The 72,089-nt window shown below is 35.8% G+C and overlaps 1 protein-coding gene across 1 annotated transcript; it reads right to left on the reverse strand.

Moving 5' to 3' along the window:
- Positions 1 to 3,980: 3,980 nt before the first annotated feature.
- On the reverse strand, positions 3,981 to 48,557 carry Sucla2 (succinate-CoA ligase ADP-forming subunit beta). Its single transcript, XM_027928959.2, has 11 exons — positions 48,418 to 48,557; positions 43,645 to 43,825; positions 38,302 to 38,401; positions 37,980 to 38,142; positions 24,117 to 24,245; positions 21,655 to 21,793; positions 12,889 to 13,050; positions 12,652 to 12,794; positions 9,649 to 9,769; positions 9,116 to 9,204; positions 3,981 to 4,755 (listed from the first exon to the last, which is right to left on the reverse strand). Exons 1-11 carry the CDS (start codon positions 48,505 to 48,507, stop codon positions 4,681 to 4,683), a joined length of 1,392 nt encoding a protein of 463 aa, XP_027784760.1. The 5' UTR covers positions 48,508 to 48,557; the 3' UTR covers positions 3,981 to 4,680.
- Between the last annotated feature and the right edge of the window lie 23,532 nt (positions 48,558 to 72,089).

The following is a 72,089-nucleotide window of genomic DNA, read 5'->3' on the forward strand; positions in this document are numbered from 1 at the left end:
GGCAAATGTGTTTAGAGGATGGGGAGGGGCAGCAGGTATATAAAGAGCTACCAGCTCAAAAAAACAAGAATAAAATACTTGGAAATCAACCTAACAAAAAAGGTGAAAGACCTCTACAGTGAAAACTACAGAACACTAAAGAAAGAAATTAAAGAAGACCTTAGAAGATGGAAAGATCTCCCTTGTTCTTTAATAGGCAGAATATTGTTAAAGTGACCATATATCAAAAGCACTATACAGATTTAATGCAATTCCAATCAAATTCCCAATGACATTCCTCATAGAATTTTTAGAAAAAGCAATCATGAAATTCATCTGGAAAAATGAGAGACCCAGAATAGCCAAAGCAATCCTTAGCAATAAGAGTGAAGCAGGTAGCATCACTATATCAGACCTTAAACTATACTATACTACAGAGCAATAGTAACAAAAACAGCATGGTATTGGCACCAAAATAGACTTGTAGAACAATGGTACAGAATAGAGGTCAGAAAGACAAACACATAAATACAGTTATCTCATACTAGACAAAAACATATATTGGAGAAAAGATAACCTCTTTAACAAATGGTGCTGGGATAACTGGAAATCCATATACAGCAAACTGAAATTAAGCCCCTGCTACTCTGCCCAAAACTCAACTTAGAGTGGATCAAGGACCTAAGAATTAGACCAGAGACCCTGCAACTAATAGAAGGAAAAGTAGGCCCAAATCTTTATCATGTTAGATTAGGACCTGACTTCCTTAACAAGATTCTTAAAGTGTAAAAAATAAAATCAAGAATTAATAAATGGGATGAGTTCAAACTAAAAAGCTTCTTCTCAGCAAAAGAAACAACCAATGGGGTGAAGACAGAGCCTACAGAATGGGAGCAAATCTTTACCACACGCACATCAGAGCACTAATCTCCAGAATATATAAAGAACTCAAAAAACACCAAAAAAAAAAAAAAAAACCAAATAACCCAATCAATAAATGGGCTAAGGACCTGAACAAATACTTCTCAGATGATGATATTCAATCAATCAACAAATATATGAAAAAATGTGCAACATCTCTAGCAATTAGAGAAATGCAAATCAAAGCTACTATAAAATTTCATTCACTCCAGTCAGAATGGCAGTTATCAAGAATACAAACAACAATAAGTGTTGGCGAGGATGTGGGGGGCGGGGGGGGGGGGAAGGCACACTCTTAAATTGCTGGTGGAACTGCAAATTGGTGCAACCAATCTGGAAAGCAGTATGGAGATTCCTTAGAAAACTTGGAATGGAACCACCATTTGACTCAACTATCTCACTCCTCGATTTATGCCCAAAGGACAGCATACTATAGTGAAGCAGCCACATCAATGTTTATAGCAGCACATTTCACAATAGCTAAATTGTGGGACCAACCTAGATGCCTTCAGTAGATGAATAAAGAAAATGTAGTATATATATACAATTGAATATTACTCAGCATTAAAAGAGAATACAATCATGGCATTTACAGGTAAATGGATGGAGTTGGAGAACATTATGCTAAGTGAAGTAAGCCAATCCCCAAAACACAAATGCTGAATGTTTTCTCTGATAAGTAGATGCTGATCCATAACAGGGTGAGTGGGGGAGCATGAGAGAAATGGAAGAACTTTGGATAGGGCAAAGGGGAGAGAGAGGAAGGGAGGAGAAATGGGGATAGGAAAGATGGTAGAATGAGATGGACATCATTACCCTAGGTACTTGTATGATGACATGAATGGTGTGACTCTGTGTATAATCAGAGAAATGAAAAATTGTGCTCCATTTGTGTACTATGAATTGAAATGCATTCTGCTGTCATGTATAACTAATTAGAATAATAAAAAAATAAAGACTACCAGGTAGTTGCTTCAAGTTTTCATTCTATGCAACACTTTCTCCCCTATTGTTTCAGTATAATCATTCTTACCAAGATTAGTTACACCTTGTTTCAATTTCACTACAAACTTTTTACTCTTAATCTTGACATCTATATTTGACACTTTTTTTTTTTTTTTGGAGAGGGGGTAGTGGGGATTTAACCCAGGGGTAATTTACCACTGAGATACATCCCCAGCAAACCACCACCACCACCACCCACTTTTTGAGACAAGGTCTAAGTTGCCTGAGGCCTTGCTAAATTGCTATGGTGTCCTTGAATTTATAATCCTCACATCTCAGTCCCTAGAATTACAAGCATGTATCACAGTATCTGGCTATTTGACACTATTGATCACTCAGTCCCTGAAACATTCTTCCTTGCCTTCCCTAATACTGTGTTTTTACAGCACTGCCCAAGCATCAGAAGTATTCCAAGTTCCTAGATTCAAACATAAGTTCCAGTAGCTATAAAATTTCCAGGCTAAGTCAGAATTTACTATTTGTTTCTTCAATTTGCCAACATGAGTTGTGATGGTTTTGAAACATGTTACAACTTCTTTTAGACATCACCCTTCAATAAGTGGAGCTTAATTCTTCCTGTTTGAGCTGGACTTAGAAATTCATTTGTAATAAACTGTGACATAAGTGAGAGTGAGGTTAGACCATAAAAGGCGCTATGGCTTACCCTTTGTCCCTTTGGATTACATGCTGGGGAGAAGGCAGCTGTCATGTTACAGACACCAAAGCAGCACTGTGGAAAGGCCCAGATGGTAAGAAACCAAGACCTCTAACCATCAGCCATGTGAGTGAGCCATTTTGGAAGTGGGTTCTCCAGGTTAACATCTTCAAATGACTGCAGTACCAGAACCATCTCAGCTACACTGCTCCCAAATTTATGATCCCCAGGAAATTAAATAAATCACTAACTTTTGGGACAGTTGTTCAAGAGTAGATAACCAAAACACTAGTGTTACCAATACTCTGTATTATACCCTCTCTGAATACCAAGAATTGCTCTTAGTTCCTGACTAAACCCCAACTAATACAAATGTCAGTGTTTTCTGGGATAATCACTGGCCAGCATTCTTTGGTATTCGTTTTTAAAAATTAAGGCTAAAGGACTAGACTTTTAGTTATAGCTTTATCATAATTTTAAATGGTTTATGGCATAAACCATTCAACTTTCCATTCCTACAACATGATATATTTCATATATTTCAACTGAACTGTCAAACATATATTTGGCTTAAATGAATATTTTTTCTTCCTTTTTTTTTTTTTAGATGTGCTTTGAATTGTGCCCTTCAGTAGATAAATAAAGAAACTTTCATGCCAGTCAGAATGGCACCAGGGAATGAACCCAGAGGCACTTAACACTAAGCCACATCCCCAACCCTTTTTATTTTTTTATTTTTGAGACAGAATCTCACTAAGTTGCTGAAGCTAGCTTTGAACTTGGGATCCTCCTGCCTCAGCCTCCAGAGCCTCTGGGATTATAGGCATGTAGCACCTGGCCATATTTTGTTTTCTCTATATGAATTATCTCATGTGTTTCTTCTCCCTCACTATTCTCTCTCTCTCTCTTCCCCTATAAGTAGTTCTATTGGTGAGAAAGAAGCTAAGGAAACTAAGGTACACTAATATTACCACACCTAACCAAACTCTTATCTAGTAAGTAGTGAAGCCAAAATTTGTGCTCATAGTCACTCTGTGATACTCTCTCTCTCTCATAGTACAAACATCCAATCACACTTTAAGAACAACAAAATAAGGCGAAGTTCTCTTTTGTAGTATTAGTTAAATAATAACACTGTTTTATGCATTAAATAAAAACTATACATACATATGGGCACAAAGGACAGTGTTTCCTTTAGAAGATGTATCATATGGCATACACCTAAATAGAAGAATTCCAGTGAACTCTGCAGATAGCTTTATAATATGTACTGTCATGTCATGTATATGATCCACAAATTGGTTCCTTAGACCTATTTAATGAAATGAGGAACATATTATCTTCTACTATGTTTGCTTCAAATAAAAATTTTTTAAAAAACAGAATAAAACCCCAAAACAAAAGCAAACATTAATACAAATCACATTGAGAAACTTTTATTAACTTAAATTGACATTTTAAATTTTATCTACCAAGTCCTTGGCAAAAATGCCTTTATTTGATACAAACCTACAGAAGTTTCTTACCACAGAATCACAGAGACTTGCAGTCATCATTGTTTTGTAATAATTAAAACAATGTTCAAATAATTAACAAGTTACTTCACTGAAATACTTAAAACAACATTCTGAGGAGTGTTTGAAAGCTCTGTTTATAAATAGTGATTGATACATTTATTATGTATTTGGTGCTGAAGATAAACACTTCTTATATAAAACATTGTTTTAATATACTGCTCTACTAATGAAGCTAGTTATTTGATATAATATATTTTAATGCTAAAGAATAAAGCTCTATCATCATATTTATTTTCTTTATAGGACTCTTATCAGGAAGAACTTTGTATCCAACAACAATAAACAGGCATAATCCAAGTGACATTCTGTAGAAGAAAGATGGCTGCCAACAAAAGAAACTCGATACCTGCATTATGCATTCTTTATGCAAGCAGTCCATTCTGAACAGCAGAATTAAATGTAGACCAAATGCTTTTAAAGTTTTGTGTGCCTACATGGCAATTACAATCTCCACATACTAAAAAGAACAATAACATAGGACACAGTATTTTTAAGCATTATAGCACATTTTAACACCTTTAGCCCATCTGCTGGCATCTCAGATCAGATTGGCAACTGAAATTTCACATCCACATGAGCTTGCTTGGCTAAGGTCACTATTTCAGAGAGTTTTACAACCTGAAAAGAAAGAACAGAGCATCTTTGTCTCTATTTTCATAAAAGGGTAAATTCAGAACTATAGCTCAATGTAAATTAATCCACAATCTTTGCCATTTAAAACATCAGTGGTATTCTGACATTCTTATAAATCACATTGCATTCTTACAAGAAACTGACACTAAAATAGGACAGTCAAGTCTGATACACCCCATAACCCATACTGCAAATAAATACTTTCTGATAAAGATAGATATGTAGATAATTAAGTATGCATATATCTTTTTAAATTTTATCTTAAAGAACAGTAAGTGTCTTTGTTGGATACCCCACAATTCAAAGCCCATCTAAATAAAAATTTATTTTGAAAAATGTGTACAATCTTAGCTTATTGGGTAGGAGTTCAAATAAAGGAGTATTTTACTTTCTATCAGTAAATTAGCAATTTCTATGTAAAATACCAGTGCCCTCTACAATCTGAGAATATCTATCTATTTCCATATAAAATATCACAAATTAAACATATTTAAATCAAAAAATGATTTAGCTTCTCTCTTTCCCACAGAGTATTTACAAAAAAAAAAGGATTGGAGGCTTACGTATACTCAGTGGTAGAACACTTGCCCACCATGCACAAGGATTTGATCCCCATTTGCAAGAAAAAGAGTTTAAAGATAGACATCTTGGATTCAAATCACCATTCTGATGATTATGACATATGACTCTGAATAGGTTAACTTACTAGTCTATAAAAATGAAAATTTTATCACCAAACTTATATTAAATCCTAGAAAAAAATAACCTATTGCATGTACATAAATACTCAAAAAATGATAGCAGGTAGCAGTTGCTATTATCATCATCATCACATTTATTATTGACATGACTTCTATAAGTAAGAAACATTTCAGTGTTACTTTTAAAAACAAAATAAAATACAAAAGCCCCCAGTCACTAAAAACCTGCAATTACAACTTAAATCAACTGTGCAATTTTCATCTCGTGTAGTCTATCTAATTAATTAAGGTCCTACTGATTTTTTTCCTTTCTTTCCAAGGCCACCTAGCTTTTCAAAATTCAGGATTTCATTGCAAACACATGTTTTCAGAAATTGTAATCTATTCCTTACCTTTGCCTTACTTTGTATCTAATTATTATACTAAACAAAATCCTACTATCCCCCTCGTGTCTTCTCCAACTTATCTCATACCTTGATGTCAAAAAACAAGCTTTCTGAAACACTTTCCCCCTACCATTCTCTTACTCATAATCTTTAATTTTAACTCAGGATTGAATATAAATTCCAAATTTTATTTGGTAATAGGTAACTTTCCCAAAGGAGGACATAAAACATTATTATTCTTGTGAAGTGACACATTAATTCAGCAAGTCTCAAGAGTCTATTATTGATTAAACCACAGAGCCCTAAAGACGACTCAATAAAATATCCACGAAAATAGAAGAAAGTCAAAAGGTGCCATCTAGAAACATCCCTGTATTTGCTGTAAATGTTCTCCAAGATATATTGTTGGTAAGCAAAAGTAAAGTATGTGCTACCATTCACTGAAGGTAAGGGCTTCTCATCTATGCCCATCCACACATACATACATGCACAAACATGCATATACACACTTAAAATTTCCTTAGGTATAAAAATAACTACAGGACAAACCAAAAACTATTTTTAAAAAACAATGCTGGACAGCTCATGCCTGTAATCCCAGCAACTCAGGAGGATCACAACTTTGAGATCAGCCTCAGTGACTTAGCAGAGCCCTGTCTCAAGAGCTAGGGATGTGGCTCAGTGCTTAAGTGCTCCTAGGTTCAATCCCTGGTACCAAAAAAAAAAAAAAAAAAAAACCCAAAACCAATGGTTACACACCTGTGAAAAAAGGAAAATATGAAAAGATATAATAAGCTAAATTCTCTAAACATGGATTCATGTAAATATTTACATAAAACAAAGGTTTTATTTTTTAATGCAACCTTTAAAAATAAAATTAACTAGATCAAGCTGAGGCAAAACACACAGAGAACTATTCCACATGAATTTAAAAATCCAATAGAGTTGTGAGAAATACCCTAAAAGACACAAAGAACCTCAGATAAAATTAAAACGTACTTTGATATTTCTATTGTAAAACTGTCATATCTGTGCTGAGAGACAAAGCAATTGAATAATGATTATGGTATGGCATAGGAGAAACACATGTCAGACAAAAACCTGTCTTCCTACATTTGCTTTGGAAATATTAGCATGAACTTACGTGAGAATCTATCTCCTTAAAAAATGTTTCCTAGGCTTAAAAAACCCTGAAACAATAACTAAACTAAGTAGACATGAATACTCATTAAGTTGAATTGCGGTCTCTACATCTGGCTCATTGTAGGCCTGAACCAATAATACAAAGATGAACCTGAAACATCTCATCATACCAGAAAGCATATCAGAGAGTATGTTAGAAGGACTGAGGTACCAACCTGAAGAGGTTCCCACTGACCAAAAAAAGACAATTTGCATCAATAACAATAAATGAAATTTATCAACCTCACGTAATATATTAATCCATGACAACATGGTCTGCCACCAGAATGGAAATGAACACATGAAAACAAAAAACAAACAAAATACAAAAAGTAAAAACTAAAAGAGCTGGGTCACCTTTATATGATATAATGGAGCAAAACCACTATTTTGAAACCTGGCCAATAAAGGCAAAGATTCAAGTAATTATCATGAATTTTCTATTAAAAAAAAAAAAAAAAGCACTTCATGGTAACAAACAGTTTATCTAAGAAAGTTTAACTTTTTAGGCACATTCTAAAAGAAGAATGATAATTAGACTATCACTGCCTTGCAACGAAAAACAAAATACTGGCTCTAAAGTATGATCATCAGTGGCTGCTAACACCACTAAAAGAGAAATAATTATACATTATATACCTCCTATGGAATTGAAAAATACCAACCAACTATAAAATATTAGTGTTTCCTACTCCCCCTAGTCTAATACAAACATGGCCAATATTATAGATTGAACTACCAGTTTAGAGGAGATACAGGAGGCAGAGTAACATGCTAAATGCATGACACCCAGGAATGCAACCATTAAAATTGAGATTATGGAAAACTCTACAGGATCATCGACATGAATTTTCTGACAAGTATGCTGGAGAAGAATTTTAAAAGGAGGGAAGGACCTATAGATTAAGAAATGTAGCTGGGCATGGTAGCACAGGCCTATAATCCCAGCAGCTCAGGAGGCTGAGACAGGGGAGATCTCAAGTTTAAGACTAGCTAAGCAACTCAGTTAAAACTCTGTCTCAAAATAAAAAACAAGGGCTGGGGTTGTAGCTCAGTGGTAGAGTGCTCGCCTAGCCCACGTGAGGCCCTGGGTTCAATACTTAGCACCACATAAAAATAAAATATTGTGTCCACCTAAAACTAAATAAATAAATATTTAAAAAAATAAAAATAAAAAACAAAAAGGGCTGAGGATGTGGCTCAGTGGCAAAATGCCCCTAGGTTAAATCTCCAACACCAAAAAAAAAGAAAGAAAGAAATGTAATGACTTATTAACCAACTGCAATGAGAGACTTATTTTGATCCAATTCTGACAAAGAATGTGGACAAAAAAATAAGATAACCAGAGAAATTGCAATACTGACTAGATTCTTTTTAATAAAATATAACCCTAATACCATTATTCTCCTTAAAACAAATAACAGTAATTCTTTTATATCATGACCAACATTTTATCTTTTACAGATACGAGATAAAATGATAAAACATGTGGGACTTACTTCAAAATTATCATGGTAGGGGGAAAAGTAGGAAAGAATACAGATGAGATCATACTGGGCATGAATTATTGTCTAAGATGGATCATAGGTACAAGAGGTTCTGAGAAAGATACTCTTCTTCAGCAAATTCTCATAGGCTCCTCCAAACCCTTTTTAGCTGGGCACTGACTTTTGGACTTCCATGTCTGACTCTGCATTGTCCAATCTGAGTAACAGTTTAGCCAAAATTCAACCTTACCCATAATGTTTAAGTAATTTTCCATCTACTGACCCCCACCCTACTCCTTGGTTATAAATTCTCACTTTTTCTTGTTGTGTCTGGAGTTGAGCACCATCTTTATTTCCCCCTGCAAAACTTCATCTCATCAGTCTCTGTATTTATTGTAATACTCCTGAATAAAATTTGCCTTACCATTTTTAACCAATATGAATAATTTTAACAGTTCATTATATAATATTAAGCTGAAGCAATAATTATTAGTAATATTAACAATTAGCTGGTCCATTTTAGAATCAAAGGGCTTATAAATTCTTTACACACTAAAAATTTGTCCTTGGATCAACAAAGCCCATTTACCATTCTAGCAGCTTCATCCAAGTCATCACAAGCAAGGATTTTAAGTCCACTGTCTGCTATCAGTGCCTTAGCATCATCAACTCGTGTACCTAAAAATGATTTTTGCAAATATAAATAAATATTGTTTTAAATATATACACAAAAGCATTTAAAATCTCTGCTACAGCAAGTAATAAGTATGAAACTTCAACATACAAATACTTCCATCATTTATCATAAATCAAAGAAAACACTACAAAAGCCTGGAATTATCTCATAAAATATTTCGCCTCACCATGTTCATGGTAATTAAGGCAAGTCAGAATTCCAGATAAATCACAATAAAAAATATATAAATTACATTAATTAAAACTATAAACATTTTGGCCCAAATGTACAAATTGTTTTTAAAACATAGCTTTTGAATTTCATATTATATAATGCTTTCACCTAAAAGACACGACTATTTGTAAACTGTAATGAAATGAACTCCTTGGAATTATGAATTTCTTAGCAATTAGGAAAAATAATTATCAAATATCATTAATACTCACCTTGTAACCGTACCACAACAGGTATTTTAATTTCTAAATCTTTTACTGCCATGACAATACCCTGTGCAATGACATCACATCGCATGATTCCTCCAAAAATGTTGACCAGAATGGCCTGTACCTGTAATAAAGTGTTTTTAGTAGATTAAAAATTTAAAGGAGCCAGGCATAATGGCACACACCTGTACTCCCAACAGCTCAGGAGGCTGAGATAGGAGGACCGTGAATTCAAAGTCAGCCTCAGCAAAAGCAAGGTGATAAGCAACTCAGTAAGACCCTATCTCTAAATAAAATACAAAATAGGGCTGGGGATGTGGCTTGGTGGCTGAGTGCCCCTGAATTCAATCCCCGATACCCGCCCCCCAAAAAAAAAAAAATTTAAAGGACTAAGTATTTGTCCTTGCCTCACAAGAAAATACTAGGTTCTGTGCCTTATAAAAATTTATTCCATGGAAATATTTTCATACCAAACCACTATTTCATCTTCTAGCTCTTAGTCCACTGCCCACCAGAACTTATTTCCACTTTCTTGGGTAATTTCAACACCTGGTTTATATTCTCTTTTCTACTGTATCTCCCTAGTTTCACTTACTTTTTCCTATTAAATATAACCATTCACCAACATGCATGATCTCCATTAGAGTCCATTACCTATCATCTCTTCACTGCCCATCAGAATCACAACTTCTGTATGCCCACTCTTGGCTACACTAAAGCTCTAAACCTCGGGGCCTATTTGGGTCAACATTCTTTCACCATCAAACTGATACTTCTGAATCAGTGTTCTTCTGCTCCACCACTTCCCCAAAAAAATTTTTAAAGAGGTTTAGTTCAATTACTGAGCCTCTCAAGTGGTAAATACAAATGTGTTACAGATATGTCAAAATACTGTTTCCCTCAACTTTATGGCTGCTAGGAAGGCTCTGGGACAGCTGAAGAATTTAGGCCAAAGGATTCTACTATTAGCAACCTTCCCAATCTCTAGGACCCACTGAAATATTTTCTATGATTGTCATGTTGTGAAAATCAATGAGACACAATGACCTATATTACACTTTCCTTTTCTTTGCCGCTATTATTTCTAGACCTTCAGAAAATGAGCTCTAGAATTTCCAATAGACTAGAACTTGTAGTGGACTTTGGCTCCTTTCTTATTCCTTCCCATTTCATTCTGGATAGCATCAATATTCATCATAAAACATCATCTAATACTCTGAGTTTAAAAGTTATTGGATCTCTACCACGCCACTTTTACCTCAGTCCATTTCTACTTGCTAAATACTACCAGGGATTAATTCTAGACTTGACCAAAATGAACATCTCCAGAATATCAAATGTGTAAATCTCACTCTCTGCTTAATGTCCTCCACTTTCACCTGTAGTGACTTTCCCCTCTAACTCCATCAAACCCAATCTTTTCTTCTTAAAATTCTTTCTCTAGCCCCTCAATACCTTTCCAATCTCCTGGTCTACCAGCTCTCAACTGACCTTTCTTCACTCTAGAGCATGTATCCTATAAAGCAGTCATTCAATGACACTGTCCCCTGCCTGATCAATACTGTCACACCATTTCCTTCACTGACCCAGTTCAAACACTACATCTTTGAACAATTCTAGCCAACTTTATCCATCCCAACTTCAAGTAAAAGCAAAAATGTTTAAAAATGAATAAACCCTGAAACACTAGCATTACCTGAAGAATCAACAATGATTCATCTGCAATTCTTTCAGCAGTCTGCCTCATGACTTCAACTCTCTCCATAAACATCTGTCCCACTTTTAGCATATAATTTTCCTTACAAAATTCACACTGGTCACACAATAGATATACTCCTTAACAAATATCTGATGGGTAACAATATATGTGTCTTCTAGATTATGATGCTTCATATCCCTTTTATTTCAATAATTGTTTATAAATGCATAATTGTAAATAATGGCACATCTATAAGACAGATACAGACATCAAAATAAGTTTTGGAAAATACATTAGTGAATTGCAAAAAGTGTTCAAGATATGTTAGTAATAAAAATAAAGACACTCTCTCTCTCTCTCTCTCTCTCTCTCTATATATATATATATATATGCGTGTGTATATATAGATACGTGTGTGTGTGTATATGTATTAAAAGATATATACAAGTTGCGCATGGTGGTACATGCTGGTAATCCCGGGGACTTAGGAGGATGAGAAAGGAGGATCACAAATTCAAGGTCAGCCTCAGTGAGATCTTGTCTCAAAATAAAAAATAAAAAGGGTTGGAGATGTACCTCAGTGATAAAATATCCTGGGTTAAATCCTCAGTACCACAAAAACAAACAAACATACAAATGTGTAAACTGTGTACTATGTGAATTATACCTTATGATAGTTGTTTATAAAGTAATATGTGATGTGTTTGTGTGTGAAATACATATCTATTAACAAGCCTTAAAGAAAACATCAAATCAATAATAATTAAAGTTATCTCTAGATAGAATTAAAGATGATTTTTTAAAATATTTTTTTAGTTATTGATGGACCTTTATTTATTTGCTTATTTATATGTGGTGCTGGGAACTGAACCCAGTGCCTCACACGTACGAGGCAAATGCTCTACCTCTGAGCTACAATGCCAGACCAAAGGTGATTTTTTTTTAAACTTTCTTCTTTGTAGCTTTATATATTTTTATAATTCCTGGGCTTTCATGGTCAACTAAATGGGAGTTACAGAAGAAAACAAATAGGAATTATGAAATTATCTCCTATATGGAAAGCTCCCATGCCAGATCATCATCACCACTTATAATATCACCTAGTAATTCTTCACCTGGTTTGCTAAATCACAAAGCTAACTGGGCAACTTTGCCAAAAGTTCTCTTTTATTGCACTAATTTCAATTCCTTTTTCCAAACTGTTGAGGTCTTTCGAATTTTAGCCCAACTATCACAATGATAACATCTAATAATTAATCAAGTTACTTCTCACAATTCAAATTCTAAAACATAAGCCCTGCGCTTACCTTTTTATCTGAAGTGATAAGCTTAAATGCCTCTGTTACTTGATGAACCGTGGCGCCACCACCAACATCAAGAAAGTTGGCTGGAGTCCCTCCATGAAGTTTTATTATATCCATTGTGGCCATAGCCAAACCAGCACCATTTACTATTAAGAGGAAAAAAGATTTGTATAAGCAACAAACACAGGGAAAACAAATTAAGATTAGCAAGACCAACTCCAACATAAACACTCATGATACCTAGACAGCCTATATTTCCATCAAGGCCAATATAGTTGAGATCTGCCTTAGCTGCATCTTTGTCCCTCTCATCTTCTTGGGTCCAGTCCCGAAGGTCAAAGATTTTCTTTTGGCGATAGGCTGAATTAGAATCAAAATTGATCTTTGCGTCCATACATAACACTTTGAAGGGGAAAAAAAAGAAAACAATTAATGTCAAGACACAATGAACTATCCAATAACATTGTTTAGGGAGAAAGCACTTGTAATTTAGCTTCTTAAGTATTTCAATTTATGTTCACAATGAATTTTTTTTTTTTTTTTTTTGGTACTGGGGATTAAACCAAAGGGTGCTTAATGCAACCTTGAGCCACATCACCAGCGCTACCCTCCCCGCTTTTTAAATTATTTTTTATTTTGAGACAGTGTCTTGCTAAGTTCCTTAGGGTTTTGCTAAATTGCTGAGTGTGGCCTCGAATTTTCAATCCTCAACCCTCAGCCTCCCAAATTGTTGGGATTATAGTCATGTGCCACTACATCATGCTCCACAGTTGCTGTTTCTATATCCTGGGCACTAGATAAAGATGCAAATAATTTTTTAAAAATCTCCAAAACATTTAAAATTTTTTAAAACTTTTCAGGATTTACTACCCATGTTCTTAGCTACCCCTTCACTTGGGCCCCATATCATATATCGCCTCTCATCACTCAGGTACTCTGTTCTAGCAATTCTATCTTTGCCAATTAAAAATCCCCTCCCTCACCATGAGAGAGGTGGTGCATGCCTATAATCCCAGTGGCTTTTGAGGCTGAGACAGGAGGATTGTGAGTTCAAGGTCAGCCTCAGAAATTTCACGAGGCCCTAAGCAACTCAATCATACCTTCTTAATAAACAACAACAACAAAAAAGAGATGGGAATGTGGTAGCAGTTAAGTACACCTGGGTTCAATCCTCAGTACCAGGGGGGCAGTACAGACTCCCCTCTCTCCACTTTTCTAGTGGTTAAATCCCTCCGACTTGTAAAAATACTATTATTTCTCCACCTTAATATAAAGAAAAAATATTACCCAACTCTACCTTCCCCTTCTTCTTTGCTTCCTAAAGAGCAGAACTCCTTAGAAAACTTACCTTTTTAAAAGAGGGGTCAACAAACTATAGCCCATGGGCCAGATTAGACCTGTGCCTGTTTTTATTATGGCCTATGAAATAAGAATAGGACTTATATTTTTAAAGGATTATAAAGAAAAAAGAGGTGGAAAGGAAGGAAAACAAAAGTAAGGGGAAAAATAATAGAATGCAAAATCATATGTGGCCCATATAATCTCAAATACTTATAAACTACCAACTCCTGTGCTGAGACTTCTTATACCAAAATCCTCTCTTGCCATTCTCTCTCATACCCACTCCTATTAGCTTTTACTTCCAGCACACAATCAAAATGGCTCTCCTGAAGGTCACTCCTCTAATTTCATTTTTCAGTAAGTACTCTGACCTTTCCTCATTCCCCTTTTTTTTTTTTTTAAGTTGTAGATGGACACAATACCTTTATTTATTTATCTTTATGTGGTGCTGAGGATCGAACCCAGGGCCTCACATGTGTAAGGTAGATGTCTACCACTAAGCCACAACCCCAGCCCTCATTTCCTTTTTAATTACAATATTCTCTGCAGTTCCTGAACGACAGATGGCTGAAGACATGAACAGTTTCAATTGCCACACAACACTGGAGATAGTTTTGAGTCCAGTTAATAGCCAACAATAGAAAAAAAAATCAATATTCTTTCAGAGGAAGATGACAGAATCCATTTCTCCCCAAGCATACAATATATAATTAAAAGCAGTCATATGAAACCAAACTCATGATGACCCAGATTTGAAATTATCAGGACTACAAAATAATTATTTTACATGTTTAGGATTTAAGGGAAAACATGGTCAGAAAAATCTCAGCAGAAAACCAAATGGAAAATCTAGAACTAAAAAGTACAATATCTTGAAGTGAAAAATTCATTGGATAGCCTTAACAGATTTGTAATGGGTCAGTGAATGTAGAGAAGTTGTTCTATCTGAAGAAGGGGGAAAAAACATACCTTGGTGACCTATTGCATAGTATCAAGAAGTCTATATGAAACTGGAAGGCAAAGGGAGAAGAATGGAGGAGAAAAAGGGTGAAAGAAAAATACATCAAGCTAGAATTCTATATTCACTCAAAATATGCTTTAAAAGAAAGGCAAAGTAAAAACACTTTCAAGTAAACAGAAACAAAATCCATCACTAGCAGATTTACATTAAGAGAAATGCTTACAGGAAATTCTTCAGGCTCATGTGAAAACTCAGATCATAGCAGTGGTTCTCACAATCAGGAGCAATTCTGACTCACAGGGGACATCTATAAATGTCTTAAGTGCCATTGAGTAAACATCCTGTTAAATATCCTAAAATGCATAGAATAGCCCTCCCTAACAAAAAATAATCTATCCCAAAATGTCAATAATGCAAAGACTAATACTCTGTGGTAGGAAAAAAGACCAGAAGTAGATAAGCAAATGAAGATAATGAAAGTCAGTTTTATAAATGTTGTATAACAGAATGTCAAATATCAAAAATGGCAGAACTAGAATGAACCTCTAGGAATTAGATTAGAATTAGAGATATCAGTATAAATTTCAGATATTTTGGCCTGAGGTGGTGGTGCATGCCTATAATCCCAACTACTTGGGAGGCTGATTCAAGAGGATCACACGCTTAAGGTCAGCTTCAGCAACTTGGCAAGACCCTTAGCAACTAAGCAAAATTCTGTCATTCATAGATAGATAGACAGATGATAGGGCTAGAATGTAACTCAGTGGGTAAAGCACCCCAGGGTTTAATCTCCACAACCACACACACACACACGCACACACACAACACACACACGCACAACTGTAGCTTTTAAAAAGGAGATAGACATAAACATGTCTTTTATGTCTCTCTCTCTCTCTCACACACACACACCTACCTACCTTTTGGCTCTGCTTAGAAGCCCTAGCCATGACACATTAACAGCAATAAGTATAGATAGCGTGTACTTCTTGGTGCCTAAATATACTTTTCCACAAAAAGGAACCAGGGCTCTTTCGAGAAAAGGATGATTCCAGAGTTATTAAAAGGAAAGTAAATATTGAAACCGTGAAATATCTTGTTGCACAAAAAGTAGAGAAGTACTCAAAGAACAATAGGGGCAAGTCAAAAGGACAAAGGAAGAGTTTATGCAATTTCCTATTGGTTTATATTTATCTCAAAATTAAAAGTTAGGCCAGACACAGTGGCACATGCCTGTAGTCCCAGGTGCTCAGAAGGCTGAGACAGGAGGATCATAAGTTCAAGGCCAGCCTAGGCAACTTAGGAAGTCCCCATCTCAAATAAAATAAAAAGGGCTGAGAATGTCGCTCAGTGGTAAAGCAACTCTGGATTCTCTGTATACTCACTTCTTCTCAGAAGAGTGGATGTGGATTACCTACCTGCTAAATCTGGATATTATAAAACCACACAGAGAGTGAGCTTCCCATCTACCGCTCTTATTTCCTGCAGATTCTTTCCCAGAAAAGACTACCCTATTATGGTCTACAGTAGGTAGAGTAAGTCTATCTAATTCTGTAATTCAGTTGTCAGATCCAGTTTGATTAAAATTATGGGAGAGAAAGGAGGGTAATCACGGAGGACTTTTCAGAGATCCCAATGGTGTGATAAGCTATTTAAGCAATTCTATTCAAATATAGTATTTTTAATATTATCCTGTGTTTTAGAGCATTACTGGGAAAGAGTCAATAAGTTCCTATCTTACTATTATTTAAACTAAACCAGTACAAATTAAGATATGATTTTTTTTTTAAAAAAAAGGTATACAAAAGAAGTAATTGCAAATTTAGTATTTCAAAATGTCCTTAAACAATTATTTTAAGGAAGATTATGAAAATGTCCTTCAAATTTATATTTAATCTTGTCATATGGCAACAGTACAAAAGGAGACAAATATCTAAATTTTTAATTATTACTTTTGAAATCAAATATGTATCTTATAAAAGAAATCTACAAATTTGTACTCTTTATAATTACATAGTCTACATTGGTCTAAAGTTTCAATTGAAAATAAATAAAAAAGGTACTGGAAAAAATGTAGTTTGGACTCATCTGTTCAAGTCCTTCCTTTTCCATTTCCACTGTCTTTGGACCTTCTACTAAGACTACAGCTACAACTTACCCCTACCTTTAATCTCTTCCTATACAAACACTGCCAATACATCACTCTCTAATCAAAGGATTTTGAAAGTTACTTAGGCATAGGAATGTTAAAATTCGAATATGGTTTGAATATGTCTTCAAAAGGCTCACATCCTAGAGGCTTGGTCTGCAGTGTGGTAGTGCTGAGATAGTGACAGAACCTTTAAAAGGTGGTGTCTAATCAAATTTAGTTAGGTCACTGGTGGCAGTGACCTCCAACGGGATGAACAATTAATTAACATAGTTCTCATGGAACACTAGTTAGTACCTCTGAAAGTGAAATATAATAAAAAAAGTTTGGCCCCTGAATCCCTCTGGTTTCCTATCCTGCCATGTGAACTTTTATAAATGCACTCCCACCATCGTCATAAAGGTCTCTAAAAGAAAATACCATATAGATATGGTTCTGGACTTTTAGCATTTAAAACTGTGAACTAAGCAAACTTCTCTTCTTTATACATTATTACTCAGTGTCAGGAATTTTGTTTTAGAATCAGAAAGACTAAACACAATGGATTAGTAATTTCACATCAAGAAACAATTATATAGGACTACAGGTTTCAAGAGTTTCTGCATGTGTACAAGCTCACATGAAAATACTGGTGTATTTTCCTTGGGTGACATTACTTGGTTTCATGCAGTTTTCATCTATTTTTCTAGAAGTTATTGACCTATAAATCTAGAAAAATAAATAAAACCTGGCCCTCTTTAAATATTTTTTTGTTGGGTTGGTTTTGAGGGGAATAGGGGTTTATCTTTTCCAGCTTTATGGAAGTATAACTGACAAATAAAAATTGTACATATATAAGGTATACACATGATATTTTGATATTTGTATACACTGTGAAATGATTACCACAATCAAGCTAATAAATATATCCAACAATTCACACACACATTTTTGTGTGTGATAAGAATACTTAAGATCTAGTATCTAAGCAAATTTTGAGTATGCATTATTATTAACTATAGTTATTATGCTGTACATTAGGCTCCAAATTTATTCATTTTAAAACTAAAAGTCTGTACTATTTAACCAGCATCTCCCAATTTTCCCCATCCCCTGACCCTGGTAACCATCCCTCTCTTTTTCTATAAGCTCAACATTTTGAAAGTTCCATATGTAAGTAAAATCATGCAATACTGTCTTTCTGTGTCTGACTTATTTCACTTAATAGAATGTACTAGAGGTTCATCTGTGTTGTCAAAGATAATTTCTAAAGGAAATTACCGTACAAAAACAATCAGATCTGTGAAATAATACTTGAAAATGAAGGGAGAGGGCAGCAAAAATCAGTTGGGAAAGTATACTGTGTTTAACACTTTATTTGACAATAATTTTAAAAGCTGGCTGTTAGAAAAAAGAAGTAATGCTAAAGTGAAATCTTTAAATCTAGTTAAAGTCTTAAACAAAAACACACACATTGAGGATGAACAGTTGCTGATCTTAGGAAAAAATAACAGCATGATAAACTAATGGAAGTCAAAGTGAGATCTGATTATATGCAAAACAAAAAGGTTTAATATGTACTCCACCCCCCCAAAAAAAAGCAAGCAATATTAAACAACAAAGGACAAACTAGGAAAAAAAAATATTCATGCCATGTGCCAGACAACAAGTATAAGTCTTAATAAATAAAAGCCCATTCACATGGGAAAATCACCAGAATCTGTCATTAGGTAAATAAAGCAAGATGCAAATTGTATAGTTTGCAAGCTTTTCTGTACTTGCTAAAATAAACACTAGGTAAAAATAAACAAGAAACAAACAAACAAAAAAAGGCAGGGAGGTGGACAAAGAGAATGGAAGTAAATAAGGATGGAAAGACAAAATTTCCCAGTAAAGGAATAAGATGGGCAGAAATTCATTATATGTATTTTTTTAATCATATAAATAAATTAAAATAAAAAAGAAATAACCACCTCATGATATTAATGAGAAAAACTATCCATGTTTTGTGTGTGTGTGTGTGTGTGTGTGTGTGTGTGTGTGTTTACTATAGGAAGCTACATAATGACCATCCAAAGATTCCAGGTCCTAATCATTGAACCTGTGATTGTTACTTTATATATAAGGCAACATTTCTACAGATCTGATTAAAATAGGATTTTGAGAAGAGGAGATTTCCCTGGATTATCTAAGAGGGCTCTAAAAGGCATCACAGATATCCTTGTAAGACAGAGGCAGAGACTGAAATGAAGAGACCAGGGCAAAGGAATGCCACCAGAAGCTGGAAGGAGCAAGGAACAGATTCTTTCCCTAGTGCCTCCAGACAGTGATACTTTGAATTCATGTCATACCAAGTTTTGACTTCTGGCCTCCAGAACTGCGAGAGAAAAAATTTGTTGTTTTAAGTGACGTTACAACAACCACAGGGAACTAAAACATGTAGCTAAGGATATCAACAGAAAATTCACAGAAGGAAAAGAGTTCAATGAAAAAGTCTCAACATCCTAAAATGGAAGAACTAAACAAACAAACAAAAAACCACCCAAACAAGTCACCCTTTCTTCATTATCAGTTTGATGGAGATTAAACTCAATGTCTGGCAGAGTATGCAACAAGACAGACACTCTGGGTATATATTACAACAACAAGCGAAGGGAAGGGGAAAGAAGAAAAAACTACCTGGTAAAATATATCTAAAATGTTATAAGTCTGACACAAAAATTAAACATATATTAAAAATACAACTACTCTTTGATCCAAAAATCTTGCTTCTAAGAATTTATATGAGGGGCTGGGGATGTGGCTCAAGTGGTAGCGCGCTCGCCTAGCATGCGTGAGGCACTGGGTTCGAATCTCAGCACCACATAAAAATAAAGAGATTATGTCCACCTAAAAAAAAAAAACCTAAAAAATAAATATTTTTAAAAAAGAATTTATATGAAAGAAAATCAGAGTTGCATTTAAAGACATATAAATACAAGTCTTTAAAAATTACCTTTTTAAAATATTTAACATGAAAAGAAGTCTACATATAGTTTTAAATTAAAAAGGCGAAGACTACAAACTGAATAGACAGTATGATTTCAATTACAGAAAAAGATGAAATTAATTACATGCATCTTTAAAGGGTATTGGATACTATAATTATAAGGGTTTTTTTAGGGCTGGGGATGTGGCTCAAGCGGTAGCGCGCTCGCCTGGCATGCGTGTGGCCCGGGTTCTATCCTCAGCACCATATACCAACAAAGGTGTTGGGTCCGCCGAAAACTAAAAAATAAATATTAAAAAATTCTCTCTTTCTCCCTCTCTCTCTCTCTCTCTCTCTCTCTCTAAAAAAAATAAGGGTTTTTTTAATACCTATATTTCTTTATACCTATATCTGCATTTTGAAAATTTTCTATAATAAACATATTCCTGTATTAGGGAAAAAATTACCTCTTAACATATATAAATGTGTACTAGAAAAAGGAAAAAACCTGGATACATGGAAAAAATAGTTATTAAGAGGACAAAAACATTCCTTATGTGACTACTGAATTTCACAGTTGTAAAGTATTCAGTGGGCTTGCTTTCAATGTTAATTGGTCTCTCTAAAGTTACATAATCAGGAAAATGGTAAGAAATGTGTTTTACACAGGTAATTCTTCACTGAATGCATTTTTAGAATGTGTCTTATACCACACTCTTCAAAAAGTTTAATTATGGTCAGTTTTATAGACTATATTATCACAACAGAATTTACTCATTATTTATACTATCATATTATGACCAACTGAAAGTTGATTTCTTTGATACAGAACAGAACTTATTAGAAATATAAAAGTGGAAAACAGGCTACAAATGCTTAAGAAGATTAGAATTGCCCAAAGAAACATGAAATGAACAATAAATTAAAGCAGAAACAAATAATATAAAATAATAAGAAAAATTTAGAATAGAGCAACATATTTAAAAAAAAAAAACTACACATGGAAGGGATGATGATTCAAATCTGATTTACCTTTTAAGCATATGCAAGAGAAAAGCCATCAAAGTGACAAGCTAATCTTATTTCTCTAGTAGCTAAAAATACTACTCCAGCATCTGAACATATCCTTTTGAACAGCAAAGATCCATCATCTCTGAAGTATAAATCTCACGGAGACCCAGATGGCTAATTCCCCCAAACTAAAGCTATTTACTACCACCACACTTAATATTCTAACCCAGCATTGCCTAATAAAACTTTCTGCAATGATGGAAATGTTCTCTATATATGCTACCCAGTTTAGTTACTGAACACTTCAAATATGACTAATGTGACTAAGAAAGTGAATTTTTAAATCTTATATAATTTTAATTAAAATAGCCACATGTGGATGATGGTTAACATATTAAACAAAGAACTCTGATCTGTGTGTGTGTATACAGTGTTTATTTTAATGGGTTTCTCTTAGATTTATTCACTTTCAATTCATTATAAAATAAGCTTCTACATAGGAATGAGTTTACTTCCTTATGAGTTCAACTTCCTTAGGGAAGCATGTGACAGAGACATAAATGCATAATCAATGTTTGATAAAAGAAGATACTTTACCAGCGCCATCTGAATCTTCTACCATTGGATTTATTTCTACCATAGTTGCATCGTATTTCAGAAACAGATTATAAAGCTTGACCATGTTTTCTGCTGCAGAATCCACAACATTAGGTGGAAATCCCATCTTCTGTGCAAGCTGAAAGCAATTTGTCTTTTTTATTTTAAGTACTCTGTATATGCTCAGTCAGCATTAAAGTACTATAAATAAAAAACCTTGTAATTTATCATTTAAAAAAAATAAGCATGAGTCACTCATAGTCAAACATTAATCACTGGAATTGCAGCTTCTATCACTACATGGTTAAACAAAACTTAATACTTTAAAGTCCTGACAAGGCAGGTATTATGCTCATTTCACAAATGATAAATGAAAAGTCAAGTGACTTGCCATTCACCTAGACTACAATTTGTTTCCATAGCCTCCATACTGCCACTAAGCCTAATGGCCAACCTAAACTCAAAAGAGAGGCTTATATTTTATTAAAATACAAATAAAGAATTATTTGACAATCCCAATGGTTCTAACAATAGACAAAATATTAAAACACTCTATTTCCCCTTTTAGGTAATTTAGGACACATACAGTCAAATGAATATTATCCTGTTCATTTAAAAATCTACTGAATACCTAACATATGCCAGGCACTGTGCCAAAAACCAAAAGACACAGGAATTTAACCATTTAACCTCAAATCTCTTGAGCAGAGATTTCTAATTAGAGTATTAGACACTGATTATACATAAAGTATTTTCACACCATTCGAGTCTTCATACATATACTTAGGATAATGATGTCTAACTCCTTCCACCATATTATAGAGCTTTTTAAACAAAATATCAGTATCCCAACCCATAAGTTCTGGTTCACAAATTCTACAGCAGACCAAGCATCTATCACTTTAAAGTTCCACAAGCAATTTTGAAACACTGCTACAGAGAATATGTATCTGTATGTTTATCCTAATGGTGCCATCACTGCTCAAGAACACCACTGAGAATTCCTTCCTCATTTTCAACTGCTACTTAAGCCTACAACACATTCTTTTGACTTTCAGTAACAGAAAATATGAAACTATGAGGGTAAGTATGATTTTTGCAAAGAGTCAAATGCCAATAAATAACTGGCTGACCAAGCAAAAAAATATAATTTTTGGTTAAGATATTTTGAATAAAGAATAATAAAAAATAAAATGCCATTTCATTGCAAGGTTGTGACTTATTACTTTCATAGGTTTAAATATTTGAAAATTGCAACATAATTCTGATAAATCATGATGACATTAATTTGCAAACACTGTGCTAGGCATCATTTCTGCTCATTAGTCAAGATGATATATAATCTCACTAGATTATTCTTTCAAGTATTCTTGTAAATCAAGTATTTTCTTCCTCATATAAGTCTTCCTCTGCAGGCATACTCTCATACAACTACCTAATGAGTCAAATCTCTGTCCCTTTCAAACATTTATACCATTCATTTGCCTAAATTATTGGCTTCACTATTCAACAGGAAAATATCACTATCTCTTTTAAATCTTGTGCCAGTCAAAATTCTTGCTCTTGCTGTACTTCAATACCATAAACTTATTCTGACATTGTTTTCTAACAGAGGCTAATTTCATTCAAAGTTTAATATTCAAACTTTTATGATTAGTCACTTATTTTTATAATCAAACTGAATAATTTAATTCAATAGCAGAATTAAAATATTATCATGATTTTTGAGAGGGGCTAGAGGAGGACAATACAGAAAAATAGTGAAATTATAAGCAAAAATTTATTGTATATGTGGATACCCTGAAAGAAAATCCATAGACTTCATGAAATTCTTAATAATATCCATAACACCCCCAAAATAAAACCACTGATCTCTCACAAAGATATATGAGAGAGTCTTCCTACCATTCTGTACAATTTACAGGAAATAAAGGGGACACAGGAACATTTAAAATGGCATACTGGGAATGTAAAGCTCAAAAATCTATAAATGATGAATGATAATCACCTCAGTTTCTTCAACAATTAAATGGAAAAAGGATGGAAAGAGTGGGAAAAGGGAAACCTATAAATTTGGAAAAGACCTACAAGACATATTAGCCAATAGCAATGGAAGACTTATATGAATCCTGACTCAAACTATATAAGAAACAATAATCTGAGACAATTAGGAAAAACTGAATGGCAGGATAAGCAATGATATTAAGGAATTATTGTTAATGTTACGAGACACGGTAATGGTATAGTGACACTTTTAAAGGAATCCTTATAATTTCATGATATAAACTGAAATATTTATGGAGGATATAAAGAAAAATATTGTGGATACTTCTAAAAATTGCAATTTCAATATACTTATCCTGACAACTGAGGTTTGACAATTATTTCATTTACAGAAAGTTGATTATCTTTACTTACATTTATCTAGTTACAAACTAAACATTTTTCAGAATATAACATACCCGAACAGCTTGTTCCTTTTTGATGCCTTCTATAATATCAACAGGTTCTTTAACTATGGCATCAGGAGTCTCAGCAGCAACATCTTCAATGTTAACACCACCTTGTGAACTTCCTATTAATACAGGACCCTGACAAGGGGAAATAGCCAAAATATTTAGATTTTATTTTGGATTCATCAATAAAATTTTTAAAATTATCTGTACACACTATTAGACTTAAACATCTACTATTTCCTACTCTCATTTTAAAATTTCCTTAGAATTTATCTCATCTCCCACACAGTGTCCTTATAAACGCTTAAATGAAACCATGGAGAAGTAAAAAGAAGACAAAGATGATGACTTGCCTGAGAAGGAAAAAAAGATTAAAAATACACACAAAAACTTACAGGAAAATACATAAAAAAATAAAATATTAAATACAACCTACATATTTTTCTTAAGAACTAAAGAGACATTAAAGTAGTAAAGTAGAAACATCAGAAAATAATGTGTAAGGGATTGATATTTGAAAGAGAAAGTATAAGGAAAAAGTTGTAGGTTTTCTGAGCTTTAGCTCTACTATAACTCATAAAAAAGAAAGCTAAACACCTTGAAAGAAAAGGAATATCTCTGGCTATTATCTTGAACAATGTAAAAAGTGAAGATATAAATACAAAGTCCTCTAAAACCAATTAAACAAATCTTAAAGCAAATTATCTAGTAGATTTGCTAATCCATGCAAAACAGGGAAATGGTAAAATTCCATTACTAAATATTATCAAATCACATAGGAAAATACTGATCAATGGTGGGAGATATATATGTACACACACACAGAGTTATGTAAAAAAAGATAAAATCCTAGAGTATATTCTCAACTGTTTTTTAACATAGTGTTTGACACAAAGGAGAGAAAATATAAAAAAATGTTATTTTTAAAGTATTTTCAAAAAATATTTATAATAAACAGTTTTACACTCAGAAAAGAAGAACATGACTTTTTATTAAATTTAAAGACTAATCTCAGGGTTCTATTCTAGGATCTACTGTTTCTATAACATACTCAGCTTGTGATCACAAAAGAAAACACAAGCCTTCTCCCCTGAGAGTGAAAGAAAAGAGTGGAACATATTTTCAACACTCTGGCTCTTCAGGAGCTGTCCAAGGGACTGGTTTCTGTCTCACCTGACTCCACATGCAGATGGAGAACCAGCACACTTTGGATGTCTGGGGGCCACTGAGAACAAAAGAGAATGTAGAGGTTTGTGGCAGCACCAGAAAACTTTCATACCCTCACCAGAAACTGACACAGCTCACCATGATTGAGAAAAAGCACCAGCTCATGACTTTTTATCTATACCACAAGGAAATAGAAAAAGAACAACTAAGCTTAAAGTTAGCAAAGGAGGCAAATCATAAAAGAAACAAAGATTCAAAAAACAGGAAAAAAAAAATCAACAAAACAAAAAAGCTAACTTGGTGAAAGACCAACTAACTCAACCAACCTTTAACTAGATTAACTGAGAAAACAAAAGACTCAATTAACAAAAATCAGAAATAAAAGAGGAGATATTACAACTAATAATATAGAAATAGAAAGAACATAAATGAGATTACTATGAACAATTATACACCAAAAAACACTGCATAACCTAAAAGAAATAGATAAATTCCTAGAAATACAGTCTACTGCTATTGTTTGGATGAGTGTCCCCGAAAAAGTCTGGGTGTTGAAGGCCTGGTCCCCCACGGCAGTGCTTTTGGAAGGTGGTAGAACCTTGAGGAGGTGAGGCCTTGTGGCAGGCCCAGAGGTCATTGGTGATATGTCCTTAGAGGGGATCCGCTTCCTAACTGGTAATGTTAGCAGTTCACTGTCACCCCACTCCCCATTGTTGCTGTCTGGCCCAAAACAATTTAGCTGCCAGATCTTAGACTGGAAACTCCAAAACAATGAACTAAATAAAGCTTTTCTCTTTATAAGTTGATTATCTCAGGCATTTCATTATAGTAATATGAAACTGACATACTATGAAGACTGAACCAAGAAGAGATAAAAAAAAAAAAAAAACGAACAGACCGATAAGAGGAATGACATTGCATCAACTAATCAAAAACCTCCCAGCAAAGAAAAGTCTAGGAAAGGACTGCTTCACTACAGAATTCTGCCAAAAATTTAAAGAAGAATTAATACCAACTCTTTTCAAACTCTTCAAAATAAGTGAAAAGGATGGAAAACTTATATACACATTTTATGAAGCAAACAGTACCCTGAATCAGACAAAGACACTACAAGAAAACAAAACCATAAGCCAATATCCCTCATGAACACTGGTGCATAAATCCTCAACAAAATAACAGCAAACCCAATTAAATAACAAGTAAAGAATTATACATCATAATCAAGTGAAATTTATTCCTGGAATGCAAGAATGGTTTGATATATGAAAATCAAAAGACAAATATGCTATAGTAACAGAATGAAGGACAAATACCACAAACATTTTAATTGATGCAGAAAAAAACAGTAGACAAAATTCAACACTTTCAGGATAAAATACAATATAGTAATGACTATATGCAAAAAGCTCAGTCAACATCACACTAAGTCATACAAAACCTTTTGAAAGCTTTCCCTCTAACATCAGATACAAAGGTTGTCAGCTCTCTCTACTTGTATTCAACTTAGTACTAGAAGTCCTGGACAGAAAAATCTGGTAAGAAAAAGAAACAAAAAACAACCCCCCCCCCAAAAAAAAAAGAAAATTAAAATTATCTCTTTCACAAATATACATAAAAAATTATCTTTTTCACAAATATATATAAAAACCCCTGACAATCCCAACAGGAAAAAAAAAAAAAACTAAACAAGTTCAGCAAAATTGTAGGAAATAATACAAACAACCAAAAATCAGTTGCATTAACATATTAACACTATGACCAAGTTGGTTTTATTCCACAGATGCAAGGATTGTTTAATATATACAAATAAATGTAATTCATCAAGTAAATAGAATTAAGGACAAAAATCAGTTGGTTATCTCAACAGATGCAGAGAAGGCCTTTGACAAAATTTAGCACCCATTCATGATAAAAACACTGAAGAAACTAGGGACAGACAGAACCTACCTCAACATCATAAAGGCTATAGATGAAAAACCAAAGCCAACCTTATAGTAAATAGGGCAAAACTGAAAGCATTTCCTTTAAAATCTAGGACAAGACAAGGATGTCCACTCTTACCACTCCTATTTAATATAGTGCTAGAAATTCTAGCCAGAGAAATTAGGCAAGAAGGAAATAAAGGGATTAAAAAAATTGGAAAAAAAAGGGATAAAAATAGGAAAGGAAGAAGTAAAATTATCACTGTTTGCACAGGATATGGTTCTATACATAAAAGATCCAAAAAATTCTTCAAAAGGAGTTAATAAACAAATTTGGTGAAGTAGCAGGTTACAAAAATCAATATACAAAAAGCAATACTTTCCTATATACCAACAATGAATCTGCTGAGAAAGAAATCAGGAAAACAATTCAAATCACAATAGACTAAAAAACAAATACCTAGGAATCACACTAAGCAAAGAGGTGACAGATCTCTGCAATGAAAACTACAGAACATTTAAGAAAGAAATTGAATAAGACCTCAGAAGATGGAAGACCTCTCATGTTCACGGATAGGCAGAATATTATGAAAATGGCCATACTACCAAAAGCAATATACAAATTCAATGCAATCCCCATCAAATACCAATGATATTCTTCACAAAAATAGAAAAAAACAGTCCTAAAGTTCATGTGAAAGAAAAATAAAAGGCCCACAAGAGCCAAAGCAACTTTAAGCCAAAAAAGCAATGTTGACAGCATCACAATACCTGACTTCAAATTACACTACAGAGCTATAGTAACAAAATCTGCATGGTACTGGCAAAAAAAAAAAAGACACATAAACCAATGGTACAGAATCGAAGACACAGAGACAAGCCCACACATCTATAGTCATCTGATCCTTGACAAAGGTGCCAAAAACATACACTGGAGAAAAGACAGACTTTTTAATAAATGGTGCTGGGACAACTGGTTATCCACAAGTAGAAGAATGACACTAGACACTTATCTCTCACCCTCCACAAAAATCAACTCAAAATGAATCAAAGGCTAGATGTGGTGGTGCACACCTACAATCCCAGTACCCAGCACTCAGGAACCTGAGGCAGGAGGATCACAAGTTAAAATCTAGCCTCAGCAGTTCAGCAAGGCCCTTAGGAACTTAGCAAGACCCTGTCTCAAAATTTAAAAAAAAAAAAAAAAGGTGGGGGGGTTACGATGTGGCTCCATGGTTAAGCACCCCTAGGTTCAATCCTCAGTAGCAAAATACCAAAAAAAAAAAAGCAAAGACCTAGGAATTAGACTAGAAACTATGCAACTCCTAGAAGAAAATGTAGGGTCAACACCCCAGCATAAAGGCACAGACAGCAACTTCTTCAATAGGACCCCTCAAGAAATAATGCCAAGTGTTAATAAATTAGATGCCATCAAATTAAAAAGCCTCTACACAGCAAAGGAGACAAATAAGAATGTGAAGGGAGATCATACAGAATGGGAGAAAATCTTTGTTACTCTTCTGATACAGGATTAATATCTAGAATACATAAAGAACTCACAATATTTACACCAACAAAAATCAAATAACCCAATGAATAAATGGGCAAAAAGAATTAAACAGACACTTCTCTAAAGGAGAAATAAATACAAATGGCCAACAAAAAAATTTAAAAACGTTCAACATCATTAGCAGTTAGGAAAGTGCAAATTAAAACAACACTGAGATTTTACAACACACAAGTCAGAATAGCAGTTATCAATAACACAAACAATAATAAATGCTAGGGAGGATGTGGGGAAACTGGGACACTTTGACACTGTTGGTGAGATTATATAATACAACAACTATGGAAATCAGTATGGTAGTTCCTCAAAAGAGCAACCATGTGACCCAGCTATACCACTCCTTGGTATTTATCCTGAAGAATTAAAGTCACCATACTACAGTGATACATGCAGCACAATTCACAATAGCTAGACTACGAAACCAAGCCTAGGTGTCCTTCGATGGATGAATGGATAAAGAAAATGTGATACACACACACACACACACACACACAATGGAATTTTATTCAGCCAGAAAGAAAAATTAAATTATGTCATTTGCGGGAAAACTCAGAAGGTCAACAGATATATGTGGATGCTAGAGAGAAAAAAGGAAAAGAAAGGTGGAAGCAGATCTCATGAAAATCAAGGGGAGATCAAAAGAGGAAAGAAACCAGTCACTGTCATGTATTTAAAAAAATAAAATAAAATAAAAAACCCAAAAAAATAAAAAAAAAAAAACTAAACCCAAAATTAGTAAAAAGAAATAATAAAGACTGGAACAAAAAAAAAGAGAGAGAGAGAGAGAGAGAGAGAGAGAGAGACCAGTCAGTGGGAGAAACAGAGGGAGGAGGGAAGTGCTGGGGAGTTATACTGGCCAAATTATATTGTTAATATTATGTGCATGTGTAAATATATAACAACAAATCCCATCATTATGTACAACTATAATGTAACAATAAAAAAGTGGAAAAAAAATGAAAAAAATTAATTGTATTTCAGTATATTAACAACAAACAATTTGAAATAGTAATTAAGGAAACAATCCTATTTACATAAATTCAAGAAGAATAAAATATTTAAAAATAAATTTAACCAACATGGCTTATGCACTGAAAACTACAAAACATTATTGCAAGAAATCAAAGAAGACACAAACAAATGGAAAGATTCCTGTTCTCATGGATAGGAAGGTGCATGTTGTTAAAATGTGTATATTACCATTTTTAATCTACAGATTCTAGGCAATCCCTATGAAAAGTCCAAAGGCATTTTTTGTAGAAACAGGAAAAAACCCACCCTAAAATTCATAGGTAATCTCAAAAAGACAGAACAGTCAAAAAACTCATAAGAAATAAAAAGCTGGAGGCCTCACACTTTCTGGTTTCAACAACATTACACAAACTACAGTACTCAAAACAGTATCACACTGGCATAAAGACAGATGTAAAGACCAACGAAAGAGAAAAGAGCCCAGAAATAATCTCTCACATATATTATTCATGATTTCAACAAGGTGGCAAGGATACACAATGAGGAAGAAAATAAGTCTCTTCAACAAATGGTGCAGGAAAAATTGGGTATCCATATACCAAAGAATGATGCTGGACCTGTACTTTATACTATATTCAAAAATTGACTTAAAATAATTAAAGATTTAAACATAAAAACCCCAAACTATAAAATTGCTAGAAGAAAACAAGAAAAGCTCCATGATGTTGGATTTTGGTAATGATTTCTTATATATGACATCGAAAGCAATAATAAACCAATATGATTATATCACTTAAAAACTTCTACACAGCAAAGGAAATGATCAACAAAGTGAAAAAGCAATCTACAGAATGGAAGAAAATATTTGCAAACCACACAGTCCAATTAAAAAATGAGCTAAAGACTTGAACATTTGGTATTTCTCAAAAAAAAAAAAGTACAAATCACTGGTAAACTTATGAAAAGTCATTCAATATCACTAATCCTTAGGGAAATGTAAATCAAAACACAATGCGATATCACATCACACTCTTTAGGAGAGCCACTATCAGGGGAAAAAAAACAGAAAATAGGTTTGACAAGGAAATGGAAAAATTGGAATCCCTGTGCACTGCTATGGAAAAACACTTCAGGTTCCTCAAAAAATTGAAAATTGAAATACCAGTAATCCTACTTCTAGGTAATATCGAAAAAAAAAAAAAAAAAGAAAAAGAAAACAGACCTTAAAGACTTTAAATACTCATTGTAGCATTATTCACAACAAAGAGGTAGAAGCAACCCGAATATCCATCAAAAGATGAACAGATAAAGAAAACCTTATACACACACACACACACACACACACACACACACAATGGAATAGTATTTAGTCTTTAAAAATGAAATCCTGTCATATGCTACATCATGAATGAACTTTGAGGACATATGTTAAGTGAAATAAATCAGTCACAAAAAGACAAAAACTTGGCTAAGGTTGTGAGTCAGTAATAGAGTGCCTACCTAGCATGTTTGAGGCACTGGATTCAATTTTCAACACCACATATAAATAAGTTAATAAAGTAAAGGTCCATCAACAATTTAAAATATATTTTAAAAAAGACAAAAACTTCCAGATTCCATTCACATAAAGGTATTCTAAAATAATTAAACTCTTAGAAAGTAGAAGAGTTGTTACTAGGGAATGGAGGCATGGGGGAAGGTGAGTTGCTCAATGACATAGTTTCAATTTTGTAAGACAAAAGAGTTCTTGTGATCTGTTACACAAAATATGCATCTAGAAAAAAAAAGTACATAAAACCATACTGCCATACTGTATACTCAAAAATGGAAGGGAAAAAAAGGAACTAGGAATGAGATTGACCAAATTATTTTATGTGCATGTGTAAATATGACATAATGAATCCCACTATTATGTAGTTATAATGTATCAATAAAAATAATTTTTTGAAATGGGTAGGATGATAAATTTTATGTTGTGTTTTTAACCACAATTTAAAACATTTTCTTTAAATAAGAAAACCTCTGGGCTAGGGTTGTGGCTCAGTGGTAGAGCATTTGCCTGGCGTGTGTGAGGCTCTAGGTTCAATCCTCAGCACCACATATAAACAAATAAAGTAAAAAAAAATCTATTGACAACTAAAAATATTAAAAAAAAAAAAAAAGAAAACTTCTGAACCCCAGAAGTCTGGTGATATTGTCACACATCTAGAAGCCAAGGGGGTAATCTATTCTTGAGAACAAAGAAAGCTTCATATCTGAGACTCTCCCAGACATTGCCCTATATGTCCCTCCAATTAGCTGATTCTGATTTGTATCCTTTGGCTACAATAAAACTATAATCCTAACAATAGCATTTTCTTGAGCTCTTGAAGTCCTTAAATCAGAGGGATAGTGGGTTCCCCAGAATTTGTGGTCAGCTGGTCAGAAATGGGGATCCCCAAACTTGAGGCTGGTGTCTGACATGAGAGGTGTCATATGCAGGACTATGCCTTATCCTCTGAAGTTTGGTCTAACTCTGGGTACTTGGTATCTGAAGTCATTACAGTTAACTGCTCTCCCACCAAGGTTTTAAGAATTCACTAGCCTTCTGAAACTAAAGGAGAAAATATACTAGCAAGTCTAAGGAAAGAGAATGCTTGCAATTATGATCTAATTTGAAGATCCTCTATAAATTTCAAATGGAAGGGTATTCTTCATTTCCTCTCTTGCAAGGCAGTTCATAATTATAGGCTTTTACAAAGATCTAGAGAACAGGAAGAGTCATATTTAAGAAGAGCCTATCCAATTATTAACATGCTACTGAAGTAGGATACAGATAAATTAAATCTACAAATAACTACAAAATATGTTCAATATGAGAAGTAGAGACCAACAAACTTTCAAAGAATTTGAGCATTTATTTTAGTTTTATTTTTTATATAAACTGATAAAAGAAATGAAGGGTTCTCACTACCGGCACTAAGGGCAGCACTACTGGCAGGAAAAAGATAATATTAAAGTCTCACTAAAATAATAAGTATCTAACAAAGCTAGGGTTAAGGCTTTAAAAAATATATAAAATTATAATATATAAAAGAAAGTGAACAACCTTATTTATGCTAATTCTACAACCACTTGCATTGATTAAATAAAGGATCAGTTAAAACAATGAGTATAGATCTAAATTTGAAAATCAATACAGAATATTAGTTTAATTTTTAAACCTTAGAAATAAATTTTCAAACCAAATTAGTTTAAACAAATAGTTATAATTTCAAATAAACTAGTAATGCTATTTTCATAATCTTAACCTAAATTTTTCTTATTGGTTTTGCAAAAATGTTTGCCTTAAACGAGATCTGAATTTAAAAGTGTATGCTAGGGGGCTGGGGTTGTGACTCAGTGGTAGAGCTCTCACAAAGCACGTGCGAGATCCTGGGTTCGATCCTCAGAACCACATAAAAATAAATAAATAAAGGTATTGTGTCCAACTACAACTAAAAAATAAACATATTTTTTTAAATGTATGATAAACCTGATACAGTGGTACACGCCTGTAATCCTAATGGTGTGGGAGGCTGTGGCAAGAGGATCACAAGTTCAAAGCCAGCCTCAGAAATTTAGCGAGGCCCTAAGCAACTTAGCGAGACCCTGACTCAAAATAAAAAAGGGCTGAGGATGAGGCTCAGTGATTAAGCACCACTGGATTCATTCCCTGGTAACAAAATTTTTTTTTAATAAAAAAATAGTATATGATAAAGCAGCCACTTAATATAATAAAGATACATTTTTTAAAAAGAAAGTTTTGGCATTGCTGTAGCACACTTTATATCTATTTTAAGCAAAGTTAAAAACTGACACAGTTAAATGTGCCACTCATTTTCAGCAGACCATAATGTTTCAGTAGAAAATGAAAATAGCAAATGTGGTTTGTTAAATTAGATTTGTCTAAGACCCAAAGTAAGTACTAACAGGCACTAGACAAGTGTTAACAAATCTGATTTAACAAAAGTGCCAAACAGAGTAGGCACTTAAATTGATCTTTTTGGTACACCAACCCTATTATAGCTATATACCCCGGTATGATATGGATACTAAAGAAGACCAGTTGAGCTTATGATTCATCTCTTAGAAACAGGTAACAAAAGCAATTTTTAGTGATCAGTAAATTTGTATGCATAGGATTTTAATTAAATCAAAAATTTTCTTTCTGTTTTGGTTTAAATAGCAAACTGATTTTTGTCATTTAACAGAGACCTATTCATAGAGATTAAAAAAAAAAAAAAAAAAGGTTGGCTATACCTCAAAAAGCAACAACCACAACTCTACTCTGAACTAGTGTGACAATATCAAAGAACATTATAATATCTTTGGCCAAATAGTTTTACTAATATTATGCTATTTAGCCTGAATTATTACAATCATGTAATCATGTAATGCTTTTATAACTGAAATAACATTTTTTCCTCAACAAAACTCAAATAGTTCTCTGAAAATTCAAGTTCTTAAAATGAACTCAAATTTGATCTACCTCCCAAACATTCTAATGTATATTTAATAACATATTCCATTTGCTACATTGACTGCAATCAAGATGATTACTCTGGATAGAACACCTATCTCAATTTGTCCAGACATTTTCACCTTGGTTCTGGCTATAACAAATATAAAAACATAACTAAGAAAATGATAGGTGCTGATAAACAACATTAATGAAAAGGAAAAGAAATTGTTGTGAAAATAAGTGTAAAAAATATAATTTCTGCAAATTTGTATAATATATAAGATTTGTGTCATTTAATTTCTAAAATAACTTATAAAACTAAATTCTACCACATAAAAACCTATAGAGATAAAATTATTGCTTAAGAATAAAACATTTTATCTTGTATTCTGAGTGGGTTTTTACTACCACCTAGTGTTATATCTTTAGAAATACTTTCCTATAAAAATTGAAAATTGCAAAGGACACTTTTACTTGAAAATATAATTGCAAGAGGAAAAACAATATAGAAAAAAAAATTATGGAGTTTTTTTGGATTTTTTTTTTTTTTTGGTTTGGTTTGGTTTTAAACAGGTCTTGCTAAATTGTTAAGGCTGACCTCCACTCTAACTTGAGAAAGATCCTCCTGCCTCAAGTCCGAAGTCTCTGTGCACCACTGCACCTGGTCTAAAAATTGCTATTTAAAAAAAGTTGTTCTAATATAAGACCTGTATGTAACTCTTGAAACTCTAAAACAACTAGAGGAAAACAAAAGGGAATCATTTGAAGATATTGATATAGGCCGGGTGCATGCCTGTAATCCCAGCAGCTCAGGAGGCTGAGGAAGGAGGACTGAGAGTTCAAAGCCAACCTCAGCAATGTAGTGAGGCCCTAAGCAAATCAGTGAGACCCTGTCTCTAAATAAAATACAAAAAACAGCTGGGAATATGGCTCAGAGGTTAAGTGCCCCTGAGTTCAATCCTTAGTACCAAAAAAAGAAAAAAGATATTGGTATAGACAATAAAGAAACTGTTGTGAAATTTCTTCTGACAGCAAAATAAACAATCAACATAATAAAAAGACCACCTACAAAATGGGAGAAAATGTTCTGCCAGCTATTCACCAGACAGAGGGCTAATATACAGAATATATAATATAGAACTCAAAAACCTTAACAACAAAAATCAATTATTCCAGTTAAAAAATGGGCAAAAGATCTGAACACACATGCTCAAAAGCAGTGCAAATGGCCAATAATTCTATGGGAAAAAATCCTCAATATCATTAGTCATAGGGAAATGCAAGCCAAAGCTATAATGAGACACCATCTCACCCAAATTAGAATGGCTATTATCAATCAATCAATCAATAAATAAATAACAAATGCTGACAAAAACATGGAAAAAAAAAAACATTATACACTGTTGGTAGGAATGTAAATTAGTAAGGCACTATGGAAAACAGTATAGAAGTTCCTCAAAACACTAAAAATGGAACTACCATATGATCTAGCTATCACACATATATATATACAAAGTAAATGAAGTCAGCTCAGTGTAAAAAAAAAAGACACCTACATACCCATGTTTACTGGGGCACTATTGACAATAATTTGGAAATAAATGCCTATCTAGAGATGAATGGATAAAGACAAAGAATGAAATCCTGTCATTTTCAACAAAATGGATGGAACTGAAGGACTTCATGTTAAAGCAAAATAAGCCAGACACAGAGAGACAAGTTAACTCATTTTCTCTTACATGTAGAAACTGGAGGGAAAAAAGGCAAAAAAGGGCAACCTGAAAGTAGAAGAGGGATTACTAGGGAATAGAGACTAGGAAAGATATCAGTAGGTGTAGGGGGTGGAATTTAGAAGAAATTTAGATGGACATGATAGATACGTAATTATACATGTATGAAAATATCCCAATGAATCCCATTTATATATACAATTAACGTGTTAATAACAATAAAGAAAATCTACTTAAAAATTTAATAATGAACATCAGTATTTATTGTATAGGAAAGATGCCTGTTATATGATAAGTTTAGGAAAAAATGATTAAAAAAATATTTTTTAAAAGTTTTTTTGGGGGGCTGGGGTTGTGGCTCTGTGGTAGAGCACTTGGCTAGCATGTGTGAGCACGCACTGGGTTCGATCCTCAGCACCGCATATAAATAAATGAATAAAATAAAGGCCCATCAATATTTTATTTAAAAAAAAAGTTGGTTTTTTTTTTACATAAGAAACTATTTTCAGGACCTTCAAAATTTATTATTCTAAATTAAATATAGTAATATTCTACATCAAATTATGAAGACTTCCTCATATGTACCCAGTTTGTTTCCAAGAAAAGCTAGTTAACAGAGATTCAGCTTATAACACCTGATGAATGCATTCAAGGAGGCAGATAATTATAGTATAAAATGATTATTAATACTCTCTCTAAACACCAGGTCTAGAAAGGATTTTCATTGAGCTTGATGACTATATCCAATGCTAGAATTTTAGTCTCCATAAAGAAAAAATAGCAGGGCTAAAGTAATGTTCTTTAAAACTATACTGTTTGCTACTTAATGTCACCTTCAATTTACCAAGTACCAAATCATGTGGTGAAACAGAAACCAAAATATAAAAATACCAAGAGGTGGAAAAAGAAAAAGATGAAGCCATAGATACACCTTACTAGATTCTTTGCTAGAAATTACATTCCGTCAACAAAATCTCAGAATCAAAGATGATCCAGAGATGATGTAAGTTGATCTCAGTGAATTAATAATTTGGAAATTCCATATTTATTACAGCAGGGGTTTTCCTAGAGTTTAAGTACCAAGGATTGAACCCAGCGGCACTTAACCATTGAGTCACATCCCCAGCCCTTTTTAAAACTTTATTTAATAGAGACAGGGTGTCACTAAGTTCTTAGGCCCTCACTAAGTTGCTGAGGTTGGCTTTGAACTTGCAATCCTCCAGCCTCAGCCTCCCAAGCCTCTGGGGATTACAGGCGTGTTCCACCACACCTGGCTTAGTGTTTTTAATCACAATATTACATATCAAATTTTATAGCATTTATCATGCTGTTTTTTAAAATAACATAAATATTATGCTCATGACATAAACAAATGGATTCATGCATAACACTTATTTTTGGTAAAGATATTTCTTTTTTTAATTTTTTATTTTAGTTATATATGACAGTAAAATGCATTTATGCACTTTGATATATTATACATAGACGGAATGTAATTTATCATTTTTCTGAGTGTACATGTTGCAGAATCATATTGGTCATGCAGTCACATATATACATATAGTAATAATGTCTATTTCATTCTACTATCTTTCCTATTCCCATATCCTTTCCTCTCCCCTCCCCTCCCTTCACTTCCCTCTTCCTAATCTAAGGTAACACTATTCTTCTCTAGTGCCCCCCCACCTTAGCATCCACATATTAGAGAAAACATTTGGCTTTTGGGATTTGCTTATTTCGCTTAGCATGATATTCTCCAACTCCATCCATTTACTGGCAAATGCCATAATTTCATTCTTCTTTAAAGTTGAATAATATTCCATTGAATATATACACCACATTTTCTTTATCCATTCATCTATCAAAGGACACCCTGGTTGGTTCCATAGTTTAGCTATTGTGAATTGAGCTGCTATACACATTGATTGCATAATACTTTAAAAATCTAAAAATCTTTCCCATATATTCAATTTTGGAAAATGAATGTCATAAATTTGTCCTAATTGTGTCATGTCTAGAGTTACTCACCTGAAATGACCTTTCCATCGTTATTGCAAAGTAATATTCTCTCCTGGGATATTTTCGCTCACAGACCAAAACTTGATTGCATATTCTGCCCTTTTCTCCTGTTTGCTTGGTAAACAATTTTTTCCCAATCATCTGTGAGGAAACAGCTTTTGCTTCTTCTGGACTAAAATAAAAAAAAATAACTCAAATTCCTTTGTCTTCCAATTGAGACATCACAGCCAAAACCTATCTCATTTAAAATTTAAATCTCAGTTTTTTATCAGCTAAGTTAATCAATCTTTAATAATGATGAGTTTTCTTTTAAAAAAAATATATGACTTACGAGAAAACTATCTTTACTCCACCTTTAAGGCCACTTTCAAATGTTCCTTTTCCTCTACCACCAGCTAAAACCTGTGCCTTTATTACAACATCTTTTGAACCTAGAAGAAAAACACTCCTATTAGATATCAAGCAGGGAGCCACAGGCAAGACACAGTATTTTATTTAATATACACAGCAATAGATGTTAATAGTCTTATTTAGTCATAATATCAAAAAATGAGCCATTCAATGTACACAGATTTTCTTGAATCAAAAAGTATAACATTCATCATCTAAAAGATCCATGACTTTTAAAAAATTAGTCACTCAAATCATTTCTTAAAGTACTATATATTGAAAATAATTTAACCACCCCTTAACATTTCAAACTGCTAGTGCTTTGGAAGGTATTAAAAGTACAAAACTGATACTCAGATGTTTTCTTAATGCCTCCCTGTCTCTCACATGTAAACTTGCTATCCTGAGACAATCTGAACAAATATGACAGACAGGACATTACAAAAATGGGACAGAATTCTTGTAAATCTAGACTTCATCACTGCTCTTACAAAAACTCAGAATTGAAAATTTGAAGCCCATAATCCTGCAATGAGAGCAGGATTGTGATTAAAAGCATTTTGTTTAGATAAGATCAACCTTTTCAGTAGGCCACATTCTCTATCATTCACAAGTATTTCAACATCCAATATTAGGTAAAGATTAGAGGCAATTTAATAATTTCATTAAAACCAACAATAACTTTCTTATTGAGAAGACAACTAGTAGTCTCAAGGGCTACAGAAAATTAGAGAAATAATGTCCAAAAGGGAACAGGCACTATTTATTTTACCTGTTGCTTGTTACCTGCCAAGTCCTGATTTTCTAGTACTTTAAAAATATTCACTTACATCAAAGAAGATAACTGTAATACAAACAATGTAAATGTAACACAGCCACATTTACATGTGGCGGCACATGCCTGTAGTATTTTAAAGACAGTATTGGGATCTAAAAAAAGATCCTGGACCTTGTCTGACTAGAGAGTAGTGCCAAATCTGTAGTATACTAGAAGACTATAAGCTTACAAGACTATAAGCAACTTGGAAGGCTGAGGCAGAAGATTCCAAGTCCAAAACTAGCCTCAGCAACTTAGAGAGGCCTTAAGTAACTTAGCAAGGCCCTGTCTCAAAAAATAAAAAATATAAAGGGCTGGGGATATTCAACCCCCAATACTGAAAAATAAAAAATAAATGTAATATGGCAATTGGTCAATAAATCAGTGAACTGAACTAAATTCAATCATTCTTAATCATTAAACTGGGAATTTAACATACTGACCTGTTGAGTAAGGAAGCTCTTTTTTCATAAACATTTTATAAGACAAAAGAACTCTTCATCAAAAATGTCAATTTTTTAAATTTAGGAATATAAAGTTTTTAGGGGCAAAAGATGGTTCTTCAAAGTTCCTTCTAAAACAGTCCTTCAGTGGGTGGGGAATGTGGCTCAGTGGTAGGTAGAGGGCTTACCTAGCATAGGTTCAACCCCTAGCACTGCAAAAAATAAATAAAACAGCCCTTGATAGCTAAATAAAAGCCTAAAATAAATAAGAATTAATGACAATCTCATCAATTGTTAAGGGGAGGATTAGAAGTCAGAGGACAACTAATTAAAACAAATATTGTATTCAACTCCATTAATTCATTCAACAGATTCATGTACATACCAGATACTGTGCTGGAAATGTAAATAAAACAATGAGCAAGAGAGGCCTAACCGGCCCTCCTAGAGCTTATAGTCTTCTGCTTATACTACAGATTTGGCACGACGCTCTAGTCAGACAAGGTCCAAGATCTTTTTTGGATCCCAACACTGTCTTTAAAATATATTCACTATCCATCTTAGCTTTAATCTTTTGCATACTCTTTAAATATTCCTCATAATATAGTCATCTAGCAAAATACTGAAAAGAAAAAAGAAAGCAAAGTTCTGTATTAAGCCATTAAAAATCTCCCTCCAAGCTGACATTCATTAATTTGCACATTTACTAAACTAGAGAGAGACTCTAATTACAGCAGAAGCCAAACTATCTTTCTATAGTCAATTCAGAACTCTGCCAAATGCTTTACTGAAATCCTATTTCTGTGAACTAGCAATTAACTTTGAGAAAGTGATAGTAAGTTGCTCTTAACAACTGACCCCAAATTACAAGTCCTTCATTTGTCTGCGCTTAACAATTAATCCCTCTAATAATTCCAGAAACTTCTTAATAATCCTCAAGCTCACCAACTTACATTTTGTGGACTCATATATATGTCTTTTTAAAATTAGCATTAGATTCTTTCTAACCATTCTTCCATTCCTAACCTCCTGCAGGACAATACTTCCCAACTTTTTTATATCATAAGACACACAGAAAATGATAAAATTTGTAGGAAATACTGAGGAAGGGGGGCCATCTCAGAAGCCCACTTGTAGAATCTGGTGGCCACAGACTCCATGCTACCTCAGCATCTCCTACCACCTATAGGACTGAAAGGAAGCAATGGTTTGGCAAATCTGCAATCATTTATGCCCTATTATATCCTTTGATGACTAGAACTCTTGGTAAAAGTTTTTAATATGGGCTGGGGTTGTGGCTCGGCAATAGAGCACTCACCTAGCACATGCGAGGCCCTGGGTTTGATCCTCAACACCACATAAAAATAAATAAATAAAACAAAAATATTGTGTCCAACTGTAACTAAAAAATAAATATATAAAAAAAGTTAAAAAAAAGTTTTTAATAAATGAGAATTAGCATTACATCAGTTTTGCAGTAACTTAAGAAGCCAAAATAATCCCGAAATAGCCAAAAATCAGCATTGGGAATTACTATATAGATCGATAAAACCATACACACCCTTGTACATTTAGATCCCATAATGAGTATCTTCTGATACATAATGGCACACCAAAAATACAAACTGTCCTCAATGTCTTCAAAGTAGTTACTAAATATGTCTCTTAAAAAGCAGCACTTCTGTTCCTCAATATTTAAAGGTCTGGGGGCTGGGGATGTGGCTCAAGCAGTAGCACGTTCGCCTGGCATGCGCGGGGTGCTGGGTTCTATCCTCAGCACCACATAAAAAATAAAGATGTTGTGTCCACCAAAAACTAAAAAATAAATATTAAAAAATTCTCAAAAAAAAAAAAGATTTAATGGTCTTCATTATTCAATAATCCCATACCCATACTATAAACATTTTTACAGTATTTTGTGACAACACACTTTCTCAATTAATAAGATATCCCCCTGTTCCAAGGGGCTCAAAATCAGAGCTCCTACCTGCTCCTGTTCCTTACTACTTGTAAATCCTGGTCCCAGAGAACTTGCCAGAAATACTCAGTTATAGTTTATCCTGCATGTATTAACTGTTCTTTCTTCTGTACCTAAGAATTATTAAAGGTTTTTATAAAGAGTAAATAAATCAAAAGACTGGCATCAGAATAAATCCTGTGCATTTTTATGAACAAATTTTTACAAAAATTATTTTTTCTGACAGAACAATAAAACATACAGAAAAGTAGTTAAAGAAAACCAATTATAAATGATTTGGAAATAGAGAAAGTTTTTACTGACCTCATGATATATAAACCAAGTCCTATTAATATTAACCACACACAAATTCAAACTACAAGTCACCTTTAGTTAACAAAAATTTCACTAATATTAATATGAACTTAAAGCTTTTACTGAAGAAGAAAGAACTTTGTTTCTAAACTGAATAAAAGGGTTTGTGATTATTAATCACAACAAAAAACTACAAAAGAAAAATCATGCTTCCAAATCAAGGAAATCATGGACAACTCATTCAAAAACAGAGCTTATGTAATAATTTTCTGAAGTTGTATATGCCCTCACTGTTCAGAGAAAATCCCATTCAAGAAACAAATACATACAAATCAAGATGAAAACTTTAAAGTTTAAACATTTCTTAAATTTTCTGTATCTTTCTTGAAAAACTAATAAGAGCAAAGTCTTAACCAAAGCATACTTAAAGCCATATTAATCAAATGTGTATACAAGAGAGAGATTAATTTTGCTAAACTGTGTACATAAGGTGGGATGAAAGGCAGTGCATAACTAGTACATTATTTCATTATTATGTTCTCATGTTAAGTGTAAACAACCTTATTTTCTAAAGTCAAAAATTGGCTTTTTAAGAGATTAATACAAGTTCAAAATAACAAAGTTATTAAAGTTACTGTCATCAATAAAAGAATCTTCTAATAAACATAAGCATATATTTAATTAATTTAATATATATTAATATCTGATTTCCTAAGTGTCAGGCATTCTTCTAAGACTTTGATATATATCAGTGAATGAATAAGACAAAAAAACCCTGCTCTCATGGAGCTTACATTCTAGAGCTCAACTACTTTTTTCTCCCATGAGTTCATGTTTTTCACATCAAAAACAAGGAGGAAACCAGGCATGGTGGTACATGCCTATATTTCCCAGAAACTGGGGCAGAAGAATCACAAGCTTAAAGCCAGCCTGGGCAACTTTTTCAGACACTGCTCAAAATAAAAGGGCTGGGAAGTGGTTCAGTGGTAGAGCACTTGCCTAGCATACATGAGTCCCTGTGTTCAATACCTAGCTCCACAAAAAATAAACTTTAAAAAGGAGGGCAGGGCTGGAGATGTAGCTCAGTGGTACTGCACTCCTAGGGAGACCCAAGGAGGAATGTACTGGGGCCTCTCTTTATAACCACATAAATAACTAAGATTTTTCCTTCATCATTTCCCTGAAAATCATCACAGCCACCAATCCTTCATGCAACAAAGTAAACAAAATATTTTTCCCCATAATTATATTCCAACTAAAAACAGGATTTCAACTTCCTAATGCCAACAGAAGTGACTCCTAAGTCACCAGCTCTACAGGAGCTCAAAATTGTTTCATAATAATTTTAGAATTTCAAGTAATATGAAACTCAACCGTTTAAGTAAATGAAATTTATTTTTTAAATAAAAGCTAAAAGTTGTCATCAAACCAAAAGTAAAGTTCACATCTTATCAAAATTTCATATCAAGGCCAGTATTGGTGGTACATGCCCATAATCCCAGCAACTCATGAGGCTGATGCAAGAGCATCACAAGTTTTAGGCAAGGCTCAGCGAATTAGCAAGGTCCTAAGAGGTCCAACTTGGTGAGACCCTGTCTCAAAATAAAAAATAAGTAAGGCTAGGGATGTGGCTCAATGGTTAAGCCACTCCTGGGTTCAATCCCTGGTACCAAAAAAAGAAAAAAAAAAAATCCACGTCAAGGTGGCATAAGTTTTGTTTTGTTTTTTGTTTGTTTGTTTTTAATTTAGTACCTAATTTTTTGGCAATTGCATAAGCTTCATCTGATGACTTTGCCACATATCCTTTGGGAACGGAGACACCAGCTTCTTGCAACAATTCCATACTCATGTATTCATGCAATGAGAGATTCCTTTGCTGTTGCTGCTGTATTTGGAGTCCATGGTTATTAAACAATCCAGAACTTCCCAGAACCTAGAGAAATTAGGAACATATTATGTATGACAATGACTTGGCAGTTATTGTTAGAAACACTTTTTGAAATACTTTGTGTATATAGAGTACTTGGTTCTTCATAAGCATAATAAAACTGTTATATTAAATCATCAACTAGAAAATGGAAAGCTAATCTATTAGCTAATTATCAAACATTATTCTTACAGCTTTAACTATTTCCTCATTATCTCAAGTTCTTATCTTACATTTGAGCTTTACTATCATCTCTAATGACTGGTCATTTTTACCTGAATGGCAAATTCAGCAGATCTAACAACAATTTCACCTTTTACACCAAACCAAAAAATCCTTCCCAACTTCCCTCTACCATTTCTCCAGCACCTAACAAATCATCTGGCACTAAATATGTAATGACTGAATGATTTGGTACAATCACTTTTCAAACACTCAAAGACTCAGAAACCTTGGCATCACCTGTAGTGCATACTGTGGTGTGCTGCCCAGATCCCTCCTTCAGGACTAGGCACTTATAGCCATAGCTGACTGCTGACAGCTCTAAGGTAAGTCCTCTCACTGGCAACTCTTTGGCCAAAATCACACCTCCTTCCTAATGGCAGCTTGCATACACTGACATCAATAGGAGTAGAGGGAGGAATATAAAGACCTGGCACCTCATTCCAACTAGGGACAATTTAGAATAGCCATCCTGGTTTCAAATCTCCCACAGGAATGGCAGGTCTGTTACAACTGCATCACAATTCTACTCCCACTAGTCAATTCTTCTGTCTTCACTCTCCAAGAGGTTTTGATTCAGGGACCACTTTCCAATAAATTTCTTCCACACAACTCTCTACCTCAGCCTTCAAAGCTCAGCACCAATCTGCAACAAGGTATCCTTCCAAATTATCCCTTACCTAGTACCTCTTTTACAAGACCAGTCCAGGTGTTTGTCCTTCACAATTGGAGTAGAAAAGCTTCCAAGAAGGCCAAGTAAAAACTCTTTGCTTTTCAATCTATTGATTGCATATGCATTCATCATATCAAATATTTATTGAGCATCTAGATACTAGAAATAGAGCAGTAAACCAAACTATATAACTCTATCCCTTAAGATTTACATTCTAGTGTGTACATTTAGAACACTAGGGACAGGGACAGACCATAAATAAACATTATGCCAGATGGCAGTAAGAGACAGTAAAAAGAAAATAAAGATGAGGGAGTGCTGTTTTACACAGGGAAAAGAAAACTAATATTTCCCTGAGTATAGGTGAGTCAGAATTACTCTTACAAAAAGAAGTAGGAAATAGTTTTATCTTACTGCCTAAAGAAAAAGGAATATGAGGGTTAGACTTTCAGTTTCCCATATCAGGGCCACAACATGGAAAACCTAAAGAAGGATGACCATCAGCAAGATCTCCATCATCTATTCGTCCCAAAGTCTCCACCAAGGTACAGCCCAGGCTTAACATATCATATAACATGTTGAAACACCTTCATTCTTTTTTCAAACTACTCAATCCTATCACCTTTGCAAAGCAATATACAGAACAAATTAAGTACTATACAAGATGACTACAGTGGAATCACTTTAAGGTTTAGCCACATACTTTCATTATGTCCACACAGAATGCAATATACTGAAACATGGTTCATATGAAACACACAATATCACAAGAATTGAATTTAAAGGAGTCTAATAAAAAGTCTGTTTCTTAGAGTAGGATCATGATCCATGGCATCAAAATTAAATCTGTTTCTAAAAATGCAGATTCCTGGGCCCAGGCCTCATCTAAAAAATTAGAATCTCTGAACTGGGCCTAAGGAAACCTGCATTAGTAACAATTCACTCAGTTGATTCTTAAGGACCCTACAGTATATAGTAGCTCATTTATGATTCATTTGGTATGCTAAAATCCTGACTAACATTTCAGCTGGAGAACTCAATTCCTTGATACTGTCACTTCAATATTAAAAGTTAGCAACCTCCCAAGCTTTTCTGAACATCTATCTTCTGACCCAGAAATTTCATTCCAGGGTATGTATCACCAGAAATGAGACAGATGTCTACCAACAGACATATATAAGAATGACCATAGTAAGCTTTTACGAAACAGACAAAAGGTAAATGACCTGACTGTCCATCAACAAGGGAATGGATAGTTTGTGTTACATTCATATAATAGGATACTAAAGAGCAATAAACAAACAACAAAAAAAGAACTACTGCTCATCTATCAGTAGATTAATCACACAAACATAATATTGAAGGAAAGATGCCAGACACAAAAATACACTCCTATATATCTCTTTTTATATAGTTCAAAATCAGTCAATAATAATCTATGATGGTAGAAGTCATAATTAGTGGTGACCTTCTGTAGGAGAATATTGATAAAGAGAGGGAACCTAGAAGTTTTCTGAGCTGAAAACATTATATATCTTGATCTGGATTGTGGTTAAAGAGGCAGGGGCAGGGGGCAGCAAGTGAGTACTTAGTGTAAGCCTGGCGAAAATGATCATACACTCAAATAGTTTTTGAATATCAGTATAACAGAAAGTGTGCTAAAAACCAAGGCCAAGTTGGTCCCAGCCATAGAGTTCACAGATACCTAAATAAACAATAGTAATATATACAGAACACTATGTCAGTAGTAGATAAGTTACTGGTTGCACCTAATTAGCTAAATGGATCAGAAGAAAAGATTCCTGCCCCCAGAAAGAAGAGGTTGCTCAACCAATACAAAGTTACAATTAGACAGCAGGAGTATGTTCTAGTGACTATCACACAGCAGGGTGATTGTGATTAACAACAATGTATTATTTATTTTAAAACAGCTAGAAGAGAGGATTTTTTAATGTTCTTACCACAAAGAAATGAAAAATGGATATGGTGATGGATATGCTACTTACCCTGGTAGACTTATATTGAAAAAAAAAAAAAAAAATATATATATATATATATATATATATATATATATATTTTTTTTTTTTTTTTCAAACATCACACTAAACCCCAAAAATATATAAAATTATGTGCCAACTAAATAGAAAATAAAACTTAAAAAAAAAATCCCACTGCCAAAAGGTTAACAATTCCTGGTCAAATTCAAGAAAATCTCTTAATTATATGCTCATAACATGGGCTATTTCAACAATTATACAAAAAAAAAAAAAAAAACCCAGAATGAGGACTACACAAAATGTTGAAGAGAAATGCTAAACTCAATGTGTGACCTTGAACACATCTCCTGGGACTATGCACTCTGTGTCCCCATTCAAAAAGCGAGAGTTTAGACCAATGTCTTTGGAAACTCTAAAGCTAAATATCTTAATGCCAGGGTGGCAACGAAGCAAAGCTGTTATAAAGACAATATATTAGGCATCACCATATGGAGAAACAAAGATTTTTTTAAAGGAATTTCCAAAAGGACAAAGATTATGATTAAAATGAAAACATACTTGTTCTCCAAATCCCTATTATCTACAAACTAGGCAGCACTCTAAGAAAGTTCGAGGCCAAAAAGAAATTAAAAAAAAAAAATCACTTCTATTAGGAAACAAACTCATAGAACTCACTAACCCTAAACTGAAAGTACAAATAGCTTGGGGGGGAAAAAAAAAAAAAGCCTAAGTCTATTCATTCATGGTATGTCTGAAAAGTTCTTTCAAAAAATAACCTAATACTCTGGAAGTGGTTCAATAAGACAATCATACTCTTCCATCGTTCTTGGTGTTAAGTATGGGAAAGAATAGGCCAATTTCATGTTCCTGCTGTTTTAGAGCAGACTCAAGCACTTTGGCTTCTGAACAAGACAGTTCTGAAATTAAAAATTCTCAGCTTTCACCTTACCTGCTAGGTTACCTGACCCAAATTACTTGTTCTCGTAGCCACAGTCACAGTATCAACCATGCAGGTCTTACTGTCTCTCTCAGTGCTGCTGAAAAAGCTAAAGCGCTTAGTAGCACACTATCTGACACACTATGAATACTTAAAAACAAAACAACAAAAGTGGCTACTAAGTTACAGTCTGTCCAGAAATTAAGTGATTCAAAAGATTATTTTCCTTCCCCAACTGTTGAACTTCTACTAACCAACAGAACAATAACATCAATACTTCGGGGAGGGCAACTCGGCAGTCACTGCTGGTCGTCTTCAGTCTTTCCTACCTGTGACAGCTCCCCAGAGACACAGAGTACACTTGAAGGGCATTCCCCCCCCACCCAAAGAGGGGCCACAGAGGCCTCGGCCTGCCGGCCGGGAACGTGGGGTGGCGGCACAAACTACCCCGGCCCCTTCACTTCCATTCCGAGCCCGCCCACTCCCCCGTAGTCTCCTCAGAAAGTACGCGAGCAGCAGAAGCCGGACCTCCTAGCCGAGGGCTGGAGACCAGCGGCGCCAACATGGGCCTGCTCGCAGTCCTGGCTAGCAGCACTCCCGGGCAAGCCGCCCATGGGGCCCGCTAGGGCACCCAGGAAATGTCATCGCCGGCGAAGTGACCCCGAACCGGGCCCTAGGTCCCCTCATATTCCGGCCACAGGGGCCACGAGTCCCACCTCGCCCTTTATCCTGTCGACCCCTGAGGTGAAAGCAGTCTAGACAGAAATACCTGGGCGGCGGCCCTAAGCGCCGTCCGGGGCCGGTGGCTCCTAAGGGCGGCGGCGGCCAACAGCCGGCTATAGAACATGGAGGCCGCCATTTCTGAGTTCGACTGGGTACCCTCGCTCCTAGCGCAGGCGCAAAGGCGCGCTGCGGCCCGAAGCGCAGAGGCTCCGGAGGCGCTCGCCGCCCCGCCCACCACGCGTCGAAGGCGGGGCCTCGGGTTAACTGCTGCAGCCAGGCTTCCAGTGCCTGGGAAAAGCAGTGTCTTCCCTGCTGAAGTTAAGCTGGATTTGACCCGCGCAAAGCTAGCTTTGACCTTTGGAACTTTCACTGCAGCCTCTTATTAAACGTGAAGCCTGAAGGCGAGGTGAACGTTTCTTATGAATTGCAGTGGAAAGATGACCAGAGTCGCTACTTGGGCGACCTTAACTTCGAGCCTCGGTTGCATCTTCCGTAAAATGGGGTTCATTCAAGAAATGATTACTGAATTTCTGCTTTGTGTTAAACACCGCGCTGATGCTGATACAATAGTTAGGGAAGGGGGAGGGGGGGGGAACAGCTTTTCTGACGCTCGGGAAGAAGAAATGGAGTACTAGTTACCAAAGCTGAGGGCACAGTGAAATCAGCTGGAAAGCCATAACCCCCGCTGAGGGGAGTGAGGACACTTGTGTTTCTGGGAGTTCTTTTCTTTTTTATTTTAATTTATTTTCATGTGGTGCTGAGGATGGAACTCAGTGCCTCACAAGTGCTAGGCGAGGGATCTACCGCTGACCCACAACCCCAGCCCTTTCTGGGAGTTTTCTAGGTGACTCTGATGCACATAGGGCTTCCCAATAAAATCTGCCCCCTGGAATAAAGACGCGTGCTCAACGCCTGTTCGGCTTTCACCATCATGGAGCTTTAAAATGTATAAAACCGATTTCAGTGGTCGCCTATCCACTGCTTTTTGCAGCTCCTAAAATCTCTGCATTCTTAAACTTCATAAAGACAGGACCTCCTTATAGACATTTTAGTTCCATTGGTACTAGTAGAGGACTGGCCTCAAGGTTTCTTTCATCACTAATAGATATTCTGCATTGTTAGAAACAGGGAAAGGGGAGAAACGGCATTGGTAGTTCAAACATCTCTTGCTTCACCTTCCTACTGCTCATTATAATCAAATAAGGTTTGGATGATCTGGTTGAAAGGAGGGCAGGAACCTATCAATTTCTGCTGGAAGCACATATCCCATCATATATAAAGAGGTCCTACTTGCTGTCAAGCCAGCTCTCTTTTTTAATTGGTAATAAAGACAGCAGTTGAGCCATCACATAGGACCACACAACCAACCATCTGAGTCCAAAAGCAGGTATTTTAAGGACAAGTAGTTAAACCCAGAATAAAGTTCTGTACATCATGATACTATCTATAAATGAAATATTTGGGAATCAACCTAATAAAAGAGGTGAAAGACCTCTACAAGAAAACTACAGAAACTAAAGAAAGAAATTGAAGAAGACTAACTTAGAAGATGGAAAGATCTCTCATGCTCTTGGATAGGCAGAATTAACTTTGTGAAAAAGGCCATACTATCAAAAGTGTTATACAGATTTAATACAATTTCTATTAAAATCCCAATGGCATTCTTTATAGAAATAGAAAACGCAGTCATGAAATTCATTTGGAAAAATAAGAATAGCCAAAGCAATCCTTAGCAAGAAAAGTGAAGCAGGAGGCAACACAATACCAGAACTTAAATTATACTACAGAGCCATAGTAACAAAAATGGCATAGTATTGGCACCAAAACAGATGCATAGACCAAATGGTACAGAATAGAAGGCACAGAGACAAATCCACATAAATACAGTTATCTCATACTAGACAAAGGCACTGAAAACACATATTGGAGAAAAGATAGCCTTTACAACAAATGGTGCTGGGAAAACTGGAAATCCATATGTAGCAAAATGAAATTAAATCTCTATCTCTTAGCCTGCAAAAAATCAACACAAAGTGGATCAAGGACTTAGGCACTAGAACAGAGACCCTACACCTAATAGAATAAAAAGTGAAACCAAACCTCCACCATGTTGGCTTAGGAATTGAATTTCTGAACAAGACCCATAAAGGTCAAGAAATAAAATCAATAGTCAATAAATGGGATGGATTCAAATTAATAAGCTTCTTCTCAGCAAAGGAAACGATCATAATGTGAAGAGAGAGCCTACAGAATGGGAGAAAAATCTTTACCACATGCACCTCAGATAGAGCAGTAATCTCCAGGATATATAAAGAACTCAAAAACTTAACACTAAAAACATAAATAACCTAATCAATAAATGGGCTAAGGAACTGAACAGACACTTCACAGAAGAAATACAATTGATCCAAAAAATTATGAAAAAATGTTCAAAATCTCTAGCAATTACAGAAATGCAAATCAAAACTGAGATTTCATCTCACTCCAGTCAGAATGACAATTATCAAAAATACAAGCAACAATAAATGTTGGCAAGCACGTGGGGGAAAAGGTTCACTCATACATTGCTGGTGGGACTGCAAATTGGTGCAACCACTATGGAAAGCAATATGGAGATTCCTCAAAAAACTTGGAATGAATCCACAATTTCACCTAACTATCCCACTCCTCCACATCAATGTTTATAGAAGCTCAATCACTCTAGCTGAACTATGGAACCAACCTAGGTACCCTTCAATAGATGAATGAATAAAGAAAATGTGGTATATATACACAATGGACTATTACTCAGCCTTAAAGAAGAATGAAATTATGGCATTAGCCAGTAAATGGATTGAGCTAGAGAACATCTTACTAAGCGAAATAAGTCAATCCCAAAGAAACAAGAGCTGAATGTTTTCTCTGATATACAGATGCTAATTCACAATTGGAGGTAGGTATAGAAGAATAGAGGTACTTTGGATTAGACAGAGGAGAATGAAGGGAGGGATAGTAGAATTAATCAGACATTATTATCTTATGTACATGTATGATTACATGAGTGGTGTAATTCTCCATCAACTACAACCAGAAGAATGAGAAGTTATACCCCATTTAAGTATGATGTGTCATGTATAAATACTTAGAACAAATTTTTTTAAAAAAAGAATTCAAGGGCCGGGGTTGTGGCTCAGTGGTAGAGCACTTGCCTAGCATGTGCACGCCCTGGGTTCGATCCTCAGCACCACATAAAAATAAAGGTATTGTGTCCAACTACAACTAAAAAATAAATACTTAAAAAAAATTCAAGAAGGTAAAATGATGATGAGCCTCCCACCTGCTAACCTTGTTATATTTTTAGGCAATCTGGAACTGGGGGACATTATGTTAAGTGAAATAAGCCAGACACAGAAAAACAAGTACACTATGTTCTCTCTGTTAAATGGAAGTTTAAAAAGTTCACTTGAAAGCAAAATAGTGATTACTAGCAAGTAGGGGAGTGGAGTATGGAAAACAAGAGATTGGATTTGATCTGTGCATGCAGTATCATGTATGGAAATATCACAGTGAGTCCCATTAATATGTACAGTTACTGTGTGTTCATAGAAAAATTAACACAGAAGCTTTACACAGAAGCTACTTTTTTCACAGCAAAAACTTGCAATTCTTATACATAATGATCTTAGAAATTAGTAGTGGGAAGTACAGGACAGCAGAATATAATGAGTGCATTAGATGCTGAGTTGTTTTTGTTTTTGTTTGGTGTGGGGAGCTGCGAGGAAGAAGAGAAAATTAGTTGTTCTCCAAGTACAATGGAATTCCTGCCTTTGACCTTTCTCTATATTTGCTTTCACTAGGAAAGTAAGGGCACAGAGTTCTGCTTGCAGGAAAAAAGAGAAAATAAATTTCCTGAGGGGGAGAAGATTTTAATATCCCCCCAATCCTTTAAATCACTTTAAATTTTTATACCCTCCACATTTTGATGACCAGAGACAAAGCCTTAGCTGATATGTTTTACTGTTAACTTTAGAATTAATAATACAAAGTGCTGTAGAAACACCACCACAAGATTTGCTTACCCAAACTTCTACTTAGGGCCAAGATGAATAATAGCCATTTATTGAACACTTAGTCACATTCTTACATAAATATTCTGAGTTAGTCCTGACAACAATCCTACATTTTACAGAAGGAAAAATAGAGGTTTAGAAACAATACATAATTTTCCTAGTATCACAATTTTTATTTTGGTTACTTCCCGATTCAGCATGGTAGGAAGAAAATTTGAGATTATAATTGAGATTCATGCCTCTCTTTTTCATTTTTTTGCCCCTTATCTTTCATACCATTTAATTAATAATATTCACCACCTAAAGAAAAGAATGATAGAGGATAGATTTGAAGTTGCAAATAAACATATTGTACTTTGAATTGCAAGAGACTGGACTTTGAGTTTCAAAAAGTCAAAGTCCATAAGGACTCAGACTCCAGGAAAAATTATGTGTCAGAAATAGAATTGGAATTACCTCACCCCTAGGGAGAATGGGGAGAGGAGAATAAGAAGGGAAGCAAGAAACTTAGTGATGTTTCCCCAAGAAGGATGCCTGTGCTGTGTATTCCCAAGAGCCACTGTGTCTAGGACAAAGGGCAAGTCCACCCCTAGAGAGATTTGGGAATCTAGAACAAAGAGCACTGAAGGGACACTCAAGATCTCAAAATGTCTTGAGCACAGGGAAGAAATGAAAACCTAGTAAGCAGGTGTTTCCTTGTAGATGAAGCTAAATCATATTGCTGGGATTTATACCTACTCAACAGAGTGGGGAGGCCTAGGCTTTCAGTGCTCTTAAGACTGTGGAGATAAGTTTGGTGCTTCCACAGGTAAAAATATGGATTATACCTGTAATGAACAATGACCCAGAGTAGATGGTAAGGGGGATATGTCAATAGACACCACCTTAGATAATTACACCAAGGGCTAGATGTTTCCTTTGATCTATTGAAACATATATTTCCCAGATCTAAGGTGTATGGAAAGAGAACAGATCCTGATTTAACAGACATTAAGTTTCTGGCAATTGGTATAAGAAGGATTAATGCCGGAGTTCAAATTCAGATGTAGAAAAATAAGCCATATTTCTCATACAGGTGAACATATAGAATGAACTATTCTATATAGTTCAACTCTGACTGTATCCAAGAATCACCTGGAAAGCTTATTAAAAAATACCTTTGGGCTGGGGTTGTGACTCAGTGGTAGAGCACTTACCTAGCATGTGTGAGGCACTGGGTTCGATTCTCCACACCACGTGTAAATAAACAAAATAAAGGTCCGATGCTGAGAGCCATTGCCAAGTAGGAATGACGCATGGCAATTTCCTTGTCAGCCTACCCAATGTTGCTTAGAGGGAGGACTCTCCATTGTGGAAATGGGCTTGCCTTGGACCCAGGTCATTTACAGTGACATTGCATGAATGTTTGAGTAAGGTGACCCTGCTCAAGGACCAGGGCGGATCCGGGTTTAGGGCGGATCAGGGTTTAGGGAGATCCGGGTTTAGGGCGGTTCCAGGTTTAAGGTGATTCCTGCTGGGAATAGGGCGTATCCTGCTGCCTCAGGCGCCCACCCGCTCCTTGAGTGTTGAGTTCTCTTGGGATTCGGAGAGTATTTGGGATTCAGAGCCCGGTGGAGAGTATGAATTTTCCCCAGAACGTGCTTGTAGAGTGCCGGTGAGAGGTCGGGAATAAAGACTTGCTGTTTGAATCTACAAGGCTGTGAGTGGCTCGTGATTTTGTGCCCAGCCAGAATGCGGCAGTCCATTGACAACTAAAAAAAATTTTTTTAAATATCTTTGCTTGGGCCCCATCATCAAGGATTATAATTTAGTTGCCTGTTGTGGGACCTATGGTAGTATTTTATAAATGTTTCCCTAGTATTTCTAATGAGTACTCAGGAATGACAACCACTCTTGTCCTGCTCTTTCTATTATCCTCTCTGTAAGGGTAAAAGAAATTGAAGTTAAAGCGTAAAAGTTAAAGGGTAAAAGACTGGGTGTTGTAAAGTTTCTAAGCTGCAAGGTCTGAGTTAAAATGTAAAGGATTAGGTATTGTTAGGTTTCTATGCTACCTGCAAAACCTGAAATTTCTGTAGCTGTTAAGACAATGCTTAGAACCGCCCAGTAAACATTTCCCCTGACTGTTTGGTTGTTTAATAACTGAAGGGCTCTGTGTGGTTGCACGTAGGCCTTGCAGGGCCTGAACCAATCAGTTTGAATGTGTACCCCGTTTAGAAATGACCTATCACTCCAGCCTGACCTGTTCCTGCCAATGAATGAACTAATCATGTTTAGGAGTTGTTGTTCAATTTTCCCGTGCCTCATGATGATTTGTTCTGATGTATACAAAGCCCTCCGCCCTCCCCAAAAAGTGTACTTAAGCAGTGCTCAGCCCCTGCTCGGGGCTCTGGGCTGCTTTCCCTTCTTGAGTGGGCACGGAGCCCCAGCATGCTGGTTCAATAAATCCCCTTCTGCCAATTGCATGAGTGGTCACTTGGTGGTCTCTTTCTCCAACGTTTCGCGGGAACTTTACATCTCCATCTCATTGGAAGGGAGCAGTCAGTAGGAGAAGAGGAAGCCACCATGGATGAGCACTGGATTTAAAGTCCTTAGATCTATATTTGACTTCCAGCTCTGCTCCATGTTAGCTGTGCAGTCTTAAGTAAGTCACTTACCCTCTCTGAGTTTCAGGTTCCACATTCGCTGTAAAGGATGAATTAGCTGCTGTAACAAATTGCACATGATGATTTAAAAAGCACAGAAATTCATTCTCTCACAGCTCTGGATTCTGGATAGTGAATCCAAACTCATTATCATTGGTCCAGTTCAAGGTGTCAGCAGGGCCATGCTCCCTCTGGAAGCCCTAAGGAAGATCAGTTCCTTGCCTTTTCCTGTTCCCTGTGGCTATTGGCATGCCTTAGCTTATGATTGCTTTACTCCATCTCTGTTTCCTTGTCAAATCTCCTTTGGTTGCCCTTTTATAAGGATACATGTGATTGCATTTAGGTACACCATAATCCAATATAGTGTCCCTATTTCAAGATCCTTAATTTAATAACATCTGCAAACTCCTTTTCTGACATAGAAGATAACATTCACAGGTTCCAGGCATTATGACCTGGACATGCTTCAGAAGGCCATTATTAGTCTGCCACAGTCGGGCTAATAATGAATATCCTGTCCACCTTGCAGGGTCATAGTTAGAAACAAGTAAGATAAGTATATTAAAGCACCTTACAATATTATGCAATCTGTAATCATTATTACTGTTTTTTTGTGGGACTCAGATTTAAATACCTAATGAATTAGGTGTGCTGGGCCTCTGGCAGTCCTGGCACTTCACTTCTGCAGTTCCAAAACATCCCCCCTTAGGCAGAGCCAGGTCTATTCGGGTTCTATACTGTCATTTGTGAAAATGAAAAGCAGCAAGGCACAGTGGCACACACCTATAATGCCAGCGGCTCTGGAGGCTGAGACGGGAGGATTGAGAGTTCAAAGCCAGCCTCAGCAAAAGCAAGGTGCTAAGCAACTCAGTGAGACCCTGTCTCTAAATAAGGTATAAAATAGGGCTGGGGATGTGGCTCAGTGGTTGAGTGCCCCTGAGTTCAATCCCTGGTACACCCCTCCCCCCACCCAAAAAAAGGGCAAAAATGAGCTGAGGATGTGGTTCCATGATTAAGTACCCCTGGGTTTAATTTCTGGTACCAAAAAAAAGCAAAAAAATTAAAAGTGAGTGGACACCAGCACAGTGGTGTATACCTACAATAGGAGGACTTGGGAGGCTGAGGCAAAAGGATTGCCCGGCTCAGCAACTTGATGAGACCTTATGTCAAAATTTAAAAAAAGGTCTGGGGATGTAGCTGAGTCATAGAGTTTCCGTGAATTGAATCCCCAGTAGCAGTAAATAATAAATAATCAAGAAATCATTTTCTCAAGACATTTACTCCTAGCTGTCGGAAAATTGACAAAAATGTATTCTACAGTCTCAAAAACATAGTGTAAAAGGAATTGAGCAAATAAGGAAATATATTACTAGTGGGAACCAGGTTTCTACCAGAGGAGGGAGTTACAAATATGGAAAGAACAAAATTAGAATGAACACTATGAAGTTATTCAGGAATTAAACTTTAGTGTAAATTCATGGTCTTCAATATGTAGGAATAGGGATACACATAAATATAGATATCATATTAGGGCTCTCCAGAGAAAAAGAACCAATAGGATGTGTATATAGAGAAATTTATTTTAAGGAATTTCTCATGATATTTTGGAGGTTGGCAAACCCCAAATCTGCAAGGCAGGCTAGCAGGGATCCAAGGAAGAGCCAATATTGCATTTGAAGTTGAAAGGCCATCAAGATGAAGAATACCCTCTGGCTCAGGAGAGGTCTTACGGAGGGCCATCTGCTTTACTCAGAGTCCACCAACACACATATAAATCTCATTCAGAAACACCTTCATAGAAACATCCAGAATAATGTTTGACCAAATATTTGAGTACTGTGGTCCAGTCAGGTTGACACAAAAAATTAATCATCACAGGTAAAAATGTGTGTGTATGTGTATGCTGAAAGGCCCTGGGATCAGAAACATTCAATAACAATAAAGCATACCTAGTTTCTAGTTCTTGAATTCCCTTTATATGTGTTGGTTTGGGCTTTTTGTTTTTCTGTATGTTTTTTTTTTGTTGTTGTTTTTCTGTATGTAGTGCTAGGGATGAAATTCAGGGCCTCACGCATCCTAGGCAAACACTCTACCACTGATCCACACCCCCATCCAAGATCTTGAATTCTAATAGCTTTCTCCACTGAATGGAACCAGAACTTTCTGGAGAAATAGTTGATTACAGGATTTGGCAGGAAAATTATAAGATAAGCCTGGAAGGGCTGGAGTTGTGGCTTGGCAGAGCATTTGCCTAGCATGTGTGAGGCACTGGGTTCAATTCTCAGCACCATGTATCAAAAATAAAGGTACATTGACAACTAAAAAATATATATTTTTTAAAAAAGATAAGCCTAGAATATTTTGTTGAGCCAAAAAATAAGAATGTACTCAAAGAATGACAGGAATGTGTCACAAATATTTAGAAGTCAATTTGAAAGAGCTCCCATTGGCCAATTATGAGACAATTTGCGCAAGATAGTAAATAAATGTAGGGAAGACGGAGTAGCTATAGTTTTTCTATTACTTTTTCTTAGTACAATTAAACACTGTAGTAGACATTATATATTAAATAAACACATGATGCCTCTGACAGAAACAGGGAAGCTGGTAAGGTAGGGACCTCTGGAACCAAGGAACTACATGGTGTTGAGTTCCCTGTTTTCTCTTTGCCTTATAGTTCCCAAAATATGTGCTCAGGGATCCAGCAAACTGAAAATACTATCTGGGTATAGAAAAAGAAGCCCCAAACATTCTGCTCTTTTGGTGAGGGACTAGGAAAAGTGCAGCCCAGCAAGACTGCTCTACTCTGGCCCAACATCACAGATAAAACTACTGCCCCATCTCAATGATCAGTAGGATCCAAGGGGAGCCAAGAATTCCAACCCCACAGGCTGAAGGAGGTACTCCAACATCCCATGGAGTGTGGCATCAGAGAAGAACTCTGAGAATCTTATCCCCAGTGACTAGTAAAGAACTCCCTTCCTCCTACAATGTCAATGGAGGCCACGTAGAAAGCCTGGACTTCTGTTCCAACCCATCAACAAGGTACTTCTCCCCTTCTGAGGAGGCCAATGGAGAGACAAGGTTTTCACCATTCTAGCCATCCTTACTATAGTGTCAGTGGAAACTCTAACTCTCATACCTGTCCAGCAGTAATGAGAAACCCACAAGTACACCTTCGGGATACTTGTGAACCAAAAGGTGAACCTGTACTTCTACCTCTACCTAGAAGTGCCTAGACAATATTTCTCCCTTTCCCTGCCAGAGCAATGTCAGAAGCAGCCAGCTAAAATTGAAGGGTTAAATAAGATCAAAATCTCCTAACATAATACAAAACATCCAGATTTCAATAGAAAAATCTCTCATTACACCAAGAACCAGAAGGATCTCAAACTGGGGCAAAACACACACACACACATACACACACACACAAAATAAAGCCAGGTGTAGTGTCATACACATGTAATCCCAGCAGTTCTGAAGGCTGAGGCAGGAGGTTTGCAGGTTCAAAGCCAGCCTCAGAATGTGGCAAGGCCCTAAGCAACTCAGGGAGACCTTGACTCTAAATATTTTTTAAATAGGGATGGGGAAGTGGCTCAGAGGTTAAGTATCCCTGAGTTCAATCCCTGGTACAAGAAAAAAAAAGACAATTAATAAATGCAGCCAGGTGGTGGTATATATACACTGTAATCTCAGCAATTCATGAGGCTGAGGCAGAAGGTTCATAAATTCAAGATCAGCCTCAGTAATTTAGCAAGACCCTCTGCAACTAAGTGAGACCCTATCTCAAAATAAAAAAAAAATAAAAAGGACTAGGGATGTAGCTCAGTGATAAAGTGCCTCTGGTTCAATCCCCAGCACCAAAGAAAGAAAAGGAAAAATAAATAGATGCAAACACTGAAATGACAGTGTTAGAATTATTGGACAAAAATTTTAAAGCAGCCAAAATAAAGATGCTTCAGGCAATTATAAACATGCTTGAGACAGCTGAAGAAAATTCTCAGCAAAAATATACAAGTAGGAACTAGGTAGAAATTCTAGAAATGCATACAGACTGGAAAAAAAGAAATTAAAGTGTCTATCATGTTACAGGTGACATTATGGTCAATGATTCTATCCAAATCTTCTTGAATTAATAAGTGAATTCAGCAAGATCTCAGGATATTTTTTTAAATCAATTTTATTTCAGTGTACTAGCAACAAACATGTGGACACATATTAAAAATATAGCTGGGCATGGTGGTGCTTGTCTGTAATCCCAGAGACTGTGGAGACTGAGGCAAGAAGAATAGCAAGTTTAAAGCCAGCCTGGGCAACTTAGAAAGACCCTGTCTGAAAAATAAAAAATAAAGGGCTAGGAATATAGCTCAGTGGTAGAATGTCCCTGGGTTCAATCCTAGTACCACAAAAAAAGATAAATTAAATATATCATTTGCAATTGCTCCAAAATGAAATGTATAATAAAATATTTAGTACTTGTGTGTTCAAAACTACATGAGAACAATTAAAGAAATACTAAGGAAATTAAAAAGGTAAATAAGTGCAGAGGTAGAACATGTTCATAATTTGGAAGACTTGACATAGTAAAAATATAAATTCTCACCAAGTCAATATAGAGATTTAACATCATTCCTATCAGAATCCAAGCAAGACTTTTTTTGTACACATAGATGAGAGTATTCTGAAATGTATATGGAAGAATAGAGGCAAAGAAACTAGGATATTGTTTTAGTCAGCTGTTTTCATTGCTGTAACCAAAAGACCTGACAAGAACAATTATAGGAGGAAAAGTTTATTTGGGAGGCTCATGTTTCAGAAGTCTCAGTCTATAGATGGCTGACTCCATTTATCAGGGCCAGAGGGTGAGGCATGGCAGAAGAGTGTGGCAGAAGAAAGCAGCGCAGGACATGGAACAGGTAGAAGAGAGAGATTCCTCTCACCATGAACAAAACATAATCCCAAAGGCACACCCCCCAGCAACCCACCTCCTCCAGCCACACTCACCTGCCTACAGCTACCACCTAGTTAATACCTAGGAGGAGATTAAAACCCTGATTAGGTTAAAGCTCTCATAACCCAATTATTTCACCGCTGAACTTTCTTGCATTGTCTCATACATAAGCTTTTGGGGACACTAATATGGAACCATAACAAATACCTAAATCAATTTTGAAACAGGTGCAGAGGTAGAACATGTTCGTAAATTGGAAGACCCTACCTGAGTGTCGCACTTAGTACATAGGTACAACGATCAAGATGGTGTAGTATTGGTAGCCGGGAAGACGCACAGTTGATGGAACTGAACAGAATCTCTCTCTTCTACCTGTTCCACTGACTTTTGACAAAGATGCAAAAGCAACTCAACAGAGAAAAGATCATGTTTTAAACAAATGGTGCTAGAGCACTTGGATATCCATAAGCAAACAAACCAAACAACACAGACCTCCACCAAAGACTCTCACCTCATACAAAAATTCACTCAAAGTTGATCACATGCTAAAATATAAAACACTAAACTGTAACTGAAACAAGCAGGAGGACATTCTTCAGGGTAAACAAATCAGTTTTTTAAAATGGACATAGTGAGGTTTATTTAACTCTCACTGGAGTATGAGACATTAAAATTGTACCTAGGAGCTGGGGTTGTGACTCAGCGGTAGAGCACTCACTTAGCACGTGCAAGACCCTGGGTTTGATTCTCAGCACCACATAAAAATAAATAAAACAAAGGTATTGTGCTCAACTACAACTAAAAAATACATATTTTTTAAAAAAAAATGCCTAAGAGCAGATTAAGAAAATTCATATGCACATGTATCTTCACTTACATGGGATAATATCATCATTTTGGTTGAAGTGAGAGTATCAAGATGACTGCATTCTTTCCACTTTGATATCTTTATTCTTGTTCTGTTCACCTAAAATAATAAACCTTAAGCTTGTGCACATTATCTAAAAAAAAAAAAAAAAAAAACAAGAAAGAAAGAAATTACGCCTAAATCTTATCTGTGAATGAGTCTTTAAATTATTCACTTATTTAGGAAAGCTTATCTAAAAAAGTCTCCATCAGACATTTCCAGCTGGCTTTACAACTGGAAACCAATCTCACTGAAGCACAGGACGTCTTCTCTGTAACCACAGGCCTGGCTGCTCCACTCATTGGCCCATTAGCACCTTCAGTGAAGGACAGAGACAGGCAAGAAAAGGCTCCAGTGTCCACTCCATCTTCTATGAATAGTAACAGTGCCAGCTGGTGTAGCCACAACTCTTTGTGTGGGTCCTGGGAATCATCAAGAATTCCAAACGAGGAACCCCTGCTGTAAGTATCTAGAAATACAAACCAGCACCAAACAGTAGTTCTCAAACATTTTGGTCTAAGGGTTCTTTAAAAACTCTTAAATTTATTTATACCCACAAAGAACTTATGCTAAATAGCTGTCAGTAGAAGACAGCTAGATTCTGGCTATAATACGTCTGGGATGAAATACATGAAGAAATATGTACAAATAAATAGTTAAGAAAAAGGGAATATATATGTCTTTGATACCAAAACTTGGTAATTACTAGTTTCTTACGATTTGCTTCACTGTAGAATCTAAAATCATACCAATAAATTTTTCATCCTGTTACTTTAAAATCCACTGGTCTATTGTGAATGTTGAATGAATCTTTACCCATCTATAATTTTGTACCACCAATGATTATTTGGGAAAAGTACTGGTTCACTGAGTTATGTAGCCCTTCTCAATGTGGACATATTCCATTATAAAATATTTTTTTAAATATTTATTTTTTAGTTGGACACAATATCTTTCTTTATTTATTTTTATGTGGTGCTGAGAATCGAACCCTCGCATGTGCTAGGTGAGCGCTCTACCACTGAGCCACAACCCCAGCCCCATAAAATATTTTTAAAATGACATTCATTGAGATCACCATCTTGGGCTGAGGATGTAGCTCAGTGGTAGAGTGCTTGCCTAACATGCACAGGCACTGGGTTAGATCCCCAGTATTACAGTATTACACACACACACACACACACACACATTTTTATGTGTGTGTGTGTTTGTGTACACATGTATGTATACATACAGATACACATAGTCATCTCATATCATTATAAAAGCCTTTACATATTAGGAAGTTGTAAAGCTTAGGGTGGCAAATAAGTTTCCAAAATTCTAACATTCACTTGAAAGTTTGAATTATGCCATTTTGGCAAGAAATAGTATCAGTTGTTTACCTTGAAATGACAGATTCACTTTATTGATTTTTGAGACAATGTCTCCCAGATACCTAAGTCTGAAAATCAGTTTGTCTGACAGTCCTTATTATTTGTTTTGTTTCAGGCACTGGGGATTTAACCCAGGGGCACTTTACCACAGAGCAATATCCCAAGCCACTGCCCACCACCCCCCTTTTTTAAAAACAGTCTAAGTTGCTTAGGGACTCACTAAGTTGCTGAGTCTGGTCTTGAGCTTGCCATCCTTCTGTCTCAGCCTCCTGAGCTGGGATTATAGGCGTGCACCACCATCCCCAGCTGGTCAGTCCTTTTTTGAAGTAAAAATGGTGACATACGAGGCTGGACCCAGAGACTCAGAGAGTGAAGCCATCAGGTAGGGACCCTGCCTGAGCATGGCCAAGGATAGAAGCTATGCAGAGCACACAAGGGCCAGTGGGATTCTTTCCCAGCCTTGAAATCAAACTTTGGCTGAAGGGCACTGGGTCCTTAGGAGTCTTCACTCACCCATAGTCCTGACAAGGGAGGATGGCCAGGAGAGCTCCCTGCCTGCACCCACTTGCTGGCCTGCCCATCTGACAGCAGGTGCTGCCATCACGGTGACTGCCGCTACACTCAGTGCAGAGGAGGCCAGCTGCAGCCCCAAGATGGATGGCTAACCCTGGCAGTATGTTAATCAGCATGTCCTGTGTGTCTATGGCCACAGCTCCAATTCCACTCCAGACACTCTGCAGACCTAATAGAAGCTTGGTGATGATGTTTTCAATGGACTGTCTTCCTTCAGAGGGCAGATGGCAAGAAGTTTGTCTGTGTAGTCAGACAGGTACAAGTATGACAGACTGAGAGATCTTGCAGGTGTACAGTATGAATAGGGACCTGCCTGGGTTCACAGTCCAGAAAGGACAAGGCAGGCACAGGGCTACATTACATCTATGGAGGCCAGCTCCCCACCTATGCTCCTTCCATGGTCGCTTGTCCTTTTCCATCAGCCTTTCTGCAATAAGTACAATAAGTGAATGAATGGCAGGAAGAGGGCAAGTAATCCATCTGTGGAACTACTTTATAAAAATATCCATTCTCTATCCATGGCTGAGGGGAGAGGTAAGAAACTTAGAACATCTTTTGGGAAAGCAATTTTGCAAAATATAGCAGTCTTAAAAATGCTTCATGTAACCAGATTCATTACCCAGTACTAAATTTTAAAAAAGAGAAAAACCAGTATGAGATGAAAATTAAGTGAAAAGGGACTCATGGGTATGAGGCAAAATGATCTTGCTGCTATTAGCACCAGGACAGCAGGGCTTTGCTCAGGGCTTTGGTCCCTTTTAGATGAGCACCTGGCTTTCAACACACAGACAACAGATGTTTGTTGAATGAATGAACAAACAAAAGGATTGACTAAGCTGTTTATGGGATAGACTAGGAAAAACAACAAACTGCAGTATAATTATGTTTGAATTTCTGATGGGATTATGGGAAATTTTCTTACTTTTGTAAGTCTTTAAAATTTTATTACAATGAATGAACATTTATTTTTTCCTGATTATAAAGGTAGCTTTAGAAATAATTCAATGTACTTGGTACTTAGTATCATAAAATGAATACTTCACTAAAAAGATACAAGTAAATCCATGAAAGATGGTTAATGCCATTAGTCCTTAGAGAAATGCACCTTAAAATGACTGTAGAGAGCACTACATACCTATTAGAATGGAGAGGAGTGGGAGGCAGGAGGAAATTTCTGGGAGTGATGGACATGTTTACCATTTTGATTGCAGTGATAATTTCACAGTTGTGTATTTATGTCAAGTTTATCAAATTATACACTTTAAACATGGTATGAACCATCTTCCATTTCATCACACAGAAGATTGAACAGATATGTTCTTATAGATTGTTTTAATGGACTTAATCTTTACTGTTTCATTAAGGAAAATCTTAGGTAAAATTAGTATGCTTCTTATATTGCATGGGTATGGTGGTGAGGGATTCAATAATAATTGAATGGTTTTATGTCATAGTCTTGATTCCTGCTAAGCTCTAGCAATTTTACCCACCACTGCTTTTTATCATCAATGCAAATAATAGGGCAAAATAAATATATCTTTGTACTATTATGAGAACAGTTTTGGTGTTGTGGATCCCCTGAAAGGGTCTCATGGCCCCCAAGTGTCTGTGGACCACACTTTGAGAACCTCTAGACAAAACACTGTAGAAAGAAATTAGTCAAGTCATAAATAAGTGTTGAGAACAACCCCCCAAATGTGGTTTTGAATAGCAACTTATCATACAATTTCTCATGGGTTACCTCATTTGTTCCTTATAATACTTTTTAGATTGTAGGTAATACTGTATATTTTTTCACACACACAAGAAAACAGCCTTTGAGCTCACTGAAATACTCTGCTTACAGTCTTAGCTAATAAGCAATGGAGTTGCATTCAAAACTAGATTTTCTGACTCTAATTGCAGAATGTTCCCCACAATACCATATTTCTTTTCTGCCTTGCCATGAAATAATTATCTGCTCTTCTTTTTCCTCCTCAATATGTGTGTAGCCTGCCATATATTTATCCTCACCCCTAATCCTGAGATTGTCCTAAATTTGACAGGAACCTTGTATAATGGACAAGATAAGGAATTTCAAAACCTGGCTCATGAATAGTGTTGAAAGTTTAGAAGATTTTCTTCAAAGGGAGTGAAGACCATAGCAAAAATATCTACCATAAAGATGGCATATAATAAGCAAGGACATCTCAGCAGACTGCTCAGTGCTGTTCTATGTATACCCTGATATAGCCCTGGGAGCTGACAGTAACTACTGGTATGCAACTGGGTCCCTAGAAGATCCTGGGCATCAGAGCTACCGCACCAACATAGACCTTTCACATTGAATTTGTTAGTAAAAAGAAACATTTTTTTTGGTTGTTGTTCTTTTTTAAAAAAATATTTTTTTAGACATTGATGGACCTTTATTTTGCTCATTTATTTATATGCGGTGCTAAGAATCAAACCCAGCGCCTCACACATGCCAGGAAAGTGCTCTACCACTAAGCCACAACCCCAGTTTCTTGGTTGTTATTCTTTAAGCCACTTTCCTGATATTTTTACAACTGAATTTTACACTGATTAACATACCTTCATTTTCTTGAAGAGTTTAATTCCACTTTAAATCCATTATTCTTCTTCCCATTACTAATCCATTCATAATTCTTCATGATTGTAATAATCACAAGAGGAGCCTTTCTAGTTCTCTAGCATTTCATCAAAATTGTACTTACTCAAGTATCCAAACTACTTTTGCCTTTGGTTTCCACACTTCTAAATCAAATGGTCTACTTTTCTCACTTCACAGTATCCACTGGAGGATTGAACATAGAAGATCAGTATCCCTGAAACATTCTCTGAACTTAGATTCTGGAACACTATCATCCCCTAGTTTTCTTTTCATATTTTAGGACTCTCCTTAGTTTCCCTTTGTTGTTGTTTTTTTAAATTTTTTATATTTATTTTACTCTTTTACATGGTGCTGAGGATGGAACCCACTGCCTCACACATGCTAGGCAAGCGCTATACTACTAAGCTATAACCCTAGCTCCCTTTGTTGGTTTTTTAACTATTTCCCTTTTCTAAATGCACTCATTCCCTTGCTGATCTCATCCAGTTTTCAAAGCAAATGTGTGATAAGAGCCTTCATCTAGAATAAAGAACTCTAAAGTAAGAATACAAATATCAATTTTTAAAAATGTACAAAAGATTTTAAACGTCACTTTACTAAAGCAGATAAATGAATGGCAAACAAGAATACATGCACACACAAATTAACAACATCATCATTGTTAGGGAAATGCAAGTTAAAATCACAACGAGTACCTCAGTCTGGTTTGTGCTGCTATAACAAAATACCTGAGATTGAGTAATTTGTAAAGAACAGAAATTTATTTGTCCCTGTTATGGAAGCTGAGAAGTGGCACTGGCACACTAAAGCCCAGTCTCTCTGCTTCAAAAATGGTACCTTGAGCACTGAGTTCTGCAGAGGAGAGGAACACCATGCCCTCACATGGAAAAAAGAGAAGAAGAGAGAGGGCACTTTTTTATAGTACCACTAATTCATTCATGAGGGTAGGGCCCTCAAGACTGACATACCTCCTATTTGGCCCTACCTCCCAGTATTGTCATACTGGGGAGTAAGTTTCCAACACATGAATTTTGGAGGTGACACATCCAAACCATAGGCATGAATTATTCCTACAGACATATTAGGATGATTAAAATTAAAAAGACTGGTGATATCCAGTGTCAGCAATGAAGTAGAACAAACTGGAACTCTCATACATCACTGATGGAAATGCAAAATTGTACAGCCACTTTGAAAATGAGTAACGGATTGATCCCTTGCTGGTCTATGGAATCCATGCTGAATCCATATTAATTAAATGATACTTTCTTCTCAAAGCATTACAATGTTGTATGAGCCACAACAAAAACCTCATACATCTAGGGCATCTGTAGTAAAGAAACACAAGGAAGATAAAGCTGAAAGTTCAATCATTTATCAAGACAGAACATGACTTAAAGGGACTGATTACATTATTTGATTATACCAAGTTAAATCATAATGAATATTTAATTAATTCTGCACAGACTCACATTTCAGCTAGTGATGAAGAATGTTGGGGGAAAGGCCAGACAGAGAGAGAGTAAGAGATCATTTTCTTTGGACATCTGAATTGTGGTATAATTTGAATATGTGATTTTCTAACAGGGGCCCACTTCATGCTTTCAATATAACCCTTTCTGCTTCTTTTAAAATTAAGGGCTGGGGTTGTGGCTCAGTGGTAGAGTGCTCGCCTAGCACATGCAAGGCCCTGGGTTTGATCCGCAGCACCACATACAAACAACAACAACAACAAAAAACATTGTTCTGAGACAAGGTTCATGGCAAAAAAAATAATAAATAAAATTAACATTTTTTTCTTTCCTCATTCTTTCCCCCCCCCCACTGTAATCACAGGGAAAGCAAGATTAACTTTCTTCCAGTCCTAGGTTGAGTAATGTGTCCTCCAGAGTTATCTGTCCTTTGGCTCACAGACCACAGGAATGAAAGAATCCAGACTTGTGGGTAGCACCTGTGATCTAAGAAACAGCTATCTCTCAAGGCTATAAATGAAATATAACTCCCGTCAGGGAACAACTGGAATGTAGCCTTTATGTCCCTTCTTTAAAAGTCCACTGTTCCTGCTGGCTGATAGAATCATAGCCTCTGGGGCAGGAGTCCCTTCTGTTTCTCCTTTGCTAGCAAAGCAATAATCCTCCTCTTCCTCCTCCTCTTCCCCCTCCTCCCTCTCCTCCTCCTCCTCTTCCTCCTCCTCATTTTTCCTCTTACTACTGGAAAAAAATACTGAGCTTTTCATATCAATTCAGTTATAATAGGCACCATACAGTACTACAGAAAACTGCAAGGTAGGTTTTAAATTATATTGAGTTTCAAATGTCAAACGCAGGGACTTGCCAAGAGGAAGGAGGAAAAAGAAACTGGTTCAGTTCAAGCCAGAGGCTGAGGCAGGAGAAGAACCAAGAATATTCACTCAGGACAAGGTTGTGTAGGGCAGGGTAGAATGAAGAAATAGATGCTACTACCGTGGGATCTCTCCCAAATCAGTGCCCTGAGGTGTTATGAGTGAAGGAAGGAGGAATTCGGCAACATTACCTTAATTGAATCATTTCACCTTCTATCCTAACTGTATTAGTAAGGTAACTTTCAGGAAAGTAAAGGAAGTCCTGTTAGTAATTCATTGCTAGGAATATTTTCAAGGAGGAGATCTTTATTTTGTGTAAATTGCTAAGTAAGATAGGATAACTTTCAGATTTAAGAACAGACTTAACAGATAAATAAGATGACTGGAAAATAAACAGATAAACTGTCATTAAAACAAGGATATATTAGAGCAGAACCAGAGTCAGTTTGGGGAGAATTTCAGCATCCTGCAGAATGAGAATACAAAATTTCTGTGTAAAGGGGAAGGAAGAAGAGCTCACACTTGGAAAAATCCTGGAGTTAAGCCAAAGTGGGACCCCTGTGTCTGGGCCTCTACCCTTCGGCTGAGAATGTGGATAAACTAGAAAGGAGGCTCTGTTATGCTGCGCGCCTCCCCTAACTCAGGCAATGGCAAGGCCCTACTGAGGTGGATGGCGCAAGGCGTCCATCCTCTGGAGGAGCGCAGTATGTTTCTGGGAATGGGCTGGTTTGTTTTTGTATTCCTTTAATAAGTATAGTTGCGATTTCTCATATGACCATTAAGTATGAAGGAAAAAACATGACTTTCCCAATTAATGCAACTACTTCTAAGAGTAGATCTGTTTGCTCTAAATGCAATGATTCAGCTGTAGAGCATAAATTGTTAATGTCTAATGAAAAACTCCCTGTATTCCTGTCAAGGAAGTTTTTGAGAAATTAAATTAAAATCTAGAGAAGAAGAATTAATGTTAAAAAACAGATTAGTGCTTAGTACTGGGCAACTTGTTCTTGTTCCTGTGCACAATGGCTTGTGCTTTTACTCTTGTTTGATTAAAATTAACAACAAGTTAACCACTTGCTGTAACCATGGCACTGGTTCCAGTCAGTAAGTCAAGAAAGAATAGTCAAGGTATAGGCCAATAGTTGGGACATTTCTAACTATTATTAAAAGTTAACTAAACAGAAACAGCTCAAAGCAAAACGCGAACTGAAAGGAAAAATGCTTGCTTATGCATAAGCCAAGATACATTCTTCTATTCTAATTGTAGCTACGTAATATTTTGTTTCTTTGAATAATGATTCCTGTTTTGTACCACAAAGTACTGTGAGCCTGCCAAAATGAAAAGTATATATGATCAACTTCACAAGTAAAGATTGAGATCAACACCTTCACTTTGGTGTCTGTGTTGTTTCTCCACCCCCTTTCGCCGACTCCTCACCATCCGTTCGTCTCCTGAGACCCCCTGTTGGAGCTGGACTCCGACACTGTTAGGATCTAATGCTGCAGTAATTACTGTGTATCCTGTTCAATTGGTTGGGACCCTATAGAAGGGAATTTGATATGTGGATTCTCTAATAATTAGAGTGAGTAACATCTAAAATGGGTTGGTTTGTATTTCTCTTACCTGATTCATATTTTTCAGTACGATGTCTTTTCCTTTCATAACCATTTGTGCATCATGTGACTTATGCAATCTTTTTACATACAGCATAAAGTTTTCAGGAAAAATCAATAACTAGCTTGTGTATACACATTGAAACTATTCTGCTTCATTGGTATAGAGAGCAGCTTTCATTCAGGCATTCATTTAGGGGTACTTATGTGCGAGTCCCTGCTCAGGGTACTGGGAATACAGAACTCAAAGACCTCCTCCTTGATCTCAATTCTTCTCTGCATTGATGTTCCTCTTTGGTCTTTCCTTTATGCCAAGGTAGACTCTTGTCCATTCCATCTCTTCATAGCATGGCTAAGATCAGATAGTAACATATAGTCAGACTTCATTCAAGACTTTGGGATTATAAAATGGAATTACAATGCAGTAAAGGAAAACTCGAAACCAACCACTGAATGTGACTTATCCTGAATGTCATAGGCTGTCCTCCTCACATACTTGCACACTCTTAGCCCACAACTTCTTACTATGTTTTAGGAGCAGCCTGCTCTCTTTAATAGGAATGCCTATGATAAATACCACCAGTCCCTCAAGTCCTCCAAGGCCCAGTGAGAGAAGGAGCCTGCCTCTAGATAGCTCAAGCAAAGGCTAGCTTACCCAGAAATATAATCTTCAGAGACATGACTCTACACACAAGTGAGACCAGAGATAAAACTCATGTTGAGTCCCATATCCCCACTGTTGAAGACTGAACACCAGAGAAATGCCAAGGCAAGGACAAAAGTTTTATTTAAATGATAGAACAGAGATAGAGAGAGACTCCTCTACAGAAGAGGGGGTCTAAGTTGGTGCCCAAGGGAATGGGGGGGTGTCCTGCTCCTTCTATAGATTTCAGATTTCCTTTACTCTCATATCCCCTCTTCCCATTCTGCCTATGTGACCCCAAAGATAGAGTGATCCAAGAGGGGGAGGATGAAGATACCCAGGGGTACAAGCAGGAATGGAGCCACCCAGCAACTACTTATTAACAACTCCTTGCTGGGGGGAACAATTCCCTGGAGGCAGGTAACCTCGGCAACAGGTTGCAGGAGGGGAAAGTGCTCTGGAAGTATTAGCATTTTATTTCCTCTTGAATCAGCCCCCATCTTCCTGATCCAATCCTTAATTACCTACACTGACTGTCCTTGTGCCCCAGTCTCACAAGGATGACAAATTTTGATATTAAGTGCAACAGTTTAGTTATGCACTGTCTGGACCCTCTTCACTGCTAAACTACATCCTGGCTTATCCTTTCTGCAAGCAAACATTACATTGTTCTATTTTGCTTTTTTTAAAATGTCAGATGTATTGAAGTTTAATATATACATAGTAAAATTCACCCTTTTAAATACATAATCCTCAGTTACAAACACATAGTCAAGTCACTACCATCTTATAGAATCCCTCAATGACCACAGAAAATGCCTATGCCCTTTCATAGTCAACCCTTTTCTGTATCTTTAGTCCCAGGCAAACACTGACCTGTTTTCTGTGACTAGAGTTGGACCTATCCATATTATCTTTGCTTTTGCCTTGGCAACCAGTTGCAGGAGAAGGGGTAAGGGCTTTGGAGACATTGCATTTTATTTCCTTTCCTCTTGAATCAACCCCCATCTTTCTTTCTTTCTTTTCTTTTCTTTTTTTTTAGTTGTAGATGGACACAATACCTTTATTTTATTTTTATGTGATGCGGGGGATCAAACCCAGTGCCTCACGCATTGCAGGCAAGCGCTCTATCACTGAGACACAACTCAGGCCCCAGCCCCTATCTTTTTGATCAGGCCCAATTACTTATTACCTACACTGACTAACCTTTTGCCCCTCCTCCCAGAATCATTCAGCATGTAGCCTTTTACATCTGATTTCTTTCACTTAGCCTAATGTAACTGCAATTCATCCATGTCATAGTGGTTATCTGAACTTTGTTCCTCTATATTGTGGAGTAATTTTCCATTTATGAATGTACCACCCTGATTCACCAGTGGAAGAAATATTTGAGTTGTTTCCACTTTTTAATAATTTCAAATAAAGCCACTATAATAGCTATATACAGATCTTTGTATAAGCTTTCATTTATCTCAGGTAATTATCTAGGAGTGAGCTGTTAAGTAGTATGATAATCATATACTTAACATGTTTTGAGACAATGAATTGTTTTCCAAAGTGATTGTACCATTTTGCATTCCCACCACCAGCTCATGAGAGTTCTAACTGCTCTGTATCTTTAACAGGGTTTTGGGTATGGGGGGGAGCACTTGAGTGTGTGGTAATCTTATTCATTCTAATACAGGCATTGAAGAATCTCACTGTAATTTAAATTTCCATTTTTCTAACAATTCATGACATTTAGCATATTTTCACGTACTTATTTTCCATTCGACCTCTTTTTAGTGAAATATCTATTCGATTATTTTAACCATTTATTTTCAGTTGCTTTATTACTGAGTTTTGGAGAATTTTTATATATTCTAGATCCATTCCCTTATCAGATAACGTACTTTGCAACTATTTTCTCCCAGTCTTTTTATTCTCTTAGCATCTTGGTTAGCTTGGACTCTATAAAAAAATACCACAAACTTTGTGGCATAAACAAGATATCTCTTTCTCATAGTTCTAG

The sequence above is a fragment of the Marmota flaviventris genome, chromosome 4 (assembly GCF_047511675.1).
Source record: "Marmota flaviventris isolate mMarFla1 chromosome 4, mMarFla1.hap1, whole genome shotgun sequence".
Classification (NCBI taxonomy): Eukaryota; Metazoa; Chordata; class Mammalia; order Rodentia; family Sciuridae; genus Marmota; species Marmota flaviventris.

Coding starts and splice junctions, on each gene's coding strand:
- Sucla2 (XM_027928959.2), bottom strand. CDS start 48,507: ATGGCGGCCTCCATGTTCTATAGCCGGCTGTTGGCCGCCGCCGCCCTT. Junction 38,402..43,644: donor TGCAATTGCCAAAAAATTAG/GTACTAAATTAA, acceptor TTTTTCTTCTAG/GTTCAAAAGATGTTGTAATA. Junction 9,205..9,648: donor TGTTGTGGTACGGTTACAAG/GTGAGTATTAAT, acceptor AATCATTTTTAG/GTACACGAGTTGATGATGCT.